The sequence below is a fragment of the Anomaloglossus baeobatrachus genome, chromosome 1 (assembly GCF_048569485.1).
Source record: "Anomaloglossus baeobatrachus isolate aAnoBae1 chromosome 1, aAnoBae1.hap1, whole genome shotgun sequence".
NCBI classification, from domain to species: Eukaryota; Metazoa; Chordata; class Amphibia; order Anura; family Aromobatidae; genus Anomaloglossus; species Anomaloglossus baeobatrachus.
Genome location: NC_134353.1, coordinates 629,653,183 through 629,725,271, shown reverse-complemented (window position 1 = coordinate 629,725,271; position 72,089 = coordinate 629,653,183). Strand labels below are relative to the sequence as shown.

The window sequence follows — 72,089 nt, the reverse complement described above, 5'->3', positions numbered from 1 at the left end:
CCATCTCCTATATAAGAAAGTCCTTAGTTACCCCTCTCCACCCATAGCAGTTTTTAATTGCAATGAGATGACACACAGTTAGGGTCACAGAGCTAGGGACCCCAATATAGAGATATACCTTGACGAGGTTTTGGGGCTCAGTTACATTGATCAATGCGATTGCTAAATATCTCCTTTTTCCTAATATTCATAGCAGGTATGCAATTCATTATTCACATGTTCAAATTAGCAAGTAGCATTTTTCATTGTATATTCCAATATTTTTCCATATGCTTGAGGCATTATACCATCATCTAAGTTTGATGTGCAGCCTTATTCTTATATATAGTATGTATTTTTGGCTTGCACTCATATATATATATTAGTGCTCACTTCAGTTATCCTATTCAGTTATATGTAGTTTTTTTTCTGAATGTGAACACAGCTCCGCCCCTTTCGGCCATGTTTTTTCCATCTCCTATATAAGAAAGTCCTTAGTTACCCCTCTCCACCCATAGCAGTTTTTAATTGCAATGAGATGACACACAGTTAGGGTCACAGAGCTAGGGACCCCAATATAGAGATATACCTTGACGAGGTTTTGGGGCTCAGTTACATTGATCAATGCGATTGCTAAATATCTCCTTTTTCCTAATATTCATAGCAGGTATGCAATTCATTATTCACATGTTCAAATTAGCAAGTAGCATTTTTCATTGTATATTCCAATATTTTTCCATATGCTTGAGGCATTATACCATCATCTAAGTTTGATGTGCAGCCTTATTCTTATATATAGTATGTATTTTTGGCTTGCACTCATATATATATATTAGTGCTCACTTCAGTTATCCTATTCAGTTATATGTAGTTTTTTTTTCTGAATGTGAACACAGCTCCGCCCCTTTCGGCCATGTTTTTTCCATCTCCTATATAAGAAAGTCCTTAGTTACCCCTCTCCACCCATAGCAGTTTTTAATTGCAATGAGATGACACACAGTTAGGGTCACAGAGCTAGGGACCCCAATATAGAGATATACCTTGACGAGGTTTTGGGGCTCAGTTACATTGATCAATGCGATTGCTAAATATCTCCTTTTTCCTAATATTCATAGCAGGTATGCAATTCATTATTCACATGTTCAAATTAGCAAGTAGCATTTTTCATTGTATATTCCAATATTTTTCCATATGCTTGAGGCATTATACCATCATCTAAGTTTGATGTGCAGCCTTATTCTTATATATAGTATGTATTTTTGGCTTGCACTCATATATATATATTAGTGCTCACTTCAGTTATCCTATTCAGTTATATGTAGTTTTTTTTCTGAATGTGAACACAGCTCCGCCCCTTTCGGCCATGTTTTTTCCATCTCCTATATAAGAAAGTCCTTAGTTACCCCTCTCCACCCATAGCAGTTTTTAATTGCAATGAGATGACACACAGTTAGGGTCACAGAGCTAGGGACCCCAATATAGAGATATACCTTGACGAGGTTTTGGGGCTCAGTTACATTGATCAATGCGATTGCTAAATATCTCCTTTTTCCTAATATTCATAGCAGGTATGCAATTCATTATTCACATGTTCAAATTAGCAAGTAGCATTTTTCATTGTATATTCCAATATTTTTCCATATGCTTGAGGCATTATACCATCATCTAAGTTTGATGTGCAGCCTTATTCTTATATATAGTATGTATTTTTGGCTTGCACTCATATATATATATTAGTGCTCACTTCAGTTATCCTATTCAGTTATATGTAGTTTTTTTTCTGAATGTGAACACAGCTCCGCCCCTTTCGGCCATGTTTTTTCCATCTCCTATATAAGAAAGTCCTTAGTTACCCCTCTCCACCCATAGCAGTTTTTAATTGCAATGAGATGACACACAGTTAGGGTCACAGAGCTAGGGACCCCAATATAGAGATATACCTTGACGAGGTTTTGGGGCTCAGTTACATTGATCAATGCGATTGCTAAATATCTCCTTTTTCCTAATATTCATAGCAGGTATGCAATTCATTATTCACATGTTCAAATTAGCAAGTAGCATTTTTCATTGTATATTCCAATATTTTTCCATATGCTTGAGGCATTATACCATCATCTAAGTTTGATGTGCAGCCTTATTCTTATATATAGTATGTATTTTTGTCTAACTCATAACAGGCTGTGCCGTAGCTTATGCCAGAAATCTTACTCCTTTCTCATTCTGGAGAACAGAAGCACTCGACTTTTCTAAAAACAAAACCTCACAATGAAAACTGAGACTACGACTCTTAGAATAAATGCATTTTAAAATTCTTAAAATGTGTATATTACATCTTACGGTAAACTTGACACAATTCTCTTTAGGAGAGTGTAAATATAAGGTTATTTTATACACTGTGCACACAAGTATTTAACAATTTGTATTTTTGTTGATTAATTTTATTATTGAACAACTACAGTGCTGTCGGTCAATCCACAAGTAAAAGTGAGATTTTGTCTTTCTTAGGAGAATATCTATGTGTGCAGAATTATTATGCAACTAAATATATAAATTTTCCCATTTCACTTGTTTATTTTTACTGTATCTGTTAAAGGGATAATAATAATAATAATAATCAAACAACTCAAAATGTACAATAATACATTTTTTTTACATTTCCCAAAAAACTATCAGTGACCATTATAGCCGCCCTACTTTTCAATGACATTCATAAGCTTCATGATTCTTAATCTGCTGACTATCTACCTTTTGGCCAACACCAATCACAGCCTCCCAGATGCTGTTCAGAGGTGAGTGTTTTCTTTCATCGTAAATCTCCCGTTTAAGAAGGGCCGACAAAATCTCAATAGGGTTTAGGATAGGTGAGAAAGGGGCCATGTCATTATTCTTTCATCTTTGACGTCTTTACTGGCTAGTAAAGAAGTGGAGACATCGATGCATGTGATTGAGCATTGTCCTGCATAAAAATACTTGAAAGATGGATGTTATGCTGACATCCCTGCATGCTTATTCACCTTCCTCCCTGCAGGGACACCAACATGCTCACCATCCTTGAAGCGCTCTCTTGGACTCTCCCCCTGCCACAGCTTCGTGCTCCCAGGGTCTTTAAGACCGGGACACTACGAGTATTGTGTAATACCATTTGGACTCAGTAATGCCCCAGTGGTCTTCTAAGAATTTGTTAACAAAATCTTCCAAGACCTTCTTTATACTTGTGTAGTGGTTTAACTGGATAACATCCTAGTGTTCTCTCCCGATCTGCTCACTCACAGGATGAATGTTCACTAAGTCCTGTAGAGACTTCAGAAGAACCACTTGTATGTCAAGTTTGAGAAGTGCATCTTTAAGCAGACCTCTCTTCTTTTCCTACGATACATTATTTCTGCTACGGGACTAAAGATTTATCCGGAGAAAGTGTCTGTGATTCGGAAATGGCGTCCTGACCTGCTTGAATTTCTGATATGATCTGCAAAGGTGCTAACCCGAAGGTTTGGACTCTGGATACGAGAACACGTTTATCTCTCTGAAGAAGGCCTTTTCATCAGTTCCAGGGCTGTATAGACCATAGATCAATAAACAGTTTTTTTCTGGAAGTGGAGGCTTCTTCCTCTGGGACCGAGTCTGTTCTCCTCCGGGCAAATAGTCACCTGCAGATTCGTCTCAAATTCCTTTTCCGCAGCTGAACACAACTATTTCATCTGTGATCATGAGTCTCTGGCAATATAGATGGCCTTGGAACAGTGGCATTATCATCTCGAGCATGTGGCCCATCCCATAGTCATTTACACCGACCACAAGAATTTGGCTTTTCTGCAATCTGCGCATATTCAATCTTCGCCAGGCCTGCTGGTCACTGCTTTTTGCTTGATTCGATTTTGTTCTCCATTTCCAGCCAGCAGATAAGAACGTCACAGTGGATGCTCTCTTACGATCCTTTTTGTGTACTGATCTAGAAAAGGAACCTCAACATATCATTGAGCCCACCAAGATGCTTTCTTTGGCTCTGGTATACTTGTCTGGGATTCAACCAGGGACAACTTTCATCGCAGAAGCTGACAGGAGGTGGGTACTACAGTGCATCATTCATCTAAACTAACTGAACATGCCGGTCAGAAGAAGACGATTGTACTAATCTCATGACATTGTTGGTGGCCTACCCTGCGCAAAGATGTGTGTAATGCTCACTGGTGTTGAGGTAGCGAGTGGGAGTGTACCCGCTAGACTACAGAGTGACCCAGGCTTATCGTGACATGAGAGGGGCTTAACTGAGAACCTGTTGGGTAGATGCCAAGTGACACTCCCAGGATAGTGTCCAGGACTGTGGCAGCTGCAGCTGACCCCAGGCGAGAGACGGGCTCAGGTACGGATAGGCGGAGTCACTAATGCAGACAGGTGCAGCCAAGATGGCTGATGCAGACAGAAACAGAGGGTAAGGCAGGTACAGAGAGAGCTACGGATAAGTGGGTACAGGTAACAGCACAGGATTAAATGGGACCTGACAACTAGTTAGCTAGACAGACATTAACTGCCTAACTTACCATGTTGCTCAGGCACCCCCCTAGTGTGAGGATGTCTTAAGTACCTAGTGCCTCTCAGCCAGAGGAGAGGCACTTCCAGAAATTATTACGCTTGCTCTTTAAGAGAGAGCATGTGTGTGTCCCTTAAATGTGCTCCTGGGGAACCTGTGACTTGTGTGGTGTGAACAAGCCCTGGAAGAAGGATGCAGCAAGGAAACATGTGCAGGACCGCGGGGAGACGAAGAAGGGAGCAGTCTGGCCGCGTTGGTGAGTAAGTTGGTGTACCTACTGGAGGGGAGAGGCAGCAATACTGACGCTACAACGTGGAGGTTTTCGTTTCCATATGTCCCTCGTGTGCCCATAATTAAACCCCTAGACACCTTCCATTCGGTTAGTTGTTACCACTTCTTGTGCCTTCTGCTCCCTGGCAGCAGATCACAATGGATTTTATTACAGGACTACCTGTGACCTCTACTTGTTCTGGCATTTCTGAGGTTGTGGATCATTTTTCTAAAATGGCCCACTTTACTCTTTTGTATGGTCTTTCTTCCACTCCTGTGTTCGCTGAGAGGTATATTCAACATATTATCTGCCTTCACGGTCTACCGCTCCACATCATTTTGGATAGAGACATCCAATTCATGTCCCATTATGGAAAACTACCTGTAAATTGCTGAACGTATCCTTGGATTTCTCTTCTGCCTACCATCCTCAGTCCCATGGTCAGGAGGACCAGGTCAACCAAATCCTTATCTCACCGCAGTGATTGGGTCAAACTTTTGCCTTAGGCGGAATTCTCGTATAACAACCATGTGAGGGAGGCTTCAGCGAGTTCAACAGTTTTCATGGTGTATGGTCAGCAGCCTGTGTTTACTACTTCTGGAGTCCCTACGGACAACATTCTCACCAAAAGTTTCTCCAAAATCTTGGAGGACACCAAAGTCACACTGGTAAAGTTATCCAAATGGAAGAAGAGGCACAAGGACAAGAAGCACTTGGACCTGCCTAGTTTTCAGCCTGGAGGTAAGGCATAGCTTTCATTGAGGTACATCCGTCTCATGGTAACTCCTACAAGTTGGGTCCTCACTACATTGGACCTTTCAAGGTCCTTAAACAAATTAATACCATGTCCTACAAGTTGAGTCTTTGAGCCTCGTTACATATCCCCAATTCTTTCGACATGGCTCTCCTCAAGCCTGTCATCTTGAGTCGCTAATCAAAGGGTGGTAGTGCCTTGCCTTTGCCTGTCAGCTTAGAGGATGTTTTCAAGGTGAAAAATATCCTGACCATGAAGAAGGTTAACAGGGAAAACCTTTTTCTTGATAGATTGGAAGGGATTTGATCCTGTGGAGAGATCGCGAGAGCCCAGAGAAAACATTAATTCCCGTCTTCTCCTGAAGAGATTCTTTTTGAGCTTGTAGATGGAGGGGTGTAAGGGAGAGGGTACTGTAAAACCAATGTTCCTGCATACTTGCTCACCCTAATCCCGGCAGTGATGCCAGCATGGTCACCATCCTGTCCACGATGTTGTGGGCTCTCCCCTGGACGTGGTTTCCTGCTCCCAGGAACTAAGCATGTTTACATTGTACATTCTTCTGTCCTTTTAAAGGTGCAGCGCACTTATTACAGAAGCGTCTCCACCTTATGGCAGGAAGGCACTGGGTAATTTAGGCATTCTCACTTAAGGAGGTGCCTGAGCAATGTGTATTTTCAGCTAGCCTGTACATTTGCAGGTTGTCAGGTCCCTGTTGTCTAGTACATTGTCCTGTGAACCTGTGTTTCTGAAACCAGAACCTGGCCTATGAATCCGACCCTGTAGTACTCAATCAGGACCTGTCCTGTGTACCCACCCCTGCCTCATCCATCCTGCCTGTGCCAGCTGACCTGTATATATCAGCTGTTGATTCTGTTTCTGCTGCTCCGTCAGATACCTTGAGTCCAAACTGTCATTCTTGACCCGTGGAGTAAGCTGCTGCAGTACCAGGGACTGTCCTGGAGTGGTACCTGGCCACTACTTGCAGCACAAGCCTAATCACACCATCAGTGCTCTAGTGAAGAACCAGGTGGTCACTTAGTCACACCCCTCCAAGGAAAGCCCGGCCCTGTGGCGCAGTGGGTCCAGACCCACAAGTGTGACAATGCAAACTTTTTCCTGTACGACTGCTTGAAGAAAGTGTCTTCTAAAAACTAGCAGTATGTTTATGATTTGATTTTGAGTCCTTCTTCAACTTGAAAAGGCCCAACTAGCTTCTAGTACCAATCCATAACAGTAACTCATCTCCACCTTGCTGGTGTCTGAGTCGAAGTGGAGGTCTCTGCTCGTTACTGATCCAAATCAAAAGGGTCCGTGAAGCCTCTGTTAGGAGTCTTGACACAGAAAATAGCCAGATATTCCTCCGGGAAGGACCTAGCCAAGGAATGGCTCTTTTTAGGAGACCACCATAACCACCATATTAAGTGGCCCTTTTAGTCAATATCCAGCTCTTGACAAGTTTAAAGATATGACAAGTAGGATTCTGACTAGGAGGGAGCAATTCCTAGTAGACCAGCAAGACAAAAACACTACTAGGCATTGCTCCCACCTAGCCAGGATCCTACTCCACACTCATGAGGGGCAATACCCCGAAACAGCTGTCTGTGGATGGATACATGGCCTTGGTATGTCCCTTGTCATATCTTTAAACTCGTCAAGAGCTGGATAAAAGGGCCACTTAATATGGTGGTTATGGTGGTCTCCTAAAAAGAGCCATTCCTTGGCTAGGTCCTTCCCGGAGGGATATCTGGCTATTTTCTGTGTCGAGACTCCTAACAGAGGCTCCATGGACCTTTTTGATTTGCATACTTCCCAGGGGGCAATGCAGCTAGGATTTCACTGTGTTGAGCGCCCCCGCTGGCTGCCGGCAGTGTTTTCTCTGGCTGGTCTCCCCGAGATCAGTGATTGTTTTGTCATTACTGATCCAGACATTGGCTCATCCATCTGGTCCATTAACAGTAACTCTCATCTGATCTGTCCATAAAACCATTGAAAAATCAGTTTTTAAATATTTCCTGGCCCATTATTGATGTTTCAACTTCTGTGTCTTGTTCAGTGGTGGTCGGGTTTCAGCCTTTTTTACTTTAGCCATGTCTCTGAGCACCGAATACCTTGTACTTCTGGGCACTCCAGGGAGGTTGCAGTCCTGGAATATGACCACTCTCCAGGATAATGGGTTCCTGCTCACTTCACATCTTTTGCAGTTAATATGCGTTCTTTTTTCTCAACTCTTTTGTTACCCTGTTGACTATTGACAACAAAACCTTTGCTGGTTTTGTGATCATATCCCAGTTTTTTTTAGCAATATTAAGAGTGCTGCTTCTGTCTGTAAGACTTTTACCAATTTTTGACCTTTCAAGAGTCTCTTTTTTTGGCCCATTTTGCCTGAGGAAAACAAACTCCCTGATAATTTTGCACACCTTGATAATTGGTGTTGTATCCTTCAGTCACACGCTCCCTCATTATACAAATACACATTACCTGATCTGCTTTATTGAATAAACATTCAAGTTTATACAGCTTGGAGTTCTAAAATCTGCATAAAATTGATGATATGGACAAAATACTAACTCGCCTAAGAGTAGTGTATGCATCTGTGTGCGGAACAACTTACTGCTGCGAGCAGTTCTTTTCAAAACTTATCAATTCAAATAGTCAACTGCATTCAAGACCAACACAAATCTAGAAAAATAGTCGCGAGTTACAATATCATCAATATTACCTATCTAATACCTTACCAAAAAGAAGCGGTTCTATCACATTAGGGTGAGCTAATGTAATGTTTTACTATATATAACAGGCTAGTTTTTAATTTTGAACATTTTCTAGGGCATGCAAATGATGTTATAAATGACTAAATGGCAATTAGAAGAAAAAAGGATCCCCACCCTTTGACTAGGCCATTGGTGATACTCTGTAAAGAGGTAATTATAATGATAACTGGTTTCCAGTTGTATTAGAAAGTGGAGATTAATAAACATACAGTTGCAACACAACCTGGTACTTTCAGTTGCTGCCAACAAACAACCAAACAAGCTTTGTTTCCAATCGCACCAAGAAAAACTTCAATATCATATATACAGTACTAATGTGCTTATCACATTTCATATATATTTGTTAAAGAGAACCTGTCAGCATGATTTTGCAAAGTAAAGACATGGCTATAATGCCACTGTAATACTGATTAAATTAAATTCCATGGCCCATCTGCCTGTCTCTTGTCTTTGAATAACATGTCACTACTCTTTCAGTGACCTACTGTACCTCCTCTATTTTAAATCTCCTCTATAAACAGAAGAGGCAGGTAAAGGGGCCGGGGAATCAAAGACAGGGAGGAGAAGACAAATGGACTTTCCAACCAGTCTGCAAAATCATGTTCATAAAAATGCACCAACATTTTGGCTAAAATGTCTGGCACAATGCAATCCAGCAGTTAGATTATGTAAAATACACCAAATGTATCATATATCATGAACCACTATGATAAAGTTGGCTATTTTTTAGGCTATTTTTTAAGAATGTCTAGTCTATGTTTGCACATCAAATAATTATTCAGTAGTAATTAGAATACCTATTATGTCAGTAGACCATTCAAACCTTACTGTCACCTCAAACACAACAGATCAAATTTTATTAATACAATGTAACATTACAGTTTCTTAGTTTCAAGACACTGCACTTTGAAACAAGATGGTAGCTTTAAATATTACACCATCACTCCCATACATTAACTTTGATACATTGTGGGCGTGCTAACATGCTAATGAATGTACAGCGTCAGAGGATGATCTCACTCACCTCTCCACTGCCATCACGACCCGACGCTGGATTTCGGCTCAGTGTGCATGATCCCGGACATTCAATCATGCGCCCTACTTCAGTTTTAAGCCTGGAGGCGTACACCCAGCTTCATAGTGCACATGACAAAAACTCCATAGTCATGCGCACTGAGCCGAAATCCAGCGTCGGTGAGTGAGATCATCCTCTGACGCTGCGCATTCATTAGCTTGTTAGTATGCCCACAGGGGAGTGCTAACATGCTAATGTGGCCAACTGGCAAGGGAAGCCATGCCCTTGGGACCAGTCCCCAAGCTCATTAGCATACGATAAAAGATCTTTAGAAATACTTTTTCTAAAGATCTCTTTATCTCTGCTACCAGATGCAGGAACGGTTAGGCAGGGAAAACGATATGAACCTAGAACTGCTCGTGGTTCTGGGTGCATATTGGACCTGACAGGTTTACCTTTAGAGTGTGTTTGCCATATGTGTTGTTACGGCTATGTTCACACGCTGCATCTTTTACTGCGTTTTTGGTGCATTTTTTACTTCACAAACATGCACCTAAATGCATGCATTTCCTTCTCTCAGTAAAGTCTAGGATATTTCTATTTTGCTGTCCGCACAGTGCATCTTTTTTTGGCTGCATCTTGGCTGGGTTTTTGAAGACACAGCCAAGATGCAGCATGTCAATTCTTTTTGCATCTTGTCCCTGCGTTTCGGAGGACTGGCAGAGCAATCCCCCGCTGACTTGGGGTCCGTAGCATATTGATCCCTGGTATCTGGCTAGATGCCGGTTCCCATAAAATTAATGGGGACCAGAATCTGGCACAAATGAGTAGGAGCAAGTGTTTCATACTTGCCGAATCACCGACGCGGCTGTCACACTGTTCCTGCGGCCGGTCATTCACTTCCCGGGCCACTCATTACCTTCATTAAATATGCACTGCTTCCCCCACCCACCAGTGGTTGTGATTGGTTGCAGTCAGACGCACTGCCATGCTGAGTGACAGCTGTCTGACTGCAACCAATCACAGCTGCCGGTGGGCGGGTCTATATTGTACAATACAATAAATAAATAATTTAACCCCTTCACGACCTTTGACGGATGTAGCCGTCATGGTGCCCTGGTACTTAAAGACCCATGACGGATACATCCGTCATGGCGGAATCGCGGCACCAGAGCACCGGGCACCGCCATCGGTTTTAAAAAACTGTAGATTCGGGAAGGAGAGGACTTGTACCTGACCTCAGGAGGGGTGGTGTCTCCTTCCCGGACCTACGGAGGCTGTGATTGGCTGACGAACGCCGCTCAGCCAATCACAGCCAGTGTTATGTTTCAGCCATTGAAAATGGCTGAAGCATTGAAATCCAGCTATGTCAGTGCAGCTGCAGCACTGGCCATTGGCTGGAGCTCAGTGTGCTTTACTGCACCCGCCCCCAGCTCTGATTGGAGAGATCGGCCTTGTGACCCATCTCTCCAAGCAGTACCGTGCATCTGGGACCGGGTGAGTTTGCTGTAGGAGATCGCTCTCCTTAGCTTCTCCCTCCGTGGAATCTGAGGAGAGCGATCCCTGCGGGCGCCCATCTGTGAGTCACAGCCCCCGATCCACCGCTGCCCTGCTCCATGTGCTTCGCCCCTGCTCTCCCACTGCCCCCCTGCATCTGATGCCGCTACTCTCCCCCTGCATGTGACGCCGCTACTTTCCGGCTGCGCCCCTGCATGTTACGCCGCTACTCAGCAGTAAGAAAGCAGTGGCGTCAGATGCAGGGGGGGCGCAGCGGCATGGAGGCATCTGACGCCACTGCTCTCACGCTGCGTCCCCCCCTGCATCTGACGCCACTGCTTTCTTTCTCCTTGCTACTTGTATCTGCCGCTCCACCGCCCCTGCATCTGCCGCTCCACCGCCCCTGCATCTGCCGCTGCACTCTCCCCATCAGCCACTGCACTCTCCCCATCAGTCACTCCACCGCCCCTGCATCTGCCGCTGCACTCTCCCCATCAGCCACTGCACTCTCCCCATCAGCCGCTCCACCGCCCCTGCATCTGCCGCTGCACTGTCCCCATTAGCCACTGCACTCTCCCCATCAGCCGCTCCACCGCCCCTGCATCTGCCGCTGCACTGTCCCCATTAGCCACTGCACTCTCCCCATCAGTCGCTCCACCGCCCCTGCATCTGCTGCTGCACTCTCCCCATTAGCCACTGCACTCTCCCCATCAGCCACTGCACTCTCCCCATCAGCCACTGCACTCTCCCCATCAGCCACTGCACTTTCCCCATCAGCTGCTCCATCACCCCTGCATCTGCCGCTGCACTCTCCCCATTAGCCACTGCACTCTCCCCATCAGCCGCTCCACCGCACCTGCATCTGCCGCTGCACTCTCCCCATCAGCCACTCCACCGCCCCTGCATCAGCCGCCGCACTCTCCCCATCAGCCGCCGCACTCTCCCCATCAGCCGCCGCACTCTCCCCATCAGCCGCCGCACTCTCCCCATCAGCCACCGCACTCTCCCCATCAGCCGCGCCGCCGCACTCTCCCCAGCTGCCGCTGCGCCCCTGCATCTGCCGCTTCGCCCCTGCATCTGCCACCTCACTCCCCCATCAGCCTCTGCGCCCCTGCATCTGCCACCTCACTCCCCCATCAGCCTTGTCGCCCCTGCATCTGCCACCTCACTCCCCCATCAGCCTCTGCCCCCTCCCTGATCTGCTGCCTGCTCTCTCCCATCCCCTTAATCCTCTGCCCCCTCTCCCCCCTCCCGGATCTGCTGCAATCCTGCTGCCTAGATCCATTCTGTAAGGTAGCTATCCCCAATCTCACCTCCCACTCCCATTCCACCCTTCCCCTCGCCCCCCCTTCCTCCGCCGCTCCTCCATCCGCTGCGCCCTCTCCCATCCTCCGCCGCGCCCCCTCTCCCATCTTCCGCCGCCCCCTCTCCCATCCTCCGCCGCGCCCCCTATCCCATCCTCCGCTGCTCCTGCATCCGTTGCGCCCTCTTCTATCCTCCATCCATCTTTTTTCCATCCCACCTAGTCCCCCCCCTTTTTGCAGCACATCCATGCATTCGTCCTAATTTTTTTTATGTAAACTAAGAAAGAAATACAAATAAACTTAGTTTAGGGCCAGTAAAATTGTAACTGTAGTAATCGTCAACTACAGTATTTTTTACTGAATATTGTAAGGGTCAGCCCAGTGCCACACATGAGAGCGATGCACAAGCCTCACTCCGCATCATCCGGCACGGTCGTTCTCTTCCAGACAGGAGTGTGCGGCTGTGTCGGGTGATGTGATGCGAGATTTGTGCATTGCTCTCACTTGTGGCACTTGCTTTAGTGTCAGTTGCAGGCGCTTATTATATATATATATATATATATATATATTTTTTTTTTTTTTACTGACGTCTGTATTTTTTATTTTGCCAAACTAATATTTCTTTGTATGGGGGGGGTCTAGTTTCCAACATGGGGTCACATGTGGGGGAGTTCCACTGTTTGGGCACATCAGGGGGATCTCCAAACGCAACATGGTGCGGCTAACAATTCCAGCTAATTTTCCATTTAAAAAGTCAAATGACGCTCCTTCCCTCTGGAGCTCTGCCGTGCGCCCAAACAGTGGTTTTCTGCCACATATGAGGTATCAGCGTACTCAGAACAAATTGCCCAACAAATTTTGCGGTCCATTTTATCCTGATACCCCTGTAAAAATTAAAAAATTGAGCCTAAAATAACATTTTTGTGGAAAAAAAAAAGTACTTTTTTGTTTTTATGCCTCAATGTATGAAGCACGTGAGGGTTCAAAGTGCTCATTACCCATGTAGATTTATGCCATGGGGGTCTAGTTTCCAAAATGAGGTCACTTGTGGGGGATCTCCATTGTTTAGGCACCTCAGCGGGTCTCCATACGCAACATGGCGTACGCTAATAATTCCAACCAATTTTGATGTGAAATGGCGCTCCTTCTCTTCTGAGCCCCGCCGTGTGCCCAGACAATTACTTTCCACAACATATGAGGTATCTGTGTACTCAGGAGAAATTGCACAATACATTTTATGGTGCATTTTTTCCTGATACCCTTGTGGAAAAAATAGCTACCTGGTTGAAATAACAATTTCATGGTAAAAAAAAAATATATATATTTTCACGGCTGAACATTCTAAACTTTTGTGAAGCCTCCAGGGGTTCAAAGTGCTCAATAAATATCTAGATAAATTCCATGAGGGGTCTAGTTTCCAAAATGGGGTCACTTGTGGGGGAGCTTTAATGCTTAGGCACCTCAGGGGGTCTCCAAACACAACATGGCATCCACTAACGATTCCAGACAATTTTGCGTTTGAAAAGTCAAATGTCGCTCCTTGCCTTCCGAGCCCTGCTGTGCGCCCAAACATTTGATTTCCACCACATATGAGGTATCTGTGTACTCAGGAGAAAATGCACAATACATTTTATGTTGCAATTTTTCCTGATACGCTTGTGGAAAAAAAAGCTACCTGATTGAAGTAACAATTTCGTGGTAATTTTTTTTTTTTTATTTTCACGGCTCAAAGTTATTAACTTTTGTGAAGCCCCCAGAGGTTCAAAGTGCTCAATAAACATCTAGATAAATTCCATGAGGGGTCTAGTTTCCAAAATGGGGTCACATGTGGGGGAGCTTTAATGTTTAGGCACCTCAGGGGGTCTCCAAACACAACATGGCATCCACTAACGATTCCAGACAATTTTGCGTTTGAAAAGTCAAATGTCGCTCCTTGCCTTCCAAGCCCTGCTGTGCGCCCAAACATTTGATTTCCACCACATATGAGGTATCTGTGTACTCAGGAGAAAATGCACAATACATTTTATGTTGCAATTTTTCCTGATACGCTTGTGGAAAAAAAAGCTACCTGATTGAAGTAACAATTTCGTGGTAATTTTTTTTTTTTTATTTTCACGGCTCAAAGTTATTAACTATTGTGAAGCCCCCAGAGGTTCAAAGTGCTCAATAAACATCTAGATAAATTCCATGAGGGGTCTAGTTTCCAAAATGGGGTCACTTGTGGGGGAGCTCCATTGTTTAGGCACCTCAGGGGGTCTCCAAAGGCAACATCGCATCTGCTAATTATTCCAGACAATTTTGCTTTCAAAAATTCAAATGATGCTCTCTTCCGAGCCTTGCCGTGCGCCCAAACAATTGATTTCCCCCACATATGAGATATCGGTGTACTCAGGAGAAATTGCACAATACATTTTATGGTGCATTTTTCCTGATACCCTTGTGAAAATGCTAAATTTTATGGCTAAAGTAACATTTTTGTGTAAAAAAGTAAAATTTTCATTTTTTTCCTTCCACATTGCTTTGGTTGCTGTAAAGCTCCTAAAGGGTTAATAAACTTTTTAGATGTAGTTTTGAGCAGAGTGAGGGGTGCAGATTTTAGAATGGGGTCACTTTTGGGTATTTTCTGTCACCTAGGTCTCTCAAAGTCACTCCAAATGTGATGTGGTACCTAAAAAATTTTTTTTGTAAATTTTGTTGGAAAAATGAAAAATTGCTGATGAACTTTGAACCCCTCTAACTTCCTAACGGAAAAAAAAATTGTTTCGAAAATTGCGCTGGTGTAAAGTAGACAAGTGGGAAATGTTATATAGTAACTATTTTGTGTGACATATCTCACAGATTTATGGGCATAAAATTTCAAATTTTGAAAATTGCGAAATTTTCAAAATTTTCGCCAAATTTCCAAAATTTTCACAAATAAACGCAAAAAATATCGGCCTAAATTTACCATTGACATGAAGTACAATATGTCACGAAAAAACAATCTCAGAATCGACAAGATTCGTTGAAGCGTTCCAGAGTTATAACCTGTCAAAGTGACACTGGTCAGAAATGTAAAAAATGGCCAGGTCTTTAAGGTGAAAACAGGCTGGGGGCTGAAGGGGTTAAAAAAAAAAAAACCGGCATGCGGTCCCCCCAATTTTGGTACCCAGACAAGATAAAGCCTCATAGCTGAGGGCTGGTATTCTCAGGCTGGGGAGACTCACGTCATTGAGAGCCCCCAGCCTAAAAATATCAGCCAGCAGCCGCCCGGAATTGCTGCATCCATTAGATGTGACAGTCCCGGGACTTTACCCGCCTCATCCTGATATCCATGATGCAGTGGCCATTGAGGTAATAAGGAGTTAATGGCAGGCTATAGCTGCCACTAAGTCCTAGATTAGTAATGGCAGGCGTCTACCCAAGACACCCCCCATCACTAATCTGTAAGTGAAATTAAATAAACACTAACACCGAAATAATGCTTTATTTGGAATAAAAGACAAAAAAGCACCCTTTCACCACTTTATTAATCCCAGCACAACCCTCCAGGGCTGATGTAATCCACACGAGGTCCCACGACGGTTCCAGCACTGCTACATATCTAAAGCTCACAGCGAGCGCCATAGAACAAGACTGCCAGCTATGAAGTTCACGCCACAACTGAAGTGAGCTGCGCGATAAGCGGTGACGTCGTTCAGGTTATCCGCGTCCACAGAATGGCCACGGCCTCCTCCTGTGACAGCAAATCACCTGAATGACGTCCCGCTGATCGCGTGGCTCACTTTTGTCACTCGGGTGATTTGCTATTACGGGTGGGGGACTCCAGGTGTAGCCGCAGGTAACCTGAGTGACGTTACCGCTTATCGCGCAGCTCACACTTCAGTTTCTGCGTGGAGCTTACAGCGGGCAGTCTTGATCTATGATACTCGCTGTGAGCTTCAGATATGTAGAAGCGCTAGAAGTGTCGTGGGACCTCGTGTGGATTACCTCAGACCTGGATGGGTGTTTGGGGGGTTTATAAAGTGGTGAAAGAGGCGGCTTTTTTGTCTTTTATTTCAAATACAGGATTTTTTGAGTGTTTGTGTTTATTTACTTTCACTTACAGATTTATGATGGGGGGGTGTGTCTCATAGACGCCTGCCATTACTAAGCTAGGGCTTAGTTGCTGCTGTGGGCTGTTATTAACTCCTTATTACCCCAATTGCCACTGCACAGGGGTAACGGGAAAAGCCGTGCCCAGCGCCAGAATTGGCGTGTCTTATGTATGCTCCACTTCTGGGACGGCTGTGGGCTGCTATTGTTAGGCTGGAAAGGCCCAAATAACGATGGCCCTTCCCACCCTAATAATATATGCCCCCAGACAGCTGAGGGTTGCAGCCTATTATTATCTATTCTATATGTTCTATTATCTATCTATCTATCTATCTATCTATCTATCTATCTATCTATCATCTATTTATTATCTATCTATTATCTATCTGTCTATTTTCTACCTATTATCTATTATCAATCTATTATCTATCTATTCTAGCTATCAATTATCCTATCCTATCATTGTTTCTCCTTTAAAATATGCATTAACAAAAACGCAGCAAAACATCATGCGTTTTTTGGGCTACAAGCAGCATTTTCTGAGACCACAGGAAAAAGATGCAGTCAAGATGCACCCAAGATGCACTCAGAAAAAAGATGCAGTGTGTGAACATAGCCTAAAGCTCATGAGCAATACATCAAATGTATTGAAAGACCTCTTTTTCGACCATAGGACCAAAAGATTGTCTTTTTGGCTTTCATTACGATAGAATTAGAGATGCACAAATCACATTGTGCCAGGGGCGGACATATCATTCGTGCAGCTTGTGCAGATGGCCAATTTCTTCCTTCAAAGCAGGTGAAATTGTGCATTTTGATGATCTCTTGGGTTGCTAAGGGCCCATATGTTGTTTTTGCGCAGGGGCCCTTTTCTGACTGTTTTTCCGCTAGTGCCTTATGCAGACCCCGGTCCATGGACTGGGTCAATAGTCACTGGCCATAGACAGGAGCTCCGTGAATTTCCCTACCCTCCGGGATTCCAGGCTTAGTTTATGATTAGTTAGGCTGGGGAGACACTCCCTATGAGAAGGACACCGCACAGATGATGTCAAGCCAGGCCGGAGCATAAAGTGTCGCCCTGGGGAACCCGAAAGCTCAGGAAATTCTAGTAGAGACTACTGACCTGGACCACGGAGCGGGGTTATGTGAAACGATCTCCAGTTAGTATACCTTTTATTGAAGCTGTACCACACTGTATACGTGTAGCGCCCCTGAACACCTCAAGGTGCTACAAGGCTCTGCATCCCCACCAGGATGCAGGGCTTACCCCCTTAGGGACCCAGAACCCCAGTGCCGGTAATGTGGCGCCCCTGACCTGGTCAGGCACCACTGAGTACTGCACCCATGCTGGGGACAGTACAAACAGGTAATCCAGAAGGCTGACCGAGGTGTGACTACACAGGCGCATAGTGATCAGGTCTCACACATGTACCTTTGAGAGGACCCCTGGGGATCCCAGGAGGGGGCGAAGCCTCCACCTCCACCCGAGGGGTGGAGGGGGCGAAGCCTCCATCTCCACTCAAGGGGTGTGGTAGAGAGCCTGGTTGCTAGGTGGTGTAGGCAGGCACAAGAGGGAAAAGAGGGAGAGTCTGAAGCAGAGTGTGGAGGAGTGAGGAGCATGAAAGTGGAGCTCAGACAGGAGCAGCAGTGCAGGTCCCACGAGTGAGCCGGTTTAGTGTGCAGCTCAGGGAAAGCAGACGTGAGGAGCAGACCCTGGAGCTGTGGCAGTCTAACAGCGTCCGCGCAGTGACTACCGACGGGGGAGAACGGTCACCTGGGAGTGCTACCCGAAATCCACACACAGCTAAAGAGAGAGCAACGGAGTGGAAAGTAAGGAGACTGTCAGGGAGAACCAGGCCCAAACGGGTAGCAGGTCCCAGTGCAGGGATAGATTCACCTTTCCTTTGCCAAACCTGCATGAGGGGGCACTCTACACCCCCAAGACAACACTACAGAGTCCGCAGCCACGTAGCCACAGTTAGGGCCCATAGTTCACAGGAGGCAAGCAGCCGGAGTGTCCTGGTCCAGGCTACAAGCAAACGGGCCAAAAAGAAGGGGAGAGAGGCGCCAGCAACTTCCCTGGGTGACCCCCATAGGGACTAAAAGTCGGGGTTACCCCAAAACGTAAAGGGCTAAGGAAGGCGAGTCGGTAGCCACCCTCATCAGTCAGCCTGAAGGACACCTGGTTCCAGCCTGGTTCATCCCAGCTACGCCCGGGTTACTCACCCTGCCACCTTCCGTGAGTAAAACCCCTGAAAGACATCCTGCTTGTGTTGAGTTATTCTGCGCCTTGTGGTTCTACACACCTACACGGGACCCTGGGGCATGCCTCACTCTCAGGAGGCTACTACAACTGACTGCACCTACCATCAGCCCCAGGCACCCCTAACCTGCAGTGGCGGTCTCCACTGACCGCAATTCTGAGAGTGGCGTCACGACAATCCTAGAAGAAGGTTCCCTACCTGTGACCAGACTGTTCCATCCATGTGGAGTCCCTGAAGGTAATGCACCGACACAACACTTGTGGGGCTTCACATCTGGCGTCACGAACAGGATAAGGACTAGACCTGTCCAGACAGGTGACCATGTGCCTGGGCGGTCCGCTTGGAAAATTGGAAGCGCCGCCATATTGCCACCATGAAAAGCGCGCTGAAAAACAACAGCAGCCCGCGCTGGGAGAAGTTACCGCCCACGAAGAGGTGTGGCTACCCAGAGATCCCCTGCAGAGTCCTGACCTCGCAAGTGATGAGAGCGGAGGCGTTCAGAGACGTCGGGACAGAAAGGGAGCCAGAAGCCTGCTGTTAAAAGAAGGAGACGCAGAGGAAATGGCGTCTGGATGCAGAGACCCAGAGCCAGGCTCCGCTGCCTGGTGGTATCAAGAGCTTGCCCAGTTCTGCGACCAACTGGAGGCCAGGGTTATACGGCAGATCAGCGAGGGACGCACGGAGCTTCTGGAGATGGCTGCAGCGGTTCAGGCCTACGAGAGAAGAGCCACGCGACGAGTGCCAGACCGAGCGGCGACGACTCAGACCCCGATGATGCCACCGATGGGTGAGTCCAGTGTTGCCCCTGCCAGCGCGAGTGCCCCGACCCCTGCTGCCACGCCCGCGGTCCCTGAAGAGGCGCCCGGCGCGGCGACGCTGAATCAGGCCGCAGCCACGCCAGGTGCGGCCCGCCAAGCCCAGGCCGCCGCAACGATGCCCTGCCCGGCCCGCAAAGATCCGGCTGCCGCCGCGACCCTCATCCACGCCGCAGGTGTGACGCTGACCCAGGCCGCCGCCATGCTAGGCCCGGCCCGCCAAGACCCCACCGCAGCAGCGACGCTCGTCCGCGCCGCAAGTGAGGTGCTGAACCAGGCCGCAGCCACGTCAGGTGCGGCCCGCCAAGCCCAGATCGCTGCAGTGACGCCCAGTCCAGCCTGCACAGATCCCATCGCAGCTGCGACGCCAATTCAGGCCGCCGCAGCGATGCCCTGCCCGGCCCGCCAAGAACCGGCCACAGTAGCGATGCCCGCTAAGACTCCAGCTGCGACCCTGATTGAGACTGCGACAGCGACGCTGATCCAGGCCGCCGCCATGCAGGGCGCAGCCCGCCAAGACCAGGCCGCCGCCATGTCAGGCGCGGCCCGCCAAGACCAGGCCGCCGCCATGTCAGGCGCGGCCCGCCAAGACAAGACTGTACCACTGTTTACCCCGGCCCGCAAGGCCAGAGCAGACACCGCTCCCCAGTCTAAGGAAGTCCCTGCTAGGAAGTCCCTGCTGGGGGAGGACCCCGAATACTGGAAGCTGAAGGCTGACCTAGAGGCCCAGTTCCCACAGGAGATGGTGGACCGGTATCTGCTCCCTCCGCACACCCCCAGGAGGATTCCGGCAATATCCACGCCAAAAAGTCCATTGCCCTGGCCGGCTGATGAACACCCATCCCCAGCGCTGCCACAACAGGAGTGCTCAGAAGAACTAAGGGGGAGAGGAGAACAGAAGGCTGAGGAGCTGACCCCGGAGCCATCAGCAGTGGATCCATGCCCAGAGCCAGAGATGTTGCCATATTCCCGCTGGGATGAAGAGAGCCCGACACCCTCCGCTGAGGAAGATTTGTCCAGAAACCTCACCTGGGAGCCTGCAAGCAGTGAAGTAGCAACCCAGCAGAATCCAGCCCGCAAGACACGGCGCCGCAGCAGAACAAAGTTTTCCCCTGCACAGCAATCTCCGAATAGGAAGGATGAAGTAACAGCCAGAGACTTGGAAGAGAAACGGTCTTTAAGAAGAGCCAAATCACAGGTCAGAGGCCCACTTTGTCGTGGAGTTGTGGAAGACTTCAGCTTGAAGAGTGGATATGGTTTCATAGTTGCACCTGGCATGAAAGAAGGTATCTTTGTAAACAGAAGGGACGTTAGAGCCCATTTGCCTAGAGGACATCCAGGAAGAAACCTACGGGTGGGAGACTCAGTGGAATTCACCATGCACCAAGGAGAACGCGGATGGTACGCACTGGATGTTACACCATGTCCCAGAAGTCCCTACAGTAATCCTGCAAAAGAAACAGACACAGAAAAAGAAACAGACACAGAAGAAGAGGAAAGAAAAGACAAAGAACCCATTGATGAGACCACTACAGATGATGACAGAGATGGAGAAAGCAACAGGTGCCGCAGCCCTACAGGCCCAAGCCCTGGTAAGGAGGAATCTGTGTAAAGTCCATGTAAAGTAAAATAAGAAGTACAGAAGTTAAAGTTTGAAGTTTTGCAACGTTTACATGTTCAAGAAATGTGCCCACATGAACTAATGTGAGAAACCCATGAACCTTAAGGCTATGAACTGGCTATAGCCACAAACTCTCGCAGTGTTTATAGTTACCCCAGAGGTACCACCACCAGAGCCAGCCTGTTTAGGGGCCTGGCTCGCCTGCAACCAGGGAGCACGCCTGTTTATGGGGCCTGGCTCTCCACCACAAAGAGGGTACCTGGTCAGCACCAACTGTGGAGGCCGCCTCTACATCCTGCCAGAAGAGGCTGAAGGCGCGGCTCCACCAGGCCAGGTATACCCTGAAACCACCAGACCATGAAAGCCGCCTCTACATCCTGCCAGAAGTGGCTGAAGGCGCGGCCAACGAGAGAGGGTTTAGGGTGGGTTAACGGACTTGTGGGTGGAGGGTGGTGATGTATGGTACCTGGTGGTTTTAAAACGTTTTACCATGTTTTAATGTTTTATGCATTTTAAAATGTTGTCTTGCAGCCCGAGGACGTGCTGGTGATAACTAAGGGGGAATGTGGCGCCCCTGACCTGGTCAGGCACCACTGAGTACTGCACCCATGCTGGGGACAGTACAAACAGGTAATCCAGAAGGCTGACCGAGGTGTGACTACACAGGCGCATAGTGATCAGGTCTCACACATGTACCTTTGAGAGGACCCCTGGGGATCCCAGGAGGGGGCGAAGCCTCCACCTCCACCCGAGGGGTGGAGGGGGCGAAGCCTCCATCTCCACTCAAGGGGTGTGGTAGAGAGCCTGGTTGCTAGGTGGCGTAGGCAGGCACAAGAGGGAAAAGAGGGAGAGTCTGAAGCAGAGTGTGGAGGAGTGAGGAGCATGAAAGTGGAGCTCAGACAGGAGCAGCAGTGCAGGTCCCACGAGTGAGCCGGTTTAGTGTGCAGCTCAGGGAAAGCAGACGTGAGGAGCAGACCCTGGAGCTGTGGCAGTCTAACAGCGTCCGCGCAGTGACTACCGACGGGGGAGAACGGTCACCTGGGAGTGCTACCCGAAATCCACACACAGCTAAAGAGAGAGCAACGGAGTGGAAAGTAAGGAGACTGTCAGGGAGAACCAGGCCCAAACGGGTAGCAGGTCCCAGTGCAGGGATAGATTCACCTTTCCTTTGCCAAACCTGCATGAGGGGGCACTTTACACCCCCAAGACAACACTACAGAGTCCGCAGCCACGTAGCCACAGTTAGGGCCCATAGTTCACAGGAGGCAAGCAGCCGGAGTGTCCTGGTCCAGGCTACAAGCAAACGGGCCAAAAAGAAGGGGAGAGAGGCGCCAGCAACTTCCCTGGGTGACCCCCATAGGGACTAAAAGTCGGGGTTACCCCAAAACGTAAAGGGCTAAGGAAGGCGAGTCGGTAGCCACCCTCATCAGTCAGCCTGAAGGACACCTCGTTCCAGCCTGGTTCATCCCAGCTACGCCCGGGTTACTCACCCTGCCACCTTCCGTGAGTAAAACCCCTGAAAGACATCCTGCTTGTGTTGAGTTATTCTGCGCCTTGTGGTTCTACACACCTACACGGGACCCTGGGGCATGCCTCACTCTCAGGAGGCTACTACAACTGACTGCACCTACCATCAGCCCCAGGCACCCCTAACCTGCAGTGGCGGTCTCCACTGACCGCAATTCTGAGAGTGGCGTCACGACAATCCTAGAAGAAGGTTCCCTACCTGTGACCAGACTGTTCCATCCATGTGGAGTCCGTGAAGGTAATGCACCGACACAACACTTGTGGGGCTTCACAGTAACACCAAAATCCCAGGTAATCCCAGTTTTCCCCAACAATTCCCCATACAATGGCACTTAGCTAGGGTGGGACCAATGGATGGCCGCCTACAGGTGGAGCCACTCCAGTCCACTAGTTGACCAGGTGGGAGGGGCAGACTGTGGAGAGTAGTGGAGTTGAATGTTGACAGTGGAGGAGAAAAGGTGTGACTGAACAACGTCCTGATGCTGGTTAACGGACCTACGCTCCGACTGGGTACAGGACCCTAGGACAGGAAAGAGCTTCAAACAGACCTGTTAACACCTGCACAGCAAAGGGGACCATCAAGGACCTTGCTGACCCTAAAGAATCTGAAGACTCAGTAGCAAAGAGAGAACCGGGGATAGGACAAGAGACTCCAACGCCACAGGGTTCACGCTACCGTCAGGCGGACAGAAGTGGACAAACCACAGACCGAGGACCCCAGTGTTCCATACCACGGGGACCCACTTACCAGAGACAGGTGCAGGTGAAGAAGGTACCAGAGAACCAGACTGGCACTGGGACGAAGGGGATCTGGAGGTGAAACCAGCTGACGTCGGGCAACCAGTTAACATCCAAAGTGAGTAAACCAGTTGCACTGAATACCTGACTGGACTTCTTCCGACGCCCACAGCACCATACACCCACTGCGGCAATACGCTACTTGCGGAGGGATTACCATACTAGCCTCTCATACCATCAGCTCCAGTAGAGACATTCTGCAGTGGCGGCTCCATACATATAGCCGCAACACCGCAAGTGGCGTCACGAATAAACTTTATCCACCAATCTCCTGTAAATATCCCCATTACAAAAAGGGCCCAGGGCATGGAATCGGGTAACGGCCACCATCGTGACATCCCCAAGATGTACACTGCCCTGAACCGAGTACGTCTTGGGGTCATATCCCTGGGTGCTACATACGTTTTATACACTTAGACAGTAATACTAAGAGGTCCTGTGTTCGGCTTGAGGCAGGTCATAATGAAACCTTTATACTGTATGTTATATTCAGAGCAAATTACACATCATCATGATGAGAGCGTCATGTAAATAGAATGACTATTTGAGGCTGTTGATGTTGGCAGTAGGGATGCCCAGGTAAATACACATCACCCATCACCTAACAAACTGTTTTAACACACCATCTTTTTTCCCCAAAATAATTCATTTTTGTAAAACTCCCCTTATTTCACCTATAGTTTTCAATCAGGAAACAAAACACATAGAGAATAATATAAAATATTTATTGAAACAATAAAATATAATTAACAAATAAAAGTGCACAGTTAAATCCAGTGCTTTTTCATATCACAGTCTGTCTATGCAGTCACATATCGGTTCCATAAACGGATACAGACCGGTAAAATACGGCAATGTGGCACTCCATATTATTACGTGCACACCGCACATACAGGCGGAGCAGGCTGACTCTGATTACTAGATTTGTGCTCAAAACACTGTGTTATTACAATGTAGACATCAGGACTGTACATACATCTATCACATTGTCTTTATTCATTGATGTGAAAACCACGCAGTGCGAGACAATCCCAAGTGCCTAGTACAGCTCCGCTACGTCTGAACCTTGTGGGAGGATAAATTAATCATAGAACATCATAACAGTATTACCTTCATATTATAAAAAGACTATTTGCAGAGAAAATACATTATATATGTAAAATAAACAACTTCTTTGTCAGGTAATAGTGGATGGAGAGGAAAAAGGGTGGGCAGATGGGTAGGGTAGGTGGGATGTTTGTGTTCTTCTTGGCCCTTTTGCTATGTACACTTTTAGGTTTCTTCATTGAAATATTAAGCATGTCACATGCTACAGGTATATACAGATCGGAGAATGATGGGTATGACTTTTAGTTTGGAGATATTGCATATTCTATTTTCCTATTTCTTTGATTTTTATACAAACACTTGTGCTATATTTTACAGAATGTGACGGCTGCATTAATATTTTTAAAGGATCATTTCATTTCTTTCTTCTATTATACATGTGCCCGAAGGTAAGTACTATGTGTCATGTGTTTGTGAATACCACATACTTGTAAAATGACACTTTTTTTCCCAAAAATCTATGTGAATAGAATAAATAATATATTAGCAAGCAGTACAGGCAATGAGAAAGGCATCATATTGGTTGGGTAGGTTCTTAAATCAGATTAAATAAATAGCTTACAGTGTTTTCCACTAGTAGGTGTCCACTGTCACATTTGTCATATCTGTAATTATGCTACATTAGCCCTTTAGGATATCTTGGCATAATAGAGAAGTGGATTAACAAAATTACAATATTCAGTATTTTTTTTTATAGTCCTGTTTTCATGATCTCAAGTAATACTGAACAGTTAATACATGTTGGCTCTGAATAAAAGTGAATTTGGCTCAGAATCAAATCCTCATTGTACCATAACATCAGCGACTCCATGGACTAAGCTCATCTCATCGCTCTCAAAGCTTGCCACCAGCTGACGAGAGCCAATACGTCGAGGTGTAAATCGCTCTGTGATGGAAATAGTCTTCAACGGCCCAACATCTCTGTAGAGGAAAGGAAGCATACATGGTGTCAGACAATGAAGGCTATAGGGTTTATGATATGGCGACATATTCTCATGTCAAAGAAAGAACAGATTTGGATATTAATCTGTTCACCATGGTATTATTTAAACAAACAATACAGTATATATATATATATATACACACACACACACATATATATATATATATATATATAGAGAGAGAGAGAGAGAGAGAGAGAGGGAGAGAGATAGATAGATATATATATGTATATATATATGTATTTTCTTAGCAACCATATCTTTATATCTTTAGCAGAACTGAAGAAATGTTGCTATAATATAACAAATTTACCTCTATCAAGCATTACTAATACTATTCCTTGTAAGGAAGAAGTAGCCAATGTGATAGCCATGGGCAACAAAACTGGTCTAAACACCCTATGGGTCAGTGTACAGGGCATATTTAGATGCTGGTGTACAAGCGCTGTCGTTAAAGCAGAAGACGGTTCCAAGTCCCAAAATACACAACATGTACACAGCAAGTCATTTTGACCTTCTATGTATTTGTTTATTCTTTTTTGGATTCTTTTTTAAATTCCAAGAGGAATTCGGCTTTGCTTGTACCTTAGAAGACAGAAAATGATATTTGATAAATGTTGGACTTGTATTTTTTGTTAGTTTGATGCTGCTGAAATTGTTGAAGTCCCTATTCGTTTATTGGTTGTGTTGCTGGATTTCCTATGTATTCTGGGGTTGTGTAATAATAATGATGGAATTATCCTGTGTAATTTTGTCGGGATTCAAATGTTCTTCCTTTGGGACACCAGGAACTCTAAAGTCTACATGTCTCTCCTATAATGTGTACCAAACCTATACCCATGGTCTACTAAGAAATGTCATAAAGGCAAAATTACTTGTCCATCAATAAAATCCAAACCTGTATTACCACATATTTGGATTTTATAGTCACGCAGCACTGTATCAATATCAGTATAGAACACTATGGGTAAAAATGAAGAATAAAAGATCTGAGTGATATACTTACCCAACTTGTACAATCTTTGGCCTCTGCAGACCAGGACCTTCAACATGGAAGCAGCCATTGTGCAAAGTAGTTTGGAGAGGGTTCTGGAAGATGATTTCTGCCACAATTTGTTGACCTACAACTGCTTCACCGTGGACCTGTAATAATGATATCATGGAAGGAGTTTAGTACTACATTGCTGACACATATTTCAGTATCTTTGTATAACATTTTAGACATATCCAGTATTACATAAATGTTAGGGTAGATCTATACTGATTGATTTCTCCGGTATTATTTGCTTGTGCAATGTGACTATTACCCACCCTGCAAATACTTTCTTCAACCTATCATTATAACTACATTAGTGGGATCTAAAACAATGACGTCCATCATGGTCATTAATGGATTTAAGAGCAATTGTTACTTTGATGTAAGCAATAGCCTACTTCCTAGCCTATGGTATATATACTTTAATACTTAATAAATATATAGATGATAATTAAAACATATAGAAGCTTTGATACCTTGATGATGAGATCTGGGGTCCTTATTCTAAATGTGTGCTGTTTTGCCAATTTCTGTCCAGATTCTTTAACAATTCCAGATACAGTTAACATCATGGCTGACTGATCCACCAGTTGTGTACGATATTCATTGTAAGACACCGTCATTCCCACTGCCTTGGCTATAAAAAGAGAAATTGCAGAAATTAAAAATTTAGGAGAAAAGTATGTGTAACCTTTGCTCTAAATTAGCTTATCATAGAGTCTCATATCATAGATATCTTCTTTTTGTTGTCTCTATCAGTGATTGTAATCCATGACATTCCACTAGAGTTGATCTAATAGACAGAGTTTTTACTTTTAAGTGGCCATTGGTCTCCTTCCCTACTTGGCCCCTGTGCATTTGCACAAGTGCACATATGGTACTGAATGGCTACTACTGGATATAGGAAAACTTAAAGGGGTGGTCTGGGGTTAACATATTGATGACCTTTCAATCAATATGAAATTGGTGGGCGTCCAGAATTTCACTGATAAGCTGTTATTTGCCCAGCCTCAGATATAAACACTGTAAGGGTACCGTCACACTTTAGCGACGCAGCAGCGATCCCACCAGCGATCTGACCTGGTCAGGATCGCTGCTGCGTCGCTACATGGTCACTGGTGAGCTGTCAAACAGGCAGATCTCACCAGCGACCAGTGACCAGCCCCCAGCCAGCAGCAACGTGCAAGCGACGCTGCGCTTGCACGGAGCCGGCGTCTGGAAGCTGCGGACACTGGTAACTAAGGTAAACATCGGGTATGGTTACCCGATGTTTACCTTAGTTACCAGTGCACACCGCTTAGCTTAGCATGTGCAGGGAGCAGGAGCCGGCACTGGCAGCGTGAGAGCTGCGGAGGCTGGTAACGAAGGTAAATATCGGGTAACCACCTTGGTTACCCAATGTTTACCTTGGTTACAGCTTACCGCAGGTTGTCAGACGCCGGCTCCTGCTCCCTGCACATTCAGGATTGTTACTCTCTCACTGTCACACACAGCGATGTGTGCTTATCAGCGGGAGAGCAACAATAAAAAAATGAACCAGGGCTGTGTGTAACGAGCAGCGATCTCACAGCAGGGGCCAGATCGCTGCTTAGTGTCACACACAGCGAGATCGCTAATGAGGTCACTGTTGCGTCACAAAAAACGTGACTCAGCAGTGATTTCAGTAGCGATCTCGCTGTGTGTGAAGTACCCCTAAGGAGTGGGCAATCTCAGGTGTGGTACCTTATCTTCTACTCAGTTGAATACAAGGTAAGGTGTAGCACACAAGAACGACCAATAAACAATGTACGGGGCTGTGCTTTATGAACTTCATACAAATTTTATATCCAGCTGCCAACGGATCATGGTGTCACTCCATTTTAGATCTCACTTATCTGACATTGATGACTTATCATACGACTTCTGAAAAGATCATCAATATATCAGTTCTTGATAACCTTCTTTAAGGAAAAACAATGATAGGTATAAGAAAACTTTAAATCGTAACCAACAACTGCCCATATCACAGTTTCCTGGAGCCTATTGGTTTGACATGTGGGTGTTACAGTAACAACCAATCTTTGAGGTTTTGAAAATAAGTATCAATATTGCTATTATTTAACAGACTTCAGCTCGATCTTGAACCATGGCGACTTGATTGATGAACACTCTGTAGGAAGATCTATATTGTGCAAGCCTAGATAGGTCCACCAGAGTCTTCTCTCACGTTTTCTTGATTGTGTCAAGCCATCGGGTTGCTGGTCTACTTATTTGATTGTGTTTCATTAAGTTTTCCTATCATGATGCCCTTCGCAAGTGATTGCTCTCTTTGTATGATGTGTCCAAAGTAAGCAATTCATAGCTTTGCTTCGAGTGACATGTCTGTCTTGATTTGTTTCAAAATTGATTTGTTTGTACTTCTTGCCATCCATGATATTGATAACATCTTTCTCCAGCACCACATTTTGAAGGTGATTTGATGGATGAAAGCTTTGTAGGAAGATCGATCTTGCGTCCCCCTAGATAGGTCTACCAGAGTCTTCTCCACCATTATCTTGATGGCTTGATACTATCGGGTTGCTGATCTTCACCTTGTTCCTTCTTTTCTTTTAACCATGATGTCCTTCTCCAGTGATTGCTCTCTTTGTATGCTGTGTCCCAAGTAGGCAAACTGTAACTTCGAGTGACATATCTGACTTGATTAAGTTCACATCATAATAATTCTTAACATTATATACATAATACTGCACAAGCACGTATTTCCTTTATATACAAATTCACAGTTGCATGGAATATATTCATGAATAGGCAAACAAATAAAAATAGACTAGAAATATTTTACCTTCTCCTGGGTTCAGTGATACACTGCAGTCTTCATTCTTGAATGATTCTTTGCAGACTCCATTGTAGTACATAACAGCAATGGCCATCGATAAAGTTACAGTACGACGACTTCCACAACCATTCTTCAATAGGATACGGACATTAATGTCACTGCCCATGGATACACCATCCTGCGACTCAATGCTAAGTGCGACATCTCCGGTATCGCCTGTATCTGCCTCCACGTCTGGCATTGGTTTATTACCATACTGTGCTGCTGTACGCACTGCATTACGCTCCTCTGCGGATCCTGGTAGTGTGAAGGCATTAATGATTAGAGATTCATGATTTAAGATAATGTAATCTTATTATAGAATTTTGATGTGCTCAATACTATGAGATATATACTGTAAACAGTAAACACATGTAAATGACAAAATAAGTGCACTGTATAGAAATGACCACAAAACTCATTTTAAATGATTTATCCAAAAGACTGTTTGTTGGGCTAGTCTAATTACTCTGAATACAGACTCTAATAAAGCTGGTTATGTCATCTGGTTACCTTCTTGATGTTTGTATAGATACGTGATGTCTTCCCTTGCATTAGATCCAACTGCTTTGGTGCTGATACAGTGTCCAACTGCTCTTTCCTCCACATGGACCTTTTTAAATTTCCCATTTGCTGTTCGTTGGTAAAAAACCTTGTCACTGTTCACCTACATTGCACACAACAGACATTTTAGTCTATATTCATATTTACAAGATTTTTATTGAGGGACAACTTAGCAATTTGCAAAATTCCACTGTTATAACCTCTATTCAATATCTAGCCTTGTGAATACTTTTCCCTATATTGAATTTGTATTATGTGATGTTTTCTTCACATTAAGTTTGCAGGTTTTCATTAAAGGGGTTCTCCAGTAATATAAATAAATAAATAATAAGAAATCTCATGAGAAATAAATTACTAAATACTTTTAATTAACAAATCACAATCATTTTGTCTAGAGAGGTAATCACTAATAGACACTGCCTTGTTACACTGACATAAACCTGTTCTAGTATGTTACTAGAAAAGGTGCATGTGAGCATGTACAGTAGGAAGCTCCACTACTGTAACCTGGAAATACCTAGACCAAGTGTTGGCAGAAAGACAGTGTAGACAGCAGTGTGAGCAGCCTCTCCTTACCACAGCATTCCTGGTATCTCCAGTATTAAATCAAATAGACGGGGTGGGCAGCAATGTGAGCAGCCTCTTCTTAACACAGCACTCCTGGTATATCTAGTATTTGATCAGACAGGGTGGACAGTAGTGTGAGCAGCCTTTTCTTACCTCAGCAATTTTGGTATCTCTAATATTAGATCAAACAAGATGAACTTCATTGTGAGCAGCCTCTTTTTACTTCAGCACCCCTGGTATTTCCAGTGTTGGATGAGAATATATCCATTTGGAGCACAAATTCCTATACATGAAAGGGATAGGGTAGCAGAGCTCCCTATAGGACATGCTCACAGACACTTATCCCTATTAACATTCTATGACAAGTTTCTGTCTGGATGTAGCTATTTTAATTCTATGGTGATTACCTCCTTAGACAAAACAATCATGATTTACTTTTTTACTTAATTACAAATGTATTTCTAAGGACAATATTTTTTTTTTTTTTTTACCTGGAGAACACCTTTAACCAAGGGTTCTCCAGGTATCAAAGAAATCACAGTAATGTTGGTTTCACAAATGTACATTTTCTTATGGTTTTCTGCTTATATAAATTAGGTGCAGATGGAATGTAGGGACTGTCAGCGTTGTGGATGCAATTGTGGACATTATAAGAGACTACATTACGCCCGCGTTACCTCTTTTGGCAATTTCATAGCAATTAGTATCGCAACATTTAATTAAATTAATCATCAATATTACTGGTCGCACCTATATATAATTACCTCTGCAAAAAGGAAAGGAGCATCGTAGTTGATATTCACTAAACCATTCTTGACAGCGAGGAGAGGACAAGGACCACAGCAGTATATACCTGAAAAAAATAAGAGATGATACAATTTAAGGTCTAAAGCAGAACTAGAATTTCAAAAGTAGGAATCTGAAGGTAAAACAGAATAATGGATAACAGTCTATATGACTGTCAATTACCATTGCTGGTCTCTTGAGGTGTGGCATCAATGGCTTGCCATCCATTGTATCCAGCTGGTAGGTCAGGACGGGTCATCCAGCAGTCATTCCAACAGTGATAGTTCCTTGAGAGATGCACATGTAAACATTAGTACACAGACTCCTAGTGTTACAGCTGTTCCCTATTCATAGGTAATATTTAATTTTTGAAATAGCATCTTTTTTAAAACCCCTTTATGACCAAGGATATACTGGTATGTCCTTGATGACCTCTTTCCAGTAACCGCGGACTCCAGAGGTGAGCCCGCGGTATTCCTGGCACATCTCTACTGAGCTGATCAGGTAGAGATATGTGGCTTACAGGCGCAGGTGGATCCGCGATCCAGCCGCGCCTGTTATCCCTTTATATTGCACTGTCAAATACTGACAGCGCGATTTAAATGGCAGAGGCGGAGATTGCGCCGTTTTCCTCTGCCATTATCGGCCCCATGACACATTCAGAGGGAGCTGATGGTTACCATGGTAGCGACTGGTCATGTGATGACAGAACGCCGGCTCTCACAGGAAAGATCAACAGAAATGCACAAGCGATCAGACTGTGCAGTGATAAAGTTACCTAGGGTGACTAGTAAAATAAAGAAAAATGTAAAAAAAAAGTTTTTAAAAATATGAAAAAATAAAAAAACCTTAAAGTTCAAATCACCTCCCATTTGCCCCATTGAAAATAAAACAGTTTAAAAGATATACACATATTTGGTATTGCTGCGTTCAGAGCTATCAAAATATTAATCAATTAATCTGATTGGTACACAGTGTGGTGAGAGGAAATTTCCAAACAAACGCAACAATTAAATTTTTTTGTTCTGCATAAAATTTAAAAAAAGGTATAATTTAAAATACCAATGCAAGACGCAAAAAATAAGCCATCACTAAGCCCCAGATCCCAAAAAATAAGAACGCTACAGGTCTCGGAAAATGGCGCCAAAAGCGGGACCCTTCTTTTGGACAAACTTCTGAATTTTTTTTAACCCATTAGATAAAAGTAAAAGTATACATGTTTGGTATCTTTGAACATGTACTGACAGGAGGCATGATATGGACACATCAGTCTTACCACATAGTGAACATGGTGAATAAAATACCCCAAAAACAGTTGTGCAATTGCACTTTTTATGCAATTTCATCGCACTTCTTGGAATTTTTTTTTCTTATTTTCCAGTACACTATATAGTAAAAACTAATGATTTCTTTCAAAAGTACAACTCATCCCAAAAAAACAAGCCCTCATATAGCAAAATTGACGGAAAAATAAAAAAAGTTAAGGGGGAGGGAAAAACGAAAATGAAAAACGGAAAATTGCCCGGGGTGAAGGGGTTAAAGGACCACCCATTTATTATCACCACATTTTCTCTGGTAGGTTTTCAGTTTCTTTTGAGAAGACTACCCCTTTAAAAGACATTTTTCTCATCACAGCTGGTCATCCCAGAGGTTTTACATATGTTTATCCAAAATTCACTATTATTTAGTATAAATATGTTTGATGCTCACCAGACAGAGTCACTGTTCTTATCCTCCAGTGGCTTCATGTTTTCATCAAAATAAACATCAAAAGTGAGATTTCCATCAGTGTCATGAGCAGAAGCGAAATTGGTAATAGTACGTCCTGGGATTCCAAGACAGCGGAGCACTGAACGAAGAAGTGTGCAAGTCAGGCCATGGTATATGTAGAAAAATACTATTTGCTACATCCATTTAATGTACAGTTTTATGTGTTTAAGGGATAATTTCAATACAAAAATATTCCTCCAGTTGTAATATTGCATTTACCTTTGTTTAATAGTGGCTAAAAAAGCAGTACTCTTATGGCTCATTTGGACAATATACAGACAGTCCTTTAAACTAAAAAAGCTTAATTGCCCCCATCTTTTACCAGTGAAAGTTCCTCAAGACCGGTTTTGGTGGATAGCACGTTACCGGTTTTGGTGGATAGCTCATCACCGGTTTTGGTGGATAGCTCATCACCGGTTTTGGTGGATAGCACATCACCGGATTTGGTGGACAGCACATCACCAGTTTTGGTGGACAGCACATCACCGGTTTTAGTGGATAGCACATCACCGGTTTTTGTGGATAGCACATCACCGGTTTTGGTGGATAGCACATCGCCGGTTTTGGTGGATAGCACATCACCGGTTTTGGTGGATAGCACATCACCGGTTTTGGTGAATAGCACATCGCCGGTTTTGGTAGATAGCTCAGCATGTTTTTGGTGGATAGTACCAATAAGTGATTCACGGACATCTGAATAAGTAATTCTGGCTTATTGCTGAGACTCCTCACAATGGGACACCATGGAATCAGCTTATCATTGGGGGACCTTTCTAATGAAAAAACATAGCCCTCTACATTCTTGATATTTACCAGTAAAGGGTAAAAAATTGCATCTATAATGTTTATCTTACTTGGGGCCACTGGCTGCTGAAAACAAAAACTAAAAAAAAAATCTTTAAATAAAATCTAGCTATATCACTTTATGTGGAATCTAATAATACAAAACTTCTTAAACCGTGTTCCCACCTGTTGTTGTTACAGCAGCAAAAACCCAGCACTGGCCATATTTTACAGGGGCTCCAGTCTGGTGATACCGGAGCAGAATATCAACACTGCCCACCCAAGCAACAGGATTCACACCATCAGCATATTCACCAGACCAGCTTCCAGCAACAACACCATTGTCATCCATGGAATTCACCTGAAAGAGAAGTGGGGAGACTGGTGAGGCATGGATACAGCGCGGATTATACTAGTTCACATTCCATTACTTTGAACATACACATTTAGGACAATATGAAGTCATTCTTTAGAGTGAATACTCACCATGGCAGATATCACTCGGGTAACATTTATGGGATTGCCTCTTGATGCAGGCGAGAGACCTCCACGGTCCAGTATGAACAGCACAGCATCCAGAACTCCCTTATCACACTGTAGGTGGAAATGAACACATTTCTTAATTATCATTATTTAACAACAGGAAATGTTCTACCAATAAGATAAATGCACCTAGTGTTCTCACAGCATATAGTCAAAATAACAATATTCGGTAATAAGGACTCTATTGGCATGTCATAAAAAATGGCGCAAAAATATAGAATAAAGGCCACAGAAATATGAATGATAAGACACATCTGTAATGTATATATATATATATATATATATATATATATGTGTGTCTATACAGTGGAACCTTGGACTAAGAGTAACTTGGTTTGAGAGCGTTTTGCAAGACAGGCAAAGCTTTTTACAAATTTGTAACTTGGTTTAAGAGTAATGCTTTCCAATAAGAGCAAATTCCCACCGTGTACACTTCCGGTTCTGTCCTTTCACCGCGCTCTGATCCGCTCTGGAGGTAACATTCTATACATCTTTACTCTATACAATATTCCATTGTACAATAAGAGGAAAAATTACCAGCTCACCTACCTGGAGAACTACCAAAGGAATGGTGCAGGGATCAGAAAACAGCCAGACCGGGCTGCAGGTAATCGCTGAACTTGAGGGAAAAAAAAGGATCCAGCATCCAAGTTCCAATTGAATTAAAATGTTTTTCTTTATTCAACAAGGATAAGAGGGTTCTTCCATAATAATAAAATCCAATTTACATGGCAGGGTAGAAAAAACAGAATGCGTTTCGGAGTGACAACTCCTTAATCTGAACCAAAGTAAGGAGTTGTCACTTCGAAACGCGTTCCGTTTTTTGTACCCTGCCATGTAAATTGGATTTTATTATTATGGAAGAACCCTTTTATCCTTGTTGAATAAAGAAAAACTTTTAATTCAATTGGAACTTGGATGCTGGATCCTTTTTTTTTTTTCTCAAGTTCAATATTCCATAGTACAATATATACTATATAGCAGGTTTATGAATTTGCATTTGTGGATACAGTATTGTACTTTCTTTCTGCTATTGCTTGTACAGTAATCTAATTGCCTGTGCAGTATTCCTATCCCACATTTAGCTTAGTTCTGCCCTTACTTTGAGGAGAATACAAGAATAAAGGTTGTCATTTATACATAATTTTTTCTCTCTATAGTACCTCCTGGACACCAACAATTCTATTGTAAACTAACGTGCAGTTTAATTTGTTTTATATGCTTTTTACTATACTGTACAGTATTTTGTACATTATGTTGTATTACTGTAATAAATTTATATGAATGCAGTAAATATTTTTGGGTTGTGGAACGAATTGTCTGCATTTCATTTATTTTCTATGGGAAAATTCGCTTTGATATAAGAGTAACTTGGTTTAAGAGCACACTCCCGGAACCATTTATGCACATAACATATTTATACACACATATATATATATATATACATATATATATATATATATATATATATATATATATATATATATATATATATTATATATATATATATATATATATATATATAGTACAGACCAAAAGTTTGGACACACCTTCTCATCTCTAGAACAACTATTAAGAGGAGACTTTGTGCAGCAGGCCTTCATGGTAAAATAGCTGCTAGGAAACCACTGCTAAGGACAAGCAACAAGCAGAGACTTGTTTGGGCTAAAGAACACAAGGAATGGACATTAGACCAGTGGAAATCTGTGATTGGGTCTGATGAGTCCAAATTTGAGATCTTTGGAACAAACCACCCTGTCTTTGTAGAAAAGGTGACCGGATAGACTCTACATGCCTGGTTCCCACCGTGAAGCATGGAGGAGGAGGAGGTGTGATGGTGTGGGGGTGCTTTGCTGTTGACACTGTTGGGGATTTATTCAAAATTGAAGGCATACAGAACCAGCATGCCTACCACAGCATCTTGCAGAGGCATGCTATTCCATCCGGTTTGTGTTTAGTTAGCACATCATTTATTTTTCAACAGGACAGTGACCCCAAGCACACCTCCAGGCTGTGTAAGGGCTATTTGACTAAGAAGGAGAGTGATTGGTTGCTACGCCAGATGACCTGGTCTCCACAGTCACCAGACCTGAACCCAATCGAGATGGTTTGTGGTGATCTGGAGCGCAGAGTGAAGGTAAAAGGGCCAACAAGTGCTAAGCATCTCTGGGAACTCCTTCAAGACTGTTGGAAAACCATTTCTGGTGACTACCTCTTGAAGCTCATCAAGAGAATGCCAAGAGTGTGCAAAGTAGTAATGAAAGCAAAAGGTGGCTACTTTGAAGAACCTAGAATATAAGACATATTTTCAGTTGATTCACACTTTTTTAAGTATTTCTTTCCACATGTTTTAATTCATAGTTTTGATGCCTTCAATGTGAATCTACAATTTTTAGAGTCATGAAAATAAAGAAAACTCTTTGAATGAGAAGGTGTGTCCAAACTTTTGGTCTGTATTGTATATGTATACACACACACATACACACACAACCATCGGTTAGACTGTAAATGAGCTTGATAATGCACAAGTTGGACAATTTAAAAACATTTTGCCAACCTCATGAGTGCTGTCACTTTATTCTACATTGTGGACTTTTATACCAAGGGGGTTTTGTGACTGTTTCACACTTATTTGAGCATGGTGGGGACATTTAATTTTTGTGTGTATGGGAAACCAGTGAGTTTTTGTTAGGCCTTGGCCTGACATCATCACTCATTGACTCCAAACAATCATGAATGTGTTACATTGAGGAAGAGGCTAAGGGGTGCTTCACACACAGCGAGCTCGCTGCCGAGATCGCTGCTGAGTCACGCTTTTTGTGACGCAGCAGTGACCTCATTAGCGATCTCGCTGTGTGTGACAATGAGCAGCGATCTGGCCCCTGCTGCGAGATCGCTGCTCGTTACACACAGCCCTGGTTCGTTTTCTTCAAAGCCGCTCTCCTGCTGTGACACACAGATCGCTGTGTGTGACAGCAAGAGAGCGACAAATGAAGCGAGCAGGGAGCAGGAGCCGGCGTCTGACAGCTGAGGTAAGCTGTATCCAAGATAAACATCGGGTAACCAAGGTGGTTACCCGATATTTACCTTAGTTACCAGCCTCTGCAGCTCTCACGCTGCCAGTGCCGGCTCCGGCTCTCTGCACATGTAGCTGCTGTACACATCGGGTTAATTAACCCGATGTGTACAGCAGCTAGGAGAGCAAGGAGCCAGCGCTAAGCAGTGTGCGCGGCTCCCTGCTCTCTGCACATGTAGCTGCATTACACATCGGGTTAATTAACCCGATGTGTACTGTAGCTAGGAGAGCAAGGAGCCAGCGCTCAGTGTGCGCGGCTCCCTGCTCCCTGCTCACACTGGTAACTAATGTAAACATCGGGTAACCATACCCGATGTTTACCTTAGTTACCAGTCTCCGCAGCTTCCAGACGGCGGCTCCGTGCAAGCGCAGCGTCGCTTGCACGTCGCTGCTGGCTGGGGGCTGTTCACTGGTCGCTGGTGAGATCTGCCTGTTTGACAGCTCACCAGCGACCATGTAGCGATGCAGCAGCGATCCTGACCAGGTCAGATCGCTGGTCGGATCGCTGCTGCATCGCTAAGTGTGAAGGTACCCTAAGAGAGTTAAGGGTACTTTACACGCTGCAACATCGCTAATGATATATCGTCAGGGTCATGGTGTTTGTGACGCGACATTGCAGCGTGTGTCAGCTACGAGCGAAGATCAACGATCGCAAAAGCGTCAAAAATCGTTGATCGTTGACACGTCGCTCCTTTTCATAATATCGTTGGTGGTGCATGCCGCTGGTTGTTCGTCGTTCCTGCGGTAGCACACATCGCTATGTGTGACACCGCAGGAACGACGAACATCTCCTTACCTGCGTCCTCCGGCAATGAGGAAGGAAGCAGGTGGGCGGGATATTCCGCCTGCTCATCTCCGCCCCTCCACTTCTATTGGACGGCTGCCGTGTGATGTCGCTGTGACGCCGCATGAACCGCCCCCTTAGAAAAGAGGCGGTTCGCTGGCCACAGCGATGTCGCAGGGAAGGTAAGTCCGTGTGACGGGTGTAAGCGATGTTGTGCGCCACGGGGAGCAATTTGCCCGTGACGCACAACCAACGGGGGCGGGTACGCTCGCTAGCGATATCGATAGCGATATCGCAGCATGTAAAGTGCCCTTAAGTCCACTGTCAAACAACTTAGATGGACCGCTAACTATTAACATTTTTGGTTACCTGTCCATAATTCCAAGAACGTTCTCCAATTTGATGTTCTGTGCCATAGTAAATTCTTCCCATTTCATTAAGAACATATTCATGTCTCCATGCTTCATTATCCATAAATACAGAATCCACTAAAGACAACAGAAAATCATCATTAATGGTCATTAATGTGTAGAACGACTGTTAAATAAAAATATTTTTTTTGTAAACTAGATAAAGAAAAAATAGAGTAGAATATAATAGAGAAATAAGAAAATAGTAGAAAGCTGCATTGGTTCAAGTTTAATCTTGGTTACACTTACTCCGACACCAAGCGTTGAACAGGACGTAGACCTTCAGTTTGGGGTCATTGTAGGTTCCCGCCCCACTTTTAACACTGAGCTGGTATTTTCCCACTGCAGCCTGAGCAGAGGTGTTCACCCAAAGTACGACATTTTGTCCAGTAGCTTCAGACACTTGACATCCCCAGCCACCTTCATCGAATTCCTTGACTAAGGGCACAGTGATGGGTTGGGAATTTCCTGAAAGAGAACAACAACCAATTCAATCAATAGCCCAATGCAAAGCACACTGTACCACAATATATTTCCATAAAACACACTGTACCACAATATATTTTCATAAAACACACTGTACCACAATATATTTCCATAAAACACAGTGTACCAGAATATATTTCTATAAAATATTTTACAACACAGGCCAGGAGGTTACCATTTGATATTGCTCATCATGGCACAGCATATATTTAGTCCCCTTGTAAATGGATAGTAATTTAAAGGACAAGGAAGTTATGCGTAAGCCATTTATTATCATTAGGAGTAATTATTCACATATCTTCATACCGAGAACTATATAATTGGCGGAAGTAGTGTGACTCAGTAAACTATCATAAACCCAAAATCAAGCATTGCCCATAAGAGACTATATTTCATATGCAGTACTGCATGGTGAATCCTCTATATAAAATATTATAGGCCAGTACACTCCTCATGACTCAGTACCTCTTGTTAACCCTATTAAAATATTATACAGCTATAATGGCGCCTTTAATAGACAACAAGCTCAGACAGGGCATTTAGCAGCTTGTTCTAAATCACAATAATGATTGTTGTATGTAATATGTAAGCCTGAAAATAAATTTGTCTCTCGCTCACCTAGATTCAGAATGACACAGATTTGGTCACTCTTGGGGTTGAAGGCTCTTTGGAAGGTGACACAGATCTGGAAGGGTTGTCCTCTCCTCACAATTAATTCATCATATTCAAACTCATCAGTGTGATGGGACCGACGATTTTCTCCAGACCGAGACTTGAGTAAGTCAACACTTTTAATCTGCAAATTTCCTGAAAATCCAAAAAGTGACAGAATTTAGAAAACGTGTTTTAAGAGCTTAGTGATGTATTCACCATCATAAAAAAACCCCACTGAAAAATAGCCAAAGAGGAGTGGGTTACTCCTTACCTGTGGGTGTTGATGGCAGATTGTCATTGTTATTTCCTGGTCTTCCTGGCTCAATGTTGCTGTTTGGTCTATCATTGTTCCCACCATTTCCACCTCCTGTAGTTGTGTCCCCTCCAGAATTTCTGTCACCCCCTGGAGTGTAGTCTCCTGTTACTCTGTCTGAAGGTCTTCCTCCTGTTCCTCCAGGTCCTCTCGCGTAATCATCAACATCTTCGCCTCTAGAGCAACAGGAGCAGCATCGTTGCCACCAAGACTTCTTCCTCTCCACATACCGTGACATGTTTTAAATCTGAGAAAGAATATAAATAATGGTATAAAATGCAGTATCCCACTCTCATAATCTTGTAAACTTCCACATTCATGGATAGTTTCTTGAATAAAGGTAACCTATTGCCATGTCATAAGTTTACTTCTGCGACTACATGCCGGTACAAGCTAGCACATAAATCCTCCTAGCATTGCAATTAATGCTGACAGTTTAGATTTATAAAGTAGAGGAAGTCACCATCTTAAAGAAAAGTAGTTGTTTAAATATGTACTTTTCACTGCAGAAAAAATGCTTATAAAGCTGGTGTCTAGCCCTGAACCTAAACACTATAGCCAGGAGCAGACAATAAAGGGCCCCTGTGCAGAAAGATGTGGCTCAATAAGGTCACATTAACAGTAGGTTCCAAAAAGCAATAGTACATAATAGAAGAAGTCTTGCCTTACTGAATGTAACGAGCCCTGAGTAGCAGACCCATGAACAGTCTCCTCTTCTGTTATGAACTTTAAACCTCCCCTTTTGTTACCTCCTTCCTGTGTTGAAACCACTCATGAGTTTTTAACCCCATAGTATCACTTACTGACCCGATTGATCATACAGCCAAAATACGAAATGAAATTAAAAGAGGAAGGTCTGCCAACAAGTAACCACACCCTTCTGTGTAAGTTCCCTTATCCTCGGCTAGCAGATCTCCCCCCACTCAGCAGGGTCCTTCCCATGACACACACAAAAATGCACTGGACTGTTTCTTCTGTGTACGTGTGCAGAAATCCCCTCAATGTCAGTTGTATCCGTGAACATTAGTAGAAAGCTTCAGTAACATGTTACAATAGAAAATCTAAATATTTTAGACCACGATACACCTATAGCACTGAAGACATCTCTTTTCACAAAAACATCTGCAAAATTATCTCCGATCTATGAAGATGCTGACCATGGAAAAATAATTGATGACTCCAAAAACAAAAGTCATTGTAGAAGTTTTTTATTTTTGATAATCCAATACAGTAAAACTGATGACCACCCAGAGCTGATACGACATATATTATTCTAGAGGTTCTAGAGGGGTAGTTGTCTCAAAAATAGTTGGCATACACAAATATGGTCAAATATAGTCCATATTAGGATAGTCTTTACGTATACTTTATATGTGTAGAGGGAGTAAGACAAACAATCGCTGTATGAATCCAGCTTATGAGATAGCGGGATCCATAAAGCGAGGCTATAGACCTGTTATCTATATAGAATATGTGCAGTGTCGCAGACTATGGATGCACAGACTTGTATTGATACTAATAATCACACCTCCATAGTCCATGGCCCCTGAGATCACCTTGGAGTCTCACTTGCAGTTTTAGATGCAAGTTCTAGTTCTAGTTCTTGGAGAACTCACATAACTCAAGTACATAGAGAAGTACTATTAATGTATGTTGTATGACAAGCCCTTGATTCACCTGGGAAAAATGGTGCTGTAAGTGACCCATCTCTTATTTATTGCACACAACTACATACGTTTTTCACTACTTCACCTGGATGAAAGCCAGCAAAACTGGTCTAGGCTCACCTAGCCATTGTATGAGTAATTGACTGTCATCAGTTGTACACATTGGGATATTTCAGGCTTCCACCCATAGCTCCATTGTTTCAATAGTTAATTAGAATTATAAAAGTTATGCATCATCAGGATTACATAATCGCCCTCTCACTCGAGACCCCTTTGCATTAACAATAACTGTCAGATGCAGTTTCTCCTACTGTGGAGAACTCCTCTTTACTTCATGTGTGGCCACCCACTGCTTCCCCCTGGGACATAAGAGATGGTCGAAACCTACATACTATTCCTAAGAAGGAATTGGGAGCTTCTCAATGTTCAAGACAGAAATCAGATAAAATACAGATAGATGAGCTACATAGAGATTATACTGTTTCATGGATGGCCATGCATTTTTGAAAGAATATGCCATATTTCATCCAGTTAGTACAGTCTATCCATCTGCCGCTTCTCATCTTCTTTTATCTACGTAGTATATAACACCACATGATGTGGTTACTGCTTGGTTGTATTATCATTTCTGACTTTCTAAATATTCTGTTCTCATGTCTACAATACATATAAAACAATCACATGCCTGTTTCCATTCATCCTTAAATCTATCTATCTATCCATCTATCATCTAGTATCTATCTATCTCTCTATCTATCTATCTATTCATCTATCTATCTATCTATCTATCTATTCATCTATCTATCTATCTATCTATCTATCTATCTATCATCTAGTATCTATCTATCTCTCTATCTATCTATCTATTCATCTATCTATCTATCTATCATCTAGTATCTATTTATCGCTCTCCCTATCTATCTATTATCTATCTATCTATCTATCATCTATCTATCTATCTCTCTACCTACCTATCTATCTATCTATCTATCTCTCTACCTATCTCTCTACCTATCTATCTATCTCTCTATCCATCCATCCATCCATCCATCCATCCATCTATCTATCTATCTATCTATCTATTTATCTATCTATCTATCTATCTATCTATGATTCTATCTATCTACCTATCTATCTATCTACCTATCTATCTATCTAGTACATGATATTACATATTTTCTGCATTGTAGCTCCACTCATTTCTGTGGCGTTTACCTGTAGTATTATCTTTATACTATGTTATCACAGCAGCTTAAACAGATACATGATTTATCTGTCTATCTGTCTGTCTGTCTATGAAGCACAACAGATATTTCAACTATTTTCGGACAGCATTGCCTGCATATTTGATTGCTCTCGAAGCTGAAATAACTGATATATGTCCCTAGCAGGTAAAACCTCTTGTGATTTGATCCCTATTAAATAGCAAATCAAGTAAAACAAATTATAAGACAGGTAAAAGTTAACAAAACAGAGAACTATCTATATAGCAGCAATAATAAGCAATAAGATAGACAGCCATCTCTTACAAGAGCCACCATAAACATGTATAAAACAGTCCGCATATAGTAAGAACAGTAGTCTAAAGTATGAAGTAAATGTGGCACTGACCTGAACAGCTGCTACGTATAATGACAGATCCACTCGATGCGGTTTATGCTTTGGGGGGTGTCTATAAATCAAGGGGTGGACCTAAAAAATATGATCCAGACGTCATAAGTCAGCCCTTCCCATATCATGCCATGCCAAAGAATTGGAATTCTTGGAATGTGCAACTTGTAACAGTGTCAGTGCTCATCACCTCACACCCATAGGAGGGCCTCTTGTCCACACCTCACACTGTCACACACCTTACCCTCCTATGTATTACATCTACCTCTCATTGTGTGACACTCTTGTGCCTGCATCCTACAATTGTGTTAAACACAATGAGTTCCATCATACAAATCATGTAACTTACCACTAGTATTAATGGCTTGCTTCCAAGTACAATACACTTGTGCAGTGTAAGCAATATCTACTGAGCAAGTGTCGCTAACCACACAACACAGGCAATCAATTCACCTATTCCATCTATTTATTGTCTTGAGACATTATCTCACTAGTACGCTGTCAATGTATAGAAAACAGAACCATATTAATAGAGAAATCCAAATCTGTTCAGATTCAACTTGCCAGCTCCTATGTTGCGCAAAAATTAAATCCGCAGTAAATTGATTTCCACAAATCGCCAAAATGTAATTCCTCTAATTGTCAGGAAAAGATGAGTAGCACTCTGAAGCTATGCACAATGTGAACATGATCTTATACTTTGCATGCATAACAACTTATACTCCAGCTAATTTTTTCAGCTTTGATTTAGTCACTTCTATTCAGTACAAACAAGGTGTGGCGCCCGTTCTCTCAGCTGGGCACTTCATTTATAGAGCTTCCTATGGCTAGGTGTCTATAGTCAGGAAAAAAGTGACCAGTTCAGCTCACCATAGTAGGTCAGGATATCTCAGAGGGCGCGGTGCATGGAAAAATTCAGGCCAGTTCCTGAACAGAAGCAATCCAGAGTAGAAGAAAACCAGCATCCGCAGATAATAATTCATGAAAACGTTTGCTTTATTTACTCCATAAGTTATAACATAGGAACAGTCCAGTCTACACGTTTCAAACAGAAATGTTCTTAATCATGACCAACAGTTCTGTTCGAAACGCGTAGACTGGACTGTTTCTATGTTATAACTTATGGAGTAAATAAAGCAAAAGTTTTTATGAATTATTATCTGCGGATGCTGGTTTTCCTCTACTCTGGATTGCATCTATAGTTGAGACCCAGTCACTCTCTGCCCTTATTCACATTGAGGTCTGTTCTGACATACGGAAAGGTTTTAATAGAGTATGTAGGACCATCCGAATTTTGGTAGACCTTGTTACGGGGAATGGCTTTATACTTTTTTGATCAAAAACAGTGTTTACTATATATTTATATAAACTATGTGCTAATGCAGCATCTTAACCAGCAGCAAATTGACCAAGTGAGAGTTCATTTGGTGCACAAATGGATGATTGGGAGCATATGCCTGTTTGCTCGACTCACAACCTGTGCTGGATATCTGACTGCAATGGAGAAGTAGGCATACTCAGATTACGACAAGCAGTAGCGGTGGATGACAATGATAGTGACAATGATAGTGATAGTGATGATGACACTGACCAGGTAGTACTTCAACTTGGCTGACAGACAAGCATAAGGAGAACTGGTAGGATAACAACTTGTTGCTTGCTCTGATTGCTGGCCAGCTTGCTTTTTCCAAGTGATCAGATGTTGCTGCTTTATGTACTAATGGAAAGCCACAAGTCTAAAGCGGGCTTTACACGCTGCGACATCGCTAATGCGGAGTCGTTGGGGTCACGGATTTTGTGACGCACATACGGTCGCATTAGCGATGCCGTTGCGTGTGACACCGATAAGCGATTTTGCATCGTTGAAAAAACGTGCAAAATCGCTAATCGGCGACATGGGGGTCCATTCTTAAAAATCGTTACTGCAGCAGTAACGAAGTTGTTCCTCGTTCCTGCGGCAGCACACATCGCTGCGTGTGACGCCGCAGGAACGAGGAAGCTCCACTTACCTGCCTCCCGGCCGCTATGAGGAAGGAAGGAGGTGGGCGGGATGTTACGTCCCGCTCATCTCCGCCCCTCCGCTGCTATTGGGCAGCGGTTCAGTGACGCTTCAGTGATGTCGCTGTGACGCCGCACGGACTGCCCCCTTAGAAAGGAGGCGGTTCGCCCGTCACAGCGACGTCGCCGGACAGGTAAGTATGTGTGACGGCTGTTGTGCGGCACGGGCAGCGATTTGCCTGTGTCGCGCAACAGATGGGGGCGGGTACCCACACTAGCGATATCGGGACCGATATCGCAGTGTGTAAAGTAGCCTTTAGGCTACATTCACACAACCGTTCCGTTTTTGCGGTCCACAAAAAATGGTCCTGTTTTTTCACGGATGCATCCGTGTGGCATCCGTGTGACATCCATTCCGTTCCGTATACGGGCTGTGTGTCATCCGTGTGCCATCCGTTTTTTTTTGGACCACAAAACACGGAAGCAGCTAGATAGATAAATAGATGGATAGATATAGATAGAGGGATAGTTAGAGAGACAGAGAGATAGATAGAGGGATAAATAGAGGGATGAATGAATGAATGAATGAATGAATAGAGGGATAGCTAGAGGGATAGATAGATAGATAGATAGATAGATGAGAAAGACATATATAAGGTCCCACTCCCCAGCATTTTTTTAATCTTGCACCCTTTAGTGCCTTTGTGGCACTAAAGGGTGCATAGCCTTGTATTTAGCCAAACAATAAATAAATAATAATTTAAAAAAACAAGACGTGGGGTCCCCCCTATTTTTTGCAGCCAGCTCGGGTAAAGCAGATGGCTGCAGCCTTCAGAACACAGCTGGCAGCTTCACCTTGGCTGGTAATCCAAAACAGAGGGCACCCCATAAATAATTTAAAACAAAAATGTGTGAGGTCCCCCCAAATTGGATCACCAGCCAAGGTAAAGCGGACAGCTGTGGTCTGGTATTCTCAGATTAGGGAGATTCGTGGTTCTTGGACCCTCCCCATCCTAAAAATAGCAGGCCGTAGCCGCTACAGAAGTGGCGCAACCATTAGATGCGCCAATTCTGGTGCTTTTCCCCAAGTCATCCCGATGCCCTAATGTGGTAGCAAACGGGGTAGTATATGGGGTTGATACCAGATGTGTAATGTCACCTGGCATCAAGCCCTGGGGTTAGTGATGTCACTTCGTCTATCAGATACCCGACATCACAAACCCAGTGAGTAATTTAAAAAAATAGACAACAAACAAATTTTTATTTGAAAAAAAACCTCCCCAACACATTCCCTCTTTCACCAATTTACTGAAAAGAAAAAACAAATCCGGGTCCAACGTAATCCAATAAGGGGATTCAGTGTAATCCAATAACATTCCCCATTGACTAGGAGTGCAGTGCAGTGACCTGAGCTAACATCATGAGGTCAGCCCAGGTCACTGCAGGGCATGACCAGTGCTGACTTCACTGGGTTAGCGAGGTACATTACCTGCAGTGATGGAAGCCGCTGCACTCCTGACGTCAGCGCTGGTCACTGACTTCTATGCCCGCCGCATTCTCAGATCACCTCCCGGTAGCCACAGTCTCGGGCCGCCCACGAGAGGTGATGTGAGTGCAGGGCTTCATCACCGCAGGTAATGAACTTTACTACCCTCCTGACGGCAACGCTCATCATCCCTGCAGTTGCTGGCACTGCAGTGTGGGCAGATGCTGATACTGCTGTGCGGGCATATGCTGACACACTGCAGTGTGAGCAGCCACGGGGCTGGTGGAGTAGTGGGACACAGATTGAAGGGGCACCTGACGGAGGTCACACGGAAGTGCCTCCATGCGGCTTCCGGGTATTTTGTAGGCCCATTGACTTGTATTGAGTCACAGTCTGTTATTACAAAACAGAATAGGACATGTTCCATAATAACGGAACGGACATGCGGCATCCGATGTGTTTTTTTGTAGGATCGGATGCACACGGAAGTGTTACCGTGTGCCATCAGATCCTACACAAAAGACATTGAAAAGATGGTCCTGTCTGTGGGTCCGCAAAAAACAAGAACTGACCAGGACAAACGGAACGGTCATGTGAATGAGCCCTTAGGGGTACTTTGCATGCTGCGACATCACTAGTTGATGATAGCGATGCCGAGCGAGATAGTACCCGCCCCCGTCGCACATGCGATATCTTGTGATAGCTGCCGTAGCGAACATTATCGCTACGGCAGCTTCACACGCACTTACCTGGTCGTCGACGTCACTGTGACTGCCAAAGAATCCCTCCTTCAAGGAGGCGGTGTGTTTGGCGTCACAGCGATGTCACCGCAACGTCACTAATCGGCCGGCCAATAGAAGCGGAGGGGCGGAGATGAGTGGGATGTAAACATCCCGCCCACCTTCTCCCTTCCGCATTGCCGGTGGACGGCGGGCGCAGGTAAGGAGATGTTTGTCGCTCCTGCGGCTTCACACACAGCGATGTGTGGAGCTGCAGGAACGACAAACAACATCGTACCTGCGGATGCACTGACATTATGAAAATGAACGACATGACACAGATCACCGATTTTTGACTGTTTCACGCTTGTTCATCTTCTCTCCTAGGCTTTACACGTTGCGACGTCGTTACCGGCGCTGGATGTACGTCACTTTCGATTTGACCCCGATGATATCGCAGTAGCGATGTCGCAACGTGCAAAGTACCTCTTAGTCTATTTGAGCCAGGATGTCCATCCATGGCTTATTTATTTACTGCAGAGCCCGTAGAGTGCCAAATAATCGTCTGGCGGCAATATGGTAAAAACCTCCCATATATGACATGCCGCATATACGACTCGACTCGCCACCACTGCGAAATAAGCTTTCAGGTGCTGTTAAGCCTTCTTTCCAACATCCAAGTGTGGCATAACCTGTGCAGGAGCTAACTGCAGAACAAACAGAAGATCTTTTAGCCACACATCCTTCTGTGTATTGCTTCCTCTGATAACATCACCTCCTTGGTACTGGAGTCTGGTTCCCAGATCTTGTCTACCACAGATTCAGCTGACTGTTGTCTCTGTATGGGAAATGGCAAAATCTCCTTATTCCCTGCTTGAATCCCAACAAGAGTTTTGCTCTCACTCAATATTGTACTAATACTAGTAGCTCCGCCACCACGGCTTGCAGAGCCAGCAAGTCAACTGATCATTTAAAATGTCTTCTTTAACTCTTCTGGCCACATGTCACCAAGTACAAAGGCTGGCTATTCATATATAACAATAAATCAAATGGAAGAAGTTGTTAATGATGAAGTATCTTCCTTCGCCCCCGTGATGTTGTGGGTTAGAGAACTAAGGCACAAAACATACAGGCGTCATTGTCGGAATAAAAATTCTGCTATGTAAAACATTAGCTATTATACCGCAAAAGAGGTGGACAGATCAGAACACTTACTAAAGCTCATAGTGTCACTGGCAGAGGTAACAACATCCTGTTGCAACTGAATCAAGTGATGTGACATATTCACTATGTCACAAGGAGCTTTTTGCAAGCATCGCCAACTGTCATGGCGTTGTCAACATCTGGGGAAACTGCAAATTCTTGCAATTTGCCTTCTAACCTTTATGAAGTCTGCTATCAGCGCAGTGAGATTTGGGCATTGACTCACAGATCTGTAGTTCATAGGCAGGATAGCAATCATTAATCTCTGCTGGACTGCTTGTTAATCTCCTTTGGTCACATGCTATGGAAGAGAAAACCATAACACTGGTCTACAAAAAAAAATAATTCTGGCATGGACTTTAAGAACAGTTTTAGACTAATTTAAGGGTGCTGAATTCAAATCTGATCTTATAATTTCTCTATCACATCACGTTTTTGCGCTATAGGTATATATAGCTATAGGTATAGGGGGAGTGACTCACTAACGCGCCACACAACTTCCCAAGGAAGGAGGACGTTGAGTTTGTTACCTTAGGGGTACTGTGTGGCGCGTTAGTGAGTCGCCCCCCCCGTATATTGTAAGGTAACATATGGTTTCATTGGTGAATAGTGGGATAGACGGTGAGCATAAGTCCCACTACCACCAATGACTGCACTATTTTGCACTTTTTGAGCACCAGTTTTACAAAAACCATTGTTTTTCCTCCCTGATTATACCCCAGTGTTTTCTGTGATCTGTGGATAATCTTTGTATTTGCATGTAGCCACTTTAAAAAGAGTGTTAATCTAAGGGCAAGAGTGCAATTTTGGGAGGATCACGGTTTTTTGCACAATGTCACTTTAATCATTTGGATGTATATATCTGAACCGGGAGGACCGGGAGGGAATTGGATATAACTCCTGTTGATATATTGTATGCATCCAATCTGTACTTTGTGTTTTTTTGTTTTTTTGTTTACCTTGTGGTATCACCTGATTGGTCCTATAATTTTAATAGAGAAATTAATAAAGGTTAAATTTTAAATACCAGTGCTATACACAACTGGAATATTTGATGGACCTCAAATAAGAACACTTATGAGAGACCCAAATTTTATCACATCAATGAATGAGACAGAAGAAAGAGCTTGGAATGCATTTTGTAATGTGGTGCAGAATTTTTTAGGGAATATGAAAGCAGACAACTATGAAGAGATTGTGGAATGAGTCTGCAAAATCTTGGATATAGAATGAGTATCAAGATTCACTATTTCCACAGCCATTTGGACTTTTTTCCAGAGAACCTTGGGGATGTGAGCAAGGAACAAGGGGAGTGTTTTCATGAGAACATTAAAACAATGGAAGAACGGTATCAAGGCCGGTGGGACTGACATATGATGGCTGACTATTGCTGTAGCTTGATGAGAGACAACCCAGAAGCTGTACATCACAGTACAGCCAAGAAAAGAAAGTTCAAATAACTGCCATTTGCCATTCATCTGTGTGCCATATATACAATATGTGTTTTATATTTTGTAGTTTAATTCTGTAAGTATATTTGATTTGAAACTATCTCGAAATCCAAAAACGGAGTTCATATCAGCAGGCAAAATTGACTTAAAATATGTTTTAAAACCTTTTGCCAGAAAAATTGTGTTGACCAGTGTAATCACTCCCCTCCTATATATGCTGGCTGGACACTTGCATTAGGGCCAGCTATAGCTTGACTATACTGGCCTGAAAAGGTTTATTTAAGCAGGGTTGCTGGTAGTTGTTATATAATTATTGTGTGTTTTTTGTGGTGTTAACTCTTGTTGCCCTTTTGTTGCTGCCTTACTTCACTTGCTTTTCTTCTTCGTCTATTACTATTTATTCTGGAGAGTGTGCAGTGCAACTGAGTTTTTATTATTCCTGTATTCTCTGTGGGGAGGGGGTAACAGATTAGCTTTACACAGGAGAATAGTAAGGCATGGGACTACTGCATCTCTACCATTAGGGGTAATCCGGATTTTAAGGACAGTGTAGGGTCCCTTACTGTGAGGGACAGCATAGAAGCCCCTGGTCCCTCGCTATCCCACAGTCATATTGTGACTGGGGTTAAAGGTGCTCTTAATCTCATATTGCGTCACTTTTGGTAGCCCAAAATTTGGAGAGATGTCATAGTCTATGTGTATGCTAGTGCCTCTAAGGCATTTCATTCTTGTCCTTTGGGATGTTTGCGACCTTTGAGTGTTCCCACTCAACCTTGGACAGATATTTCAATGGATTTTATGTCCAATTTGCTCTTCTCTGCTGGTAATACAGTCATTTTGGTGGTTGTTGATAGGTTGATAGGGGTACCAAAATTATTTATATTTGCCAAATGCCAAAATAATGAGAGAGAGAGAATGTTTCAGGCATTTTTATTACTTTCTGTAAAGTCAAAAGTTTACTTACACTAAGGCGGGCTTTGCACACTAAGACATCGCAGGCCGATGCTGCGATGCCGAGTGCGATAGTGCCCGCCCCCGTCGCAGCTGCGATATGTGGTGATAGCTGGCGTAGCGAAACTTATCGCTACGCCAGCTTCACACACACACTCACCTGCCGTGCGACGTCCCTGTGGCCGGCGACCCGCCTCCTTGTTAATCGGGCGGGTCGTGCGGCGTCACTGCGACGTCACACGGCAGGCGGCCAATCAGAGCGGAGGGGCGGAGATGAGCAGGATGTAAACATCCTGCCCACCTCCTTCCTTCCGCATATCCTACGGAAGCCGCAGTGAGGCCGGTAGGAGACGTTCCTCGCTCCTGCGACTTCACACACAGCGATGTGTGCTGCCGCAGGAGCGAGGAACAACATCGGACCATTGCGTCAGCGTAATTATGGATTACGCCGACGCTGTACCGATGATACGATTACGACGCTTTTGCGCTCGTTAATCGTATCATCCAGTCTTTACACACTGCGATGTCGCATGCGATGCCGGAAGTGCGTCATTTTCAATTTGACCCCACCGACATCGCACCTGCGATGTCGCAGTGTGCAAAGTGCCCCTAAGAGTACTATGCCTTTAAACAATATGGGACAGCCCGTATGGTGATCTCATGTCTTTAGAAGCTCCTGATAGGTTTATTACTGGCGGGACGAGGTGTGGTCAGACAACTACTCATGAGCCATGTAGTGCAAGCAGTGTTAATTTCTTGATGATAAAACCTTCATTATAAGAAAACAACAGAACATTTTTCATGATGCTCTGCACACAGTCAAGCAATGCCAGTAGCTGCAAAGCAACAGCAAAACATCTTTGAACCTCCACAATATTTAACTGTAGGTATTGTATTATTTTCTTTGTAGGCCTCAGTCATTTTTCGGTAAACCGTAGAATGATGTGCTTTACTAAAAAGCTCTATCTTGGTCTCATCTGTCCACAAGACACTTTTCCAAAATGAATTTGGCTTACATACATTTTTGGAAACAGCAGTCTAGCTTTTTTATATATGTGTCAGCAGTGGCATCCTCCTGGGTCTCCTGCCATAGCATTTTATTTAATTAAAATGTTGACAGATAGTTCGTGCTGCCAATTATGCACCCTGTGTCTGCTAGACAGCTTGAATTTTTTTGGAACTTGATTGGGGCTGCTTACCCACCATCTGGACTATCCTGTGTTGCAACCTTTTACTAATTTTTCTTTGCCATCCAACGTCCAGGGAGACTAGCTACAATGCCATGGGTTGTAAACTTCTTGATAGTGTTGTGCACCATTGGCAAAGGAACAAGATTTCTGGAGATGAACTTGTCACCTTGAAACTGTTGACATTATTTAACAGTTGTGGTTCTCAAGTCCTCAGATAGTTCTCTTCCCTCTCTCCATTCTCTATGATAATGTAGCACACACAGACGTAGAATGCAAACAATTCCACAAGGAGAAACTGCCGCACCAACCCTCCCACTCACATAAGCGTGTGTAAAGAGTCCAGGATGTGGACAGGGATCCTCCACGAAGCTGGCAACGAGGTGCTTGTCCAACACAGTTAAGAGTTCAATAGTAGAGTCCAATCCAGAGAAGGGACAGCACTCACCGAGATCCAGCAAATTCTTTATTGAAAAAAAGGTGCAATAAAAGTGGCAGGAGTAGAGCAGACAGCGGGCCCCCTCACGGACGACGGCTATTTCGCGTATGGATACGCTTCCTTGGGTCCATCAAAGATAGAGTCAACTTCTCCCCTCTTTTTATGGTTTCAGATGTGATATTCATAGTTCTCCACTTCTGTTACTTTTTACAGGTCAGTTTGAAAGACAATCACATGCTTGAAATAAAGTTGTTTAACCACAATTTTGGAAAGGTGCCCACAGGTTTGTCTTGTCCATTTTGAGTGTTTTGTGTGAAATTATATAGCATTTTCCTTTTTCTTTCCAGTTTTCTTTTTTTGAGTTGTTCAAATGCACACAAAGAAAATAAACATGTATATCAAAACATATGTGAATGCAATAATTTTCTTGACAAAATAATTCAATTTCTGGATGAATTTCAAGGGTGCTAACACATTTGGCCATGACTGTAGTTACGCCACAGCTGACCAGGGAGGTTTCTTTAGACTCCTGGCTGCCATGCCAATCCATTGGAACCCAATAATTATTTGACACAGGTTCTAAGCTAAAACCGTGACCTCCTCCATGTATAAGCACGTAGATGACTTGTTTGATGCCACCCATTGCAGCAGTATGAGCGGTAATATATGGTACTTCCACCTACCTTCATAGCGCCACCACCAAACATTTATGGTGTTTGGTGCCAACGGTTTAAAGGGGTTATCTGGTTTTAGAAACACATTTCAAGGGAATTAGGGCATTATAGCTACAAGCAGGTCCCTCAAACAGGACCCGTTATAAGCAGAAAGAGTGAGAACATGGCAACAATGAGTGCATCTCTCTCTTTAGAGAACGAATCTTGTGAATTTATTATATGGATAGCTCATTGATTTTTATTCAAACTATGCATTGTATCATTGCACCTGTTGTGGTGCTGCACCAGAAAGTAAACACATGCTGCTGAGTAATACAGAAGATTTCAGTTGCACATTGAGATTTTGAGCTGCAGGACTCCCTATGATTAGCAAATTTTGGGGTAAGCCTTCTAATGTAAATGTATTGTCAATAGCAGAAACCCGTTTATACTTCATACAGAACATGCAATGCAAAGCAGCAACAGCAGGTACTGCTGCTCCATCCATGTTAACCTGAAATTTCCCATGTTCCAGCTCAGCTAGTAATATATGTTGTGTTTGATCCCTTTTTACCTACTTTCTGTAAAAATATGGATAGTTCTGTGATTATTTTCGAAATTAAAGGAGATTGTGCAGGGTATTTGAACTTCTTTCTCCATTATTTTATGTTTCACAGTAAATAACTTTGATATGTTTATATCAAGAGAGGCCGTACTGGGCACAGCCTTAAAAGGGAGGCCGACATGACTGGGTTAGGTCGGGAATAAGAGAGGGGTTTTTTTAAGTGACGGGGGTTAGGCAGGGGTTAAAGATACTTAGATGGGGCAGAAATAGAGGAAGTTTGAATTGTGCATTATGGGCATAGTTAGTGGGGGCGGGAACAATTAAGGGGTTTATAAGGGGTGGTCAGTTAGTGGGGTCATCCATTTTGGCACAGAAAACGGTACAAACTCCCACCCACCCTCCCAATTTTTCTTTTCTTGTCATAGCAGCATAGCGAAGGGGAGGAGGGTCCTCGAAGTTGGAATTTGGGGTTTGTGGCGGAACGGTGGGGGGGAACCCGTCAGGTTCTGGACCCCTCATGTGCACTCTTTATATGCCGGCAGGTAGAGGAATCCCGTGGTAGGCCTGGTGGGCCGCGGGTTGGGGACATGTGTTCAGATGAGGCCAGGTTGTTGGTTAACTGGTGCCTCCGAGCCGGTGCTTGAGTGGCTGGAGGTAAAACATCAGTCTGGCTACAGTTTGGGTAGAATACCCGTCGGCAGGTTTTGGGGCTTCGAGGACCACCCTCCGGTTCTGTTGAGTGGATTTCTGTTATTTATGTTGTTTTGTTATAATAAAAGGCTGCTGTGGCCAATAAAATCCATATTGGTGTGCAGTCTGTTTATTTTAGATAAGGTAATGGTGGGGGGTTTATGTAAAGTCTTTAAGAATGACTCGACCATACCCGTTGTCATGTTTACAGACAGGAATTTAGTTTTCCATTTTTTGTCAGTTATCATTATTTAAATGTCTTCCTTCCCAATATCCAAAAAACAAGTGTGTCGCCCTGGGCAAGCCAGGGGACACAGGTCACAACACCACCACACCCCACACTCCAGGTAGGCACATCACAGCTAACCACAAATCCTTGTTGCCTTCCTCCAGAGGTTGATGATGCACACCAGGGGGTGGGCCAGGCGGTTGGCTCCGCCCACCGAGGAGCTCACAACTCTGGAGGCAGGAAGAAACCAGGCAGTCAGCTCAGGGAAGAGCTTGAGAGTGGAGTCCAGTGAGGGACATGAGAGAGTGAACAGCAGTCGAGCCCAGGCAGGGCAAGAGTAAAGAGGAGAGGAGTTTAGAAAGTGAAAGTGAAAGTAGAAAAGGAGGAAAAGCAAGTAAAGTGACAGAAGAGAAAGACAGCCTGAAGGGTCCAGCTTTGTGAGGGCCAGAACAGCAAGGTCAGCAACGGCGGTGACTGTCTGGAGGGGGACCGTTTGGAAGTTCCTGGAAGGACCCCGTTGGCTGTGTGCCCGGTGGTCTGGAGCAGTGTTCCGAAGGACAGTCAGCACCAGGGCAGGGGCCTCTCGGACCCCGGCAAGGCTAGGAGTCGCCAGATTTGCCAAATCCGTCAGTGACGGGGACGCAGCTCCCCCAACAACAAAGTCCCGAGTGAAGGCAACAGCCCAACCTGAACCGGGGAGACACCGCCACCGCCAGGGCACTAGTTTCCCCAGGGCCAGCGCCTGCGGGCAAAGTGTAGAGCTCCTCCGGCCCAGATTGCAGCTGGGGAGCGGGTAACCGGAGGGAATCCACCGCTACCATCAGTCAACACAGGTGCAAGGAAGAGAGACATCATCGTCACCTACCGGGAGTGCAGGTGCAGCCGTCTGTGGGACCGTCCTACCAGCCGTTGGTTTACCGTACAAACTGTGTCCGTGTGTCAGGCTGAGTGAGTACCATAGTGCCGCAAGGCACAGCGCTGCCCCCGCGTCCCTGCGCCCTCCAGGCCCTACACTTTACATCTCATCACCGGGCCCCGGGATCACCAACCCCTACCCACGGAGGGGCAACACAACACCTGGCTGCTCCGCATCACCATCCCCGGGACCCCCACACTGAGCAGCGGTGGTGAAATCACCACAACCGTGGGTGGCGTCACGAACTATAACAATCCCCACACCCAAACAAACCCCCCCTTTCACTCACGGGCGAGGAGTGTCGCTCGAGAAACCCCGGGATCCGGCCCACGGCTCGAGCCACCACTGAGCAGCTGCCGGACCCGAGCAGAAGGGGTGAGCGCGGTGTGCTGACACCCTCCTCCCCGCCCGCGGCAACTTGGCGTCACGAACAGGATCTTACCGCTCTGCCGTCAGGTAGAGGTGCGCCTTGTTACCGCCGGAGGCATCCGGCAGAAAAATTTCAGAAGCCGCCATCTTTGGCGCGAAAAGTTCCCGCTCGAGCGTCTTCTCGAGCAGTAGAAGCGCGAAGGCCAAAACTCCGCCCCGAGAGAGGAGGGGCCGGAAAGAGCTAAGGGGGACGGAAACAAGATGTCTGCGCCCGACGGAGCCGCTGGAGGAGCGGTGGTCGCAGCCGCAGCGGCACCTGCGGATGGGAATGGGCCTGCCCAGGTCCCGGTCGTACCGGCGGGAGGTGCCGCGGCCCCCGCGTTTGCTCAGGTCATGCCGTTTTCCTTGCCCTATGCGCCCGGAGCTGCCTGGCTACCGCGGTATGACGGGAAACCGGATGCCCTACAGGCCTTCCGGAAAAAGCTTAACCCGTTGCTAGAGCTGTATCCCCTGACTGATAAGCAACGTGCAGCGATAGTGCTAGGCCAGTTAACCGGTGCGGCGGAGCAGGAGGCGGAGACCTGGGCCGAGGGGGACCGGCTCTCTGTAGCCACCATCTTCGAGAAGCTACAGACTGCCTTCGAGACCCGGACTGAAGCTGAGCTGAGGATGCAGTTTTACCAGTGCCGGCAACGAGCTGGAGATAGCATTCGGGACTATGCTCTACGTCTGCAGACCGCCCTCCGCACGCTGAAGCGGGTGAACTCTATTAATGAAGCGGATAGCAACAAGATGTTAGTGGAGCAATTTGCGCAGGGGATGAGGTCCCCTGAGGATCGTAAAAAACTCCGGCTGTGGGCCCTGGAACACCCTGATGTGGACTTTGCTGTGTTAAAGGAGCGGGCTATCAAGGCACTACAGCCCCCAGCTGCTGAAGTCCTGGAACCCGTCCCGTGGCCCGTCGAGACAGCTCCCGTTGTGGCGGCCCCAGCCAAACCAACCTCCTTAATACCTGCAGCCCCGAGCAGCACCGTGGAAGAACTGGCAGCCCAGGTCCGTCGCCTGGACGGAGACCTTGCCAAGATCCTTGCTGCGCTACAACCTCTGACCAGATCTCAGCCTCCAGCGCAGATACAGCTTGCTGACAGTCCCGAAGATGTTCCCTGGATGCAGCGGAGAAGCGCTAACAACCCGCGGAGCAGACCCCCAATCTGCTACAAGTGCCGTAAGCCGGGCCATTATTACCGACAGTGCCCGTTAAACGAGCAACCCCTGGGGCCCCGGGCCAATCCTCAGGAGTAGAACACCGTGGCCCCCCGGACTGGCGAGACCGATATGTCGGGGCCCGCCCTATCATCCCCGTGGCTGTGGACGGCATACCAGTGATGGCTCTCTTGGACACTGGATCACAGGTAACTACCATACCGTACACGTTGTATCGGCAGTATTGGGCCACAGACGAGCTGGCGCCTCCAGACAATAGTATAAATTTGATTGCCGCTAATGGACTTCCATTGACCCAGGTGGGGTATAAACAAGTGGCTATGACAGTGGGGCAAGCTGAACTGCAACACCAGGGTATGATTGTGATCATGAATGAACCCAGTGATCATAACCCGAAAATAGTGCTGGGAACCAATGTGATGGAACACTGCATGGCTGATGTGTTGAACCTATTGCAACAGCTAGCCGCCACAGCGGCGGGGAGCCGGCAGAGGGCTGTGCAGCGTGAGATCCGCGCCCTGATGTACCGCCAGCATGTAAGCTCAACAGGAGGGGAGATTGGTGGAGTGAGAGTGATGGATGTTGCTCCATTGACTGTGCCCCCTAGGAGTGAGATGATGATCTGGTGTAGGGCAGCAGTAGGGCCTCAGGGGCGTGACTACCCTGCGATGATGGAGCCCATGCCCTCCGAGCACTGGCCCACTGTAGTGGCCGCCCGAGGGGTGGTAGATGTGAAGAAAGGGAGAGTGCCCGTGAGAGTGTTGAACTGTGGGGAGGAAGAAGTCAGGCTCCCCCGGTATGCCACCATTGCCAAGCTGCTCACCCTGGACCCTCACACTATCCAGGAAGCCAGTCCATCCACACTCCCACCTACCCCCAGCACTTCCCCACCCCAGGGGGACACAAAGGAGTGGCACCAACAGCTACATGTAGGCACTGATGATACCCCTACACATCACAGGGCCGGGGTACACAGGGTGGTGCAGGAGTACGAACAGGTTTTCAGTAAGCACCCCCTAGACTTTGGGCGGATCAAGGGGGTCCAACACCACATTCCCACAGGTGAACATCCCCCTATCAAAGAGAGGTATAGACCTATTCCCCCTGCACATTACCAGTGTGCCAAAGATATGTTGAGGAATATGAAGGAGGCAGGGGTTATTCGGGACAGCTGTAGTCCCTGGGCCGCTCCGTTGGTACTGGTCAAGAAGAAGGATGGTACCATGCGGATGTGTGTGGACTACCGGAAGATCAACCAGATAACCCATAAAGATGCCTATCCCTTACCTCGTATTGAAGAGTCTTTGGCTGCACTGAGAACCGCAAACTACTTCTCGACCCTTGACCTCACCAGCGGATACTGGCAAGTGGCCGTGGCCCCAGAGGACCGGGAGAAGACCGCCTTCACCACCCCGATGGGACTCTGCGAATTCAATAGCATGCCGTTTGGGCTGTGCAATGCCCCTGGGACCTTCCAACGGTTGATGGAGTGCTGTCTGGGACATTTAAACTTCGAGACCGTCCTGCTGTATTTGGATGATGTGATTGTTTATTCCCAGACGTATGAAGCCCATCTGGAGCACCTGGCCGAGGTGTTCGCGTCCCTTGCCCAGTACGGGATGAAGTTGAAGCCCTCAAAATGCCACCTGCTGAAACCCAGAGTGCAGTATCTAGGGCATGTGGTGAGTGCGGATGGTGTCGCCCCCGACCCTGAGAAGATTACTGCCATCCAGAGCTGGCCGAGACCAACTACAGTGAGGGAAGTAAGGCAGTTCCTGGGTCTGGTGGGGTACTATCGGCGCTTTATAAAGGGATACACGAAGATGGCTGCCCCCATGCAAGATCTCCTCGTGGGACAGACCAAAGGTGGTAGACCCATTGGGGCCCCACTGTCGTGGGAGGACAAGCATGAGGAGTCCTTTTGCCAGTTGAAGGCGGCCTTGACCGGAGAAGAGGTCCTGGCGTACCCTGACTATGGGAGCCCGTTCATCCTCCACACGGACGCCAGTAATGTGGGGCTAGGAGCGGTCCTATCCCAGGTCCAGGATGGAAAGGAGAAGGTGATTGCCTACGCTAGCCGAAAACTCCGGCCGACCGAAAGGAACCCTGAGAACTATAGCTCCTTCAAGCTTGAGCTATTGGCGTTGGTGTGGGCTATCACGGAACGGTTCCGCCACTACTTGGCGGCAGCCAAATTCACTGCGTTTACGGACAACAACCCGCTGACTCACCTGAACACGGCCAAGTTGGGCGCGCTGGAGCAGCGGTGGGTAGCCCGGCTAGCCAACTATGATTTCACCATAAAGTACCGAGCTGGTCGTGTCAACATAAATGCTGATGCACTCTCCCGGATGCCCCATTTGTCAGAAGAGGGGTGCGAGGATGACGACCTCGAGGAGATCGAGTTGCCTGCGTTTCACCAGCTGCCTACTGAGAGGGTACAAGTCTGTCAGCAAAGGGTGGATCTGGACCCGCGGCCCAGTCAAGAGTGGCAGGATGCCCAGGACCAAGCGCCGGCTGTCCGCCTTGTCAAGACTCTGGTGGAACAAGGTGCTATGGGAATAGACCCTGCCGCTCCAGCCGAAGCTCAACGCTTGTGGAAAGAACGAAAACGGCTTTACCTACACCAAGGGAGGCTGTACCGTGAGCTGATCAACCCGAAGACCCATGAGAAGATATGCCAGTTGATCGTTCCTCAATCTGAGGTCGCTACTGTCCTGCGGGCATACCATGATGGTGCTGGCCACTTCGGGTGGAAGAAGCTGGAGATGCTGTTGAGGGAGCGGTTCTATTGGAGTGGGATGCGTGAATCGGTGGAAGCCTGGTGTCGAGAGTGTGGTCCTTGTACACTGAGGAGAAAGGACGAGACTAGCCAGAGGGCACCGTTACATCCCATAGTCACCCATCAGCCGCTGGAGCTGGTCGCCCTGGACCATGTCAAGCTCACCCCTAGCCGAAGTGGGTACACCTACGCATTGACCATGGTAGACCACTACTCAAGATTTATGGTGGTAGTCCCCGTTAAGGACCTAACTGGTCGAACCGCTGCTCGAGCGTTCCAGGCTTATTTCTGCCGACCCCATGGGTACCCCGAGAAGGTGCTGACTGACCAAGGCCCGGCTTTTGAAGCAGAGGTGTTTCACGAATTCTGCCAGTTGTACGGCTGCAAGAAGATCCGGACCACTCCGTACCACGCCCAAACCAACGGCATGTGCGAGAAAATGAATCACTTGGTCCTGGGGCTCCTCAAGACGCTACCGCTGGAAGAACGGAACATGTGGCCGGAAAAGCTACCTGACTTGGTCGACATGTATAATAATATCCCGTCCAGCTCGACGAAGTGCACCCCAGCGTATCTGATGAGGGCTCGGCCTGGCCGCCTGCCGGTGGATCTGGAGATGGGGTTGGAAGCCCCGGAAGCACTCCCCTCAACGGCAGAGTGGGAAAGTCGGAGGAGGGCACAGTACCGGCAAATCCAGGAGTATGTGGAGAAAAACCTCAGTCGAAGTCGAGAGCAGCAGGAGCACCGGTTCAACCAGAAGGCGCCCGCAGGTCCTTTCCAGCCAGGAAATGTGGTGCTGAAACGGAAGAGAAAAACCCACAAGCTGGATGATCAGTGGGAGCAAGTCCCTTATGTCATACAACCCACAGAATGGGGAGATGGGAAGACCTACCAGATCAGTCGTGACCAGGGGGACACCCTAGCCACAGTTTCCCGGGACCATCTAAAAAAATGACCCCCAGCGCTGAAGGCAGAGGCTGAAGTACCGGTTCCTCCACCAGTGGAGAAGGCAGCAGAGGTAATCCACACTGTAATGGGTGACTTCCCAGCAGACTGGCCTACACAGAACGGCGCGGTGATCCTTCCAGTGATACTGTTCCCACAACCCGTGGATGAAGAAGTAGTGAAAGCGGTTAACCGTGAGCCAGAACCAGTGCCAGTGCCCAGGGATTAACCTGTACCCAGCCCCCCTGCACCTCCGCCTGCTCCACACTATAGCAGGGAGGAGGAACCGATTGTTCCCTCTACCCCACTGTCTAGCACCACTGACACCGGGCCCCGAAGGTCCACCCGTTCCAACCTAGGTAGACCCCCACTTAGGTACAGGGAGACCGTTCTATGAGTGAAAGGGGTCCGCAAATGTAAGAGTGTTGCTGTTTGTTTGAAAAAGTTTGAAAGTTTGAAATGATAAGTGAAATTACCGAAGAAGTCACCTGATTTGTTTGTTGATTTGCCTTGTGATTGAACCGGCTGGAGCCGGCACCGTTGTCCCCGTGGGGACCGTTTAAGTTTATTGCATGGGAACTATCTATGGACAAGCCCGTGAACTTGCAGGGCACCACAAACGTTAAGTGGCTTGTAAATGTGTTGGGTACCGTTACCGTTTCCGATATACCGTCTCCGGAGAGGCAGGTTGGAGGGAGGGCCCTGAGCAGAGCAGGCCAGGGCCCAGCCACCAAAGGAACCGGTGGCCACCCTCTGGAGGGGAAGGACAGATCCCGCTCGGGTAACTTGTGCTGGACTGTGGGTCAAGGGGTGCTGCCTGGGTTTTAGGGGCAGCATCAGGGCCAGGTTGCTTGGGTGGGAGAGAGCGGAAACCGTGACCGTATACCGTTGCAACGTTTAAGTAAATGTGCCTCCCGTCTTGGGAAGAGTTCTTGATTAAAAATGTATTTATGTTTTGCTTAACCCTTGTTATCCCCTTTTACAGAAAAATAAAACCGGTGTAGGACGGCAGCCCACGGACGGTCTGCATTTTGCTAAGGGGGAATGTGTCGCCCTGGGCAAGCCAGGGGACACAGGTCACAACACCACCACACCCCACACTCCAGGTAGGCACATCACAGCTAACCACAAATCCTTGTTGCCTTCCTCCAGAGGTTGATGATGCACACCAGGGGGTGGGCCAGGCGGTTGGCTCCGCCCACCGAGGAGCTCACAACTCTGGAGGCAGGAAGAAACCAGGCAGTCAGCTCAGGGAAGAGCTTGAGAGTGGAGTCCAGTGAGGGACATGAGAGAGTGAACAGCAGTCGAGCCCAGGCAGGGCAAGAGTAAAGAGGAGAGGAGTTTAGAAAGTGAAAGTGAAAGTAGAAAAGGAGGAAAAGCAAGTAAAGTGACAGAAGAGAAAGACAGCCTGAAGGGTCCAGCTTTGTGAGGGCCAGAACAGCAAGGTCAGCAACGGCGGTGACTGTCTGGAGGGGGACCGTTTGGAAGTTCCTGGAAGGACCCCGTTGGCTGTGTGCCCGGTGGTCTGGAGCAGTGTTCCGAAGGACAGTCAGCACCAGGGCAGGGGCCTCTCGGACCCCGGCAAGGCTAGGAGTCGCCAGATTTGCCAAATCCGTCAGTGACGGGGACGCAGCTCCCCCAACAACCAAGTCCCGAGTGAAGGCAACAGCCCAACCTGAACCGGGGAGACACCGCCACCGCCAGGGCACTAGTTTCCCCAGGGCCAGCGCCTGCGGGCAAAGTGTAGAGCTCCTCCGGCCCAGATTGCAGCTGGGGAGCGGGTAACCGGAGGGAATCCACCGCTACCATCAGTCAACACAGGTGCAAGGAAGAGAGACATCATCGTCACCTACCGGGAGTGCAGGTGCAGCCGTCTGTGGGACCGTCCTACCAGCCGTTGGTTTACCGTACAAACTGTGTCCGTGTGTCAGGCTGAGTGAGTACCATAGTGCCGCAAGGCACAGCGCTGCCCCCGCGTCCCTGCGCCCTCCAGGCCCTACACTTTACATCTCATCACCGGGCCCCGGGATCACCAACCCCTACCCACGGAGGGGCAACACAACACCTGGCTGCTCCGCATCACCATCCCCGGGACCCCCACACTGAGCAGCGGTGGTGAAATCACCACAACCGTGGGTGGCGTCACGAACTATAACAATCCCCACACCCAAACAAACCCCCCCTTTCACTCACGGGCGAGGAGTGTCACTCGAGAAACCCCGGGATCCGGCCCACGGCTCGAGCCACCACTGAGCAGCTGCCGGACCCGAGCAGAAGGGGTGAGCGCGGTGTGCTGACACCCTCCTCCCCGCCCGCGACACAAGCACCCCCCCTCCCCACAAGAGCACGGCAATCTTGTTCTGAGTCATTGCTATGTGATAGTCGTGCATGCCAGTTTCGGACATATTTTCATATTTATGAGCCTGATGAGTAATAAAAAAATAGATGTCACAATCAAGGAAACAAATTATTGAAGATTGAAATCACTATGAAAATTAAGGGTTAATTGCAATTTAATTGTAACAGACATTTTTCATATTATATAAATGTGTCACATGCTTCACTGGGAAGGTTGATACTGCATCTATATAATGTCAGTTTTGCTTTACACCAATAAACGAAATCAAATTTATAATTGATCTAAATGAAAAAAGTAATTGAGCCTTTAAAATATATTTTTTTTATATTTCAGTGCTTGTATCTTTATTCAGAGAGCAAACACAGTTGTTTTGAATGTGAAAAAATAATAACTCCTCAACTAGAAGTGAAAAATGATCTTTTTTTGGGGATTTGCAACAGGTTTGCTATTCTTAAAATGTTTTAGCAATTTAGCAATTTTAAAGTTTTTGAGAAAGTGATCCAAAAAGTATCCCCTTTATTAGGGAGCAGGAACAGGCTAGCTGTTTTCAAAGTGAAGAATCAATGGCTTGTTGACAAACCTTTCCAAAAATGTGTCAAATTTTGGGAGCTATTTCATGTTTGTTCACCCTTGAGAGTACATTTCCTGGCATCAGTACTGTCTTGAATTATAAAACACAGTGGATGATCAGTGACTGCCGTGGTTGTTTAGTGGCAGTGGCAGCGACATAACAAACACAGCAAAGAATTAGGCCAGGGCAAGCAGAGATGTGTGGCACTGTAGGGCCAGCAATGGCAGCTCGGCAGCAGCAGTGATAGATGACAGAATATACGGGAATAAATGCACAGCTGAATGTGGGCCATCGGTACCAGTGGAGGAAAAGCAGTGAAGAAAACAGACAACAGACAGGTAGGTAAATGATATGGCCAATATAATCATAGGCATAAGCCATTGAAAGTAAGCACCAATCCATGCCTGATACTTTTTGACAAATGTAATGTTTTCCATGCTTATGGTGGACAACCTGGTCCACTTGGGTGTGATAATGGCTCCAGCTGTGCTTCATACCCTCTCTCATTACACTTTAGGTTGGACATGAACAACCATAGTAATCTGGGCCAGTTTTTGCCACTGGTCCAATTTGCTGAGCTCGAAGTCCATGGATTGAGAGTTAGAGAATCTGCCTAAAAAAGGACACAGTCTGGGTTTTCTGAAGTGCGTCTGTGGTGCCCTGGACTAGCCAGGTCGTCACAGATAACACACAAACACCCCCACCCCCATCAGACAGGGACACCAGCCAAACACAAAACCCTTGTTGCCTCCCTCCAGTGTCTGATGTCCACACCAGGTGGGGTGGAGCCAAGCGGTTGGCCCCACCCACCAAGGAGTTCACAGGCCTGGAGGCGGGAAAAGTGGGAGAATGAGTTTGGAGTTTGAAGAGTGAGGAGTAAACACTTGGGTGTCTGGGTTTGTGGCCCAGGCACTGACAGCAAGGTTGGCAGACGGTGGTGTCCGTCTGCAGGTGTGGTGAAGCAATGCGGAACCGTAGGACCGACCGGGGAGCGAAGTGAAGCCAGCACACACAGGCAGGGCCATCGGACCCCGACCAGGCTTGGAGCTGCCGACAATAGTCAAATCCGAATGTGACCAGAACCCCAGGGGTTTCCTAACAACCAAAGACCCGATAGAAGGCAACCGCCCACACCGTGAGAGTATACAGCTACCGCCTAAGGCTAGAGACCCAAGGGCCAGCGCCTGCGGGCAAACGGGCTCCTCCGGTTCCCATACACCGGGGAGCGGACTACCGTTGGGGAGCCATAGTAGCCAAACGAGAACATCAAGGTGCAGGGAAAGACAGCCGCCATCACCTGTCCGGGGAGAGACACTGCAGCCGGCTGCGGGACCCGTCCATCCAGCCGTTTGGTTTACCGAGGACTTTGTGCATCTCTTACTGAGTGAGTACACCCGTGCCATCCGGCACCGTGCCGCGCTGTCCCTGCAACCCTGCACCTCACCAACCCTGCCTCCCCGTCACATCACTGGGCCCCGGGACCACCGATCCCTACCCATGGAGGGGGAAAACAACATCCCAGTTGCTCCCTACCATCGCTCCCGGGATCCCCGTCACCAGCAGCGGTGGTGCCCATCTTCACCACGACCCATGGGTGGCGTCACGGACTAAATCCCCCAAGCCAACCACCCCTTTCACTCACGGGTGAGGAGCGCCACTCGAGTCCCCGGATCCAGACCACCGCTCGAGCCACCAAGCAGCAGCAGCCGCACCAGCGCTGGACCCGAGCGTTAGCGAGCGTGCAGCAGCGGCGGTGTCCTCCCCGCCCGCGAAAACTTGGCGCTGTGAACAGGATTGAACCCCTCTACTTACCAGTGGAAGTGCGCCTTGTGATCTCCGCCGGCGGTGTCCGGCCGAAAATTTTGAAGCCATCTTGACGCGAAAATCTCCCGCTCGAGCGTCTTCTCCGAGCAGGGAAAGCTCGAAAGCGAAGCCCCGCCCCCAACAAATGGAAGTGCTGAAGAGAACCAAGGGGGGGCGGGTGTGAGTCTGCCTAATGTAGCCGAGGCTATAAAAGCGGGGACGCCAGGACTCTGCAAACATAACCGGTTCCTGGAAACAGCTTGCAACATGTCCGCACCATCTGAGAGGCCTGAGTCTCCGGAGCCTGCCCCCGGGACGACGGCTTGGTTGAACACCCAAGTGATGCTGTTGTGCTGCCGTAACCGGGCCCAAGTACGGGACCTGCTAGATCGCTGGACCGCTGAGATGGAGGAGCTGGCCGCGGTCGTGCGGGCGCATGAAATAGAGACCATGCTAGAGGAGCTGGTGAGAGACCCACACCCTTGTGTCCTTAGAAGACCGGCCGCTGCGGCTGAAGGACTCAGTCTAGCCCTGGCCCCAGCAGGGCCCGACCCATCGCCTGTGCTGACCGCCCGTACAACCCCGCTCAGACTTCCATCCCCCATGGAGGTGGCGGAGTCCGTGTTGCCCCGCCAGGGCCCGGAGGCCCGAGAGGAAGCCAACCAATCAACAACTGGAGTGGGTGACTTAGAAGAACCGATGGCAGACCTCCATACCCCAGCGAATGACAGGTCACTTGCCACTGAGGAGCCACGAGTCTCGGATCAGCTGGAAACCGTTTCCGACCTGCCAAGCCCCACCATTAGTTCCCTGGAGTCGGAAGACAGCAGCTCGGGGGCTGACACAGAACCGGTCTCGGAGTCCGAGGAAGCGGGTGAGAGTCTTCCCAACGGCAATGCGCCAGTAGCTTTCTATGTCCCGCGTGGTGGAGGGAACGGATATCGGGCGGCCCTCTCCCACCAGGCCTGCCACCGGATGTTTGCAATATTAACTGCGGAGGGCGAAGCCACCTCGGAGGAAGAGGTGGAATAGGCAGCGGTCCTCCGTTGCAAGCAGTTGTCCCCCGTTGGGACCCTCAGCAGTTTAATTGAATGACATTAATCAACCGTGACCTTCATCTGATTGTCTACCTGATTATTCCGGCCGTTGCTGGCAAGTTGTCCGCGGAGGGACTTTCTGAGTTTTACCACCTGCATGAGAGACTACTCATGGACATGGCTGAGAACTGGCAGGCCACCCACGAACTGGTGGGCATGTAAATAATTTTATGGGATGGAAGCCGTTGCCGCCTCCGGAGAGGCAGATTGGAGGAAGGGCCCGCAGCAGAGCAGGCTGGGGCCCGGCCACCACCAGGACCGGTGGCCATCCTCCGGGGGTCAGGGGTCCCCCAAGGATGTGGGGTCCCCTGAAGGGACAGCCGAGTGCGAGAAACCGTACCCGTTCCCGCTCAGGCAGCCTGAACCTGGACTGGGGTCAAAGGGTGCTGCCCACTTCTTAGGGGCAGCATCAGGGCTAGGTTGCTTGGGTGGGAGAGCGGAAGACATCCGTTCTCTTCCGTTATTATTAAAAATGTTTTTGTTTATATGTGCAACGTTTAAGTTTCCCCACAAAAATGCTTATATGTTCAAAATCTTTACATGTTATTTATGTTTTACAGCTTTTGAAAAAAAAAAATAAATAAATAAACTGGTGATGGACGGGCAGCCCGCGGACGGTCTGCATTTCACCAAGGGGGAATGTGGCGCCCTGGACTAGCCAGGTCGTCACATATAACACACAAACACGCCCACCCCCATCAGACAGGGACACCAGCCAAACACAAAACCCTTGTTGCCTCCCTCCAGTGTCTGATGTCCACACCAGGTGGGGCGGAGCCAAGCGGTTGGCCCCACCCACCGAGGAGTTCACAGGCCTGGAGGCGAGAAAAGTGGGAGAACGAGTTTGGAGTTTGAGGAGTGAGGAGTAAACACTTGGGTGTCTGGGTTTGTGGCCCAGGCACTGACAGCAAGGTTGGCAGACGGTGGTGTCCGTCTGCAGGAGTGGTGAAGCAACGCAGAACCGTAGGACCAGGGTCGGGCGTTGGCCCGCCGGTACCGACTGGGGAGTGAAATGAAGACAGCACACACAGGCAGGGCCATCGGACCCCGACCAGGCTTGGAGCCGCCGACAATAGTCAAATCCGAATGTGACCGGAACCCCAGGGGTTTCCTAACAACCAAAGACCCGATAGAAGGCAACCGCCCACACTATGAGGGTATACAGCTACCGCCTAAGGCTAGAGACCCAAGGGCCAGCGCCTGCGGGCAAACAGGCTCCTCCGGTACCCATACACCGGGGAGCGGACTACCGTTAGGGATTCATAGTAGTCAAACGAGAACATCAAGGTGCAGGGAAAAACAGCTGCCATCACCTGTCCGGGGAGAGACACTGCAGCCGGCTGCGGGACCCGTCCATCCAGCCGTTTGGTTTACCGAGGACTTTGTGCATCTCTTACTGAGTGAGTACACCCGTGCCATCCGGCACCGTGGCGCGCTGTCCCTGCAACCCTGCACCTCACCAACCCTGCCTCCCCGTCACATCACCGGGCCCCGAGACCACCGACCCCTACCCACGGAGGGGGAAAACAACATCCCAGCTGCTCCCTACCATCGCTCCCGGGATCCCCGTCACCAGCAGCGGTGGTGCCCATCTTCACCACGACCCGTGGGTGGCGTCACGGACTAAATATCCCAAGGCAACCACCCCTTTCACTCACGTGCGAGGAGCGCCGCTCGAGTCCCCGGATCCGGCCCACCGCTCAAGCCACCGAGCAGCAGCAGCCGCACCAGCGCGGGACCCGAGCGTTAGTGAGCGCGCAGCAGCGGCGGTGTCCTCCCCGCCCGCGACACATCCAATTGTCACAATGGCAGATAAAACATCTTTTCCATTATGTCAAATATACTGTAGCTGTTGCTGCTTCAGCTACATATTGTAGCCCTAACACTGGCAGAGGTGGGGAAGGGTTGTGTCTGCTGGGATTGCAGAGGGGTCTGCTACAAAAAACTTGGCAGAGCAGGTAACACAGCTTATTCTAGTACTGAGTCAATATGGACTACCTTTGTGAAGCTGGGAAAAAAAAATCTCACATTTAGCTTTTACAGCAAGGTTATCCAATAGTCATTCCTCTTCTGAATGGTGAAAATTAACCTAAACAAAATAATTCAGCAACACTTGTAAGTGCTAAGATATAAGCAAACATAGAATATATGACATTTAAACTGCATTACTACTATATAGTGTATTCTCAGAAAAATGAAGGTACTTAGCGCATAAATTGGCCAATTCATGTGAGCCCATCAACCATGGCAAGGCGACATTTCTTAGAAATAACCATAAACCTAATATTTATTAAACATGCCTTTCCAGGGATAAAAAAGCCTACTCATTTTTGGCACTTCAGGGGATCTCCAAATGTGACATGGCATTCATAATCTATTTCAGACAAAAAAGGGATTAGCGAACCCGAACTCGGTGTTCGTACTGACCACTGGGTATCTGGGTATGAGATTCGGACACAGACTATTAAAAAAAAGTCCATGATGGAGCTCAGGTAACGTTCCTATGTTAAAGTTTGATGAAAGGCTGCAGCGCAGGCAATCAACAGGCTTTTCAGCTGTGGGCACTTCTGCAGCCATCATAGCCATGCCAAGTACTTGCATAGCTGTGATTGGCCTGCGCACCATGTGACTCGGTCTATATATTTATTGCATGGAGAATTTCCCTGTCTGCCGCTATGAACAATTAAGAAAAGAAAAATAAATTATGTGGGCTCTCGCCTATTTTTGATAACTGGCGCAGGTAAAACAGTAGCTGCTGGCTCCTACCCTCAGCTGTCAGCTTTATTTTGGCTGGTTATCAAAAGTAGAGTTGATGCCACACTGTTTTTAAATTGTTTACATAAATAATTTAAAAAAATGGTGTGGGCTCCACCTAATTTTGATAACCAGCCAAGATATTGTTGACAGATGAGGACTGGTATTATCAGGCTGGGAGGGCCCATGGTGATTTGTCCCTCCCAGCCTAAAAATAGTAGCCCACAGCAGCCCCAGAAGTGGCAAATTCATTAGAGGCGCCAATTCTGGTGTTTTTCCAGGCTCTTCTCATTTGTCCTGGTGCGGGAGTAATACATTTGGGGTTGATGTCAGCTGTAAATTGACAGCTGGCATTAAGTCTAGTGGTTAATAATTGATAGGCATCTATAAGACACGCCCATTACTAACCCAGTAAGTATAGAGTTAAAAATCCATACAGGGAAAAAAGTTCATTTGAGTAAACACTTCCCCACACTCCCTCGTTCATCACTTTATTGAATAAACAAATCCTCGATGTTCTGATGTAATCCAATGGAGTTATGTCTAATAACGCCCATCAATTCCTATGGAGCTGCGTTCATGTCAGCAGCAGCCTGGAAGGAGAGGAGGGTAGAAGAGAGAGAGAGTAGAGTGAGAGGAGAGCTGAGGCAGTTAGGGAGAGGAGGAGAAGAGTAGAAAGGAAGAGAAGACGGGTTAATAATGGCTAGCGGCAGTTACGTAATTTCTAACACGTGTGAGAAATTCTGGGCTGCCGGAGATTGGCAGTGACCTATGGAGCTGTGTTCTGAGAAAGTTCTAAGAACAGAGCTCTACAGGATTCGATCGACGTCGTGGGACATTACTCTTTGGATTACGTTGGATCTTCCTTGATTTATTTTTCATTAATAAATTGGTGAATGAGGGAGTATTGGGAATGTTTATTCCCCAATTGGAATATGTTGGAACTTCAAATTTTAGTTTTTACTAATATATTGGTGAAGGGGAGCGTGTGGGGGAGTGTTTGTTCAAATAAACTTTTTATTTACTATGTGTGATTTTTTTAAAATTCTATCTTTACTGGGTCAGTAATGGGGTGTCTGATAGATACCTACCCATTATTGACTCTGGGCTTGATGCCAGCTGTCAACTAACAGCTGACATCAATCGCATAAACCATTACCCTGATTGCCACCATACCAGAGTAATGGAAGAGGTGGGTAACTCTAGTTTTAAGAACCAGCCAAGGTAATACTGACAGCTGAGGGTTTCAGCCCACAGCTGCTCTTTTACTCGCTCTGGTTATCAAAAATAGGCGGGATCGCACGTGTTTTGTTTTTTTAATTCCCTATCCACCTTTGCTTCCAGGGCAATTGCCTCCAATTGCTTCCTTTTTCAGCCTAGCCCTAACTATGGCCATTCTTCAGCCATTTTACAGCACACAAGTTTGGGTCTCCATTAAATTATATGGGGTTCAGTGTCCAGGGTCAAGTTTTGGGTCAAGTTCGAGTCAAGTTCGGGTCCTGAACCGAACTTCTTTAAAAGTCAGTCTGAACCTGGCAAACCTGAACATCCATGGGTCCGCTCATTACAACAGACAAATTTACACAAATAAAATCAAACAATGCCATTTGCCCAAACCGCAGTTTTTGACCACATATAAGGTATTATCGTGTTTGGGAGAAATTGACTAACAATTTATTGAGTCTGGTTTTCTATGACTATGCATTGAAAAATTTCAAATTTGGGGCTAAAAGAACATTTTAGTGGGGAAAATAAATGTAATATTCGCTTTCACAGTCACATTTTAAAAAATTATTTGCAGCACACATTGGTTCAAAATCTGAACACACCCCTAGATGAATTTCCTTGATTGGTCTAGTTTCCAAATTGGGGTCTCTTGTGGGGGGGTTTATGCCGTAATCTATTTCAGCCAATTGTGTGTTCCAAAATTCAAATGGTGCCCCTTCCTTTCTGAGCCCTGCCGTTTCCCCAAACAGAGGTTCCTGATCACATGTGGGATATATATCGTAAGTGTGCTCAGGAGAAACTGGGTAACAAATTGTGGAGTCCATTTTTTTGTCCTGTCTCTTGTAAAAGTGAAATATTTTTGGCTAAAGCAACATTTTATAGGAGACATTTTAGAGGATTTTTTTTTCATTCCATTTTGCATTAATTCCTTGCAGTACCTGAAGGGTTAAAAAATTTCCTAACAGAAGTTTTGAAGTATTTTCAGAGGGGCAGTTTTTAAAATTGTATCACTTTTGGACAGTTTGCAATGTAAATGCCCCTTAAATTCCATTTAAATCTGCAAAGGTTCCTAAAGAAACAGGTTTTGTAAATTTCTTGAAAAAAATTTCAAATTCCAGCTAAACCTTTGACAACCTGACAAAATAAAATGACTTTTAAAAAATGATGGAGATGTAAAGAAGACATATGTGAAATGTTATCTATTAATTATTTTGTATAGCTTGAATAACTGGTTTACCACTTCACCACCCAGACAGTTTTCACCTTCATGACCAGGTCAATTTTTTCAATTCTGACCAGTC

At 46.1% G+C, this 72,089-nt stretch overlaps 1 protein-coding gene across 1 annotated transcript; it reads right to left on the bottom strand.

The window, feature by feature from the left end:
• Window positions 1-23,922: 23,922 nt before the first annotated feature.
• Window positions 23,923-43,254, bottom strand: TGM1 (transglutaminase 1). The gene is made up of 15 exons (XM_075318995.1): window positions 43,171-43,254; window positions 39,851-40,139; window positions 39,544-39,732; window positions 38,689-38,907; window positions 38,399-38,517; window positions 34,113-34,220; window positions 33,813-33,987; window positions 32,784-32,922; window positions 31,257-31,360; window positions 31,052-31,140; window positions 29,670-29,823; window positions 29,124-29,414; window positions 26,779-26,939; window positions 26,273-26,409; window positions 23,923-25,246 (listed from the first exon to the last, which is right to left on the bottom strand). Exons 2-15 carry the CDS (start codon window positions 40,128-40,130, stop codon window positions 25,108-25,110), a joined length of 2,304 nt encoding a protein of 767 aa, XP_075175110.1. The 5' UTR covers window positions 40,131-40,139; window positions 43,171-43,254; the 3' UTR covers window positions 23,923-25,107.
• Window positions 43,255-72,089: the final 28,835 nt, after the last annotated feature.

What these genes read in the sequence shown, in the direction of transcription:
- TGM1 (XM_075318995.1), bottom strand. Translation starts at nt 40,130, where the DNA reads ATGTCACGGTATGTGGAGAGGAAGAAGTCTTGGTGGCAACGATGCTGC. An exon ending in GTTCAACGCTTGGTGTCGGA is followed by an intron (nt 38,518 to 38,688) that starts GTAAGTGTAACC and finishes TGTTGTCTTTAG; the next exon opens with TGGATTCTGTATTTATGGAT. An exon ending in ATCACTGAACCCAGGAGAAG is followed by an intron (nt 26,940 to 29,123) that starts GTAAAATATTTC and finishes CTCTTTTTATAG; the next exon opens with CCAAGGCAGTGGGAATGACG.